At 37.3% G+C, this 72,089-nt stretch overlaps 1 protein-coding gene across 4 annotated transcripts; it reads right to left on the bottom strand.

Annotated features, from left to right (window-relative positions):
* Window positions 1-15,569: 15,569 nt before the first annotated feature.
* LOC104095514 (anaphase-promoting complex subunit 1) lies at window positions 15,570-69,640 on the bottom strand. Of its 4 annotated transcripts, XM_070197018.1 has the most exons (37): window positions 69,293-69,635; window positions 69,029-69,092; window positions 67,568-67,652; window positions 66,372-66,649; window positions 65,026-65,131; window positions 64,772-64,929; window positions 64,346-64,533; window positions 64,197-64,266; window positions 55,711-55,842; window positions 53,311-53,798; window positions 45,558-46,017; window positions 44,936-45,274; window positions 44,441-44,524; window positions 38,105-38,197; window positions 37,934-37,993; window positions 37,520-37,618; window positions 37,234-37,374; window positions 36,174-36,254; window positions 35,233-35,304; window positions 34,622-34,693; window positions 34,027-34,120; window positions 33,874-33,956; window positions 33,699-33,755; window positions 33,499-33,576; window positions 33,286-33,407; window positions 33,043-33,203; window positions 27,722-27,798; window positions 27,540-27,653; window positions 27,363-27,464; window positions 26,853-26,993; window positions 20,663-20,836; window positions 20,494-20,557; window positions 20,268-20,404; window positions 20,039-20,187; window positions 18,719-18,797; window positions 18,341-18,439; window positions 15,570-16,681 (listed from the first exon to the last, which is right to left on the bottom strand). In XM_070197018.1, exons 1-37 carry the CDS (start codon window positions 69,514-69,516, stop codon window positions 16,295-16,297), a joined length of 5,412 nt encoding a protein of 1,803 aa, XP_070053119.1. In that variant the 5' UTR covers window positions 69,517-69,635; the 3' UTR covers window positions 15,570-16,294. The 4 variants fall into 4 exon arrangements, with proteins under 4 accessions (XP_070053119.1, XP_070053120.1, XP_070053121.1 ...); XM_070197019.1 differs by lacking the exon at window positions 69,293-69,635 and having other exon boundaries at window positions 67,568-67,686; window positions 69,029-69,072; XM_070197020.1 differs by lacking the exon at window positions 18,719-18,797 and having other exon boundaries at window positions 16,514-16,681; window positions 69,293-69,636.
* Between the last annotated feature and the right edge of the window lie 2,449 nt (window positions 69,641-72,089).

Here is a 72,089-nt window from a genome sequence, read left to right as displayed (position 1 = left end):
GACATTTTGTTCGAATCATCGAAGACATGGGAATGAGGCTTACCATGATTTTTAGCCTCCCATTGACCCTTTGATAAGTCGCGCCACGAGCGCTCGACATATGTGGAGGTCGAAGCCAGGTCCTGTACCTAACTCTTAAGGTTAGGAACAACACCAGGCATCCAAGCAAGTGCTACATCACGGAAAAGGATACCGGTGAGAAAGAAACAAAGGAGCAAAACAATAGGAGCTAACAGTAGAAATTATACTTACGCTTCATGTTCCACTCCTCGGGAAACGGAATCTTCTCAGCAGGGATTAAGTCAGAAGTCTTCACTCAAACGAACCTGCCCATCCAGCCTCGATCCTTGTCCTCGTCAATGCTCGATAACAGCACTTTGGTAGCCCGGCATTGGAGTTTTATTAACCCACCTCGATAAAGGTGGGGGCTGTACAATCTAATGAGGTGTTCGAGGCTGAAAGACATCCTCTCGACTCTGCTCACGAAGAAGAGAATCAGAATAATGATCCGCCAAAAAGAAGGATGGATTTGGCCTAGGTTTACTTGATATTGGCAGCAAAAGTCGATGACAACAGGGTCGAGAGGGCCCAACGTGAAAGGGTAAGTATATACACTTAAAAACCCTTTCACATGGGTAGTAATATCTTCTTCGGGAGCCGGGACTATCACTTATATGTCCTCCCAGTTGCAATATTTCCTTAACTGCTTAAGATGGCCCTCGGTTATCGAGCACATATATCTCGATACTGGCTTGCATCGACCAGGGACCGGTGAAACTTTGTCGATCTTAAAATCGGAGGTAAGAACATACCCCCCGAGAACACACTCCTCAAGTCGTGGCTCTACCGGTGTTTTGTCGCCGGCGGGCCGCGAAGAAGAAGCTTTTTCTTTTTGAGGAACAGTTTTTGACTTTTTCGCCATTGGGATTTGAAGATTAAAGATAGAGGAAGATGACAAGATTTGGTGTTCTAAAGAGAGATTTTGCAGTAAAAAACACAAATTTACAGATGAAGAACTCAGAAGATGCGAAAGGGAACTTAGAGAATTTGGAGATGTAAAAGTAAAAAATGGTAAAAAGAGGGGCTATTTATAGGGTTGGCAATGACGGTTCAGTTTGTCGACGAATGGCCGACCATCGTCTGACACGCATTTAATACCTTGGTAAACTAAGCCGACGGAACAGCTATCACGTACGTCATGGTCGGGCTCGATGCAAACGTCAGTTTGTATCGAGTCACATCGCTTGAAAATCATGTCGTTTCTTGCCACATTCTTTCCGAGAAATGAGGGGACTATCTGTATACGGTCAAAACCGATTTCGACCTTCATATGATTAGTCAAGATTGGAACACAATGGACCGAAGGTCATCCTCGTAATATCAGGTATGAGATCCGAAGCCAGGTTACCGAGCTCAAATTTCTGAGACCGATCAAATACCGAACTCGAAGTCATTACTAAGCTCGAATCCAAATTGAACTATGATGCGAAGCGGCGTTATCGAGCTTTAGAGCCAGAGACCGACCAATACCGAGCCCGAGCCAATACCGGGCCCCGAGTCAATATCGAGCCCGAGTCAATATCGGGCTCTAAATCTGGAAACCAACCAATACTGAGTCCGATCAAGATCAAGCCATGGGACAAGAGCCGTTACAGACGCACTCAGGAGAGAGAATCTCGGCGGGAATTTGAAAAAAGTTATTCTATCATAGGTTTTCCACTATATATTTTTAATTATATCCAAAGTAGGATCCCTCCACTATAAGAGGGATGGCTATTATTTCTGTAAGGATCCAACATCAAGGCATACATACATTCTTATATTCAGATACTACTATTGACAGAGAAATACAGTAGAGATTATCCTCTTGTGAGCTTTATACATTGATTCATCTTGCTAGTCCATAAAATCGCTTTCTAATTTAATATTGGCTCGTATTTCATTCTTTACAAGTCAATATTCGATATATTTCTATTTACTTTCTGATTTGTACCAAGTTGTACCACGTATCCTTAGAACTACGTATAAATTCAACTCTATCCGTTTTTTGGGTAAACAATATTCTTTTAAAAGTTCATCTGCATTTTTATTTTATTTTTTGGAAATTACTTTTGCTTTTACGCTTTTTGGAATTGTGATTGTTTGAATTTGGTTAATCCTACCCAACTTATGTACCACTAATTGAATCGTTAAACAACCAAATTTTTGGGACTTTTTTCAACCCCAAGATGTAATGAATTGACATAAAATGCAAATGACTCTAATACGAGAGCATACGCTAAGCACTTAGTTAATGAAGGTTGCATTTTCCTTCCTTTTCGTGTTTACTGATAAGGTGGAATCATGGGAATAACTTTATCGGGTATCTATCTTAGCTTTCTCAACAAATGATTTGAAAGAAGCAAACCTTGAAGGAGAAGACCTAACATATTTTACCACATTTTTTACACGAGTAATAGGATCAATTTGTTCATCTAACTCATCTTTTACAATCAAGTTCAAAATATGAGCATTGCATCTAACATGCAAAAACTCATTTCCAAGTATTACCACTTTCCAATCATCAATACGCAACTTCAAATGCTTAATGGCAGCATCATTAGCACTTGCATTGTCCAAGGTCACTGTAAACAAGTTCTCAAAACCCCAATCAAATAAACATGCTTCAATTCCCTTAGCAATAGTCTCACCTTTGTGATTCGGTGTTGGAAAAAAGTTTAAATTTTTTTTTGTAGATTCCATTAATCATCTATCCAATGTGGTGACAACCATATAAGTTAAGTTTTGAAGTAATATCTATGTATCACTAGTAAGACATACACGTTGGTTCTTAATAAAAATTTTAAGTTTTTCCTTCTCTTCCTAATAAATCCTCAAACAATGTCTAGCAACAGTTACACGAGAAGGTAATTCAAAATTAGGTAAGGCTTTAGCCATTAATTTCTTAAATCCTTCTCCCTCAACAACTCTAAAAGGTTGCTCATCAAGAATTACAAATTCGGCAATCGCCCTCCTAATGTCATCCACATTATATACTACCCTTTCATTAGTACCCGAACCACCTTGTAGCCACCCTTCTTTGATAGGTTTTAATGTTGATTGTCTCTTATCAAGGACTCTAAAGGGAGATTTGTGACATGTAGCATTTAAATGCGACCATAACGTAGTAGTCTCATTCCTGCTACCTGCAACAAATGTTTTAGGATAATAATTGCATTTTGCCTTACATTTACCTCCTTTAGCAATAAATTTGGAGAAGTGATTCCAATCTCGAATGTCTCTCTACCACTATTCCCAAATTTAGAATTTTCTGATGGAGTCGTTCTTTTTTGCTTTTTAGGAGGAGTGCGTCGATGAGGAGTATCTTTACTTTGTTGTTGAGCTGCCACTGGCGAAGGATTATTGACAACCACCTTCGCATTTCTTTCAGAAGTTGTAGTTTCCATTCGGAGAAAGAGTTCCTACAAATAGAACATATTCAGTTACTATTTAACTCTCTTAAAATAAAAGAACGATGGGATGCAAGCTATGATAAAATTAAACTTCTCTATACTCAATATCTTTTTAAGTAACAGTATAGTGAACTCAAGTTAATCATCTAAGAGAACAAAATGAACAAATAAATTCGACAATAGGGAGTAATACAACAGATTTGCTATACAACTCGCTAATCGGAAAAAAAAAACTCTTAGTTAATCGGAAAAAAGCAAAGCGTATGTATGCAGCTAAAAGAAAACATGTAAAATGAGAAAGGGAAGAGCCTTATCAATGAAAGCAAAAGAGAGTTGATAGGGTTTGAGCTAATTTGGTTTGAGTTAATTGGGGGTTTTGGAATGGAACGTAGGGTTTCTTGCCTTTGGAGAAGAGGCAAAATAGTTTCAATTGTTTTATTATTTTAGAACTAGTTTATGACTAGTCTAGTTCTACTTTAGGACTAGTTTTTGTTTGGGCTCAATTATTCTTTTATGGGCCAGACAAAAAAAAAGCATTTACATGGGCTATAAAACTAACTTAAAATATTATGCTACATACAGAAATTATAAAAAAAATTAAGAAATATTTATAACTTACATTCTAGTAAATATTTTTAGCTATCTAATATATAAAATATGTATACATGTAATATCGGGTTGGTTTAGTTTCGATTTGACTTTTTTTAGTTAATACCAAACCAAACCTATTATGGTCGGATTTTATTTTTCAATACCAAACCAAGTCAAACCAAACCACTAGTCGGGTTTTTTTCGGGTTGACTCGGATTATCGGGTTGGTGCGGGTTATCGGTTTGGTTTGCACACCCCCTAGTGCACAATATTTATTTTTTTCAAATATCAAGAAAGAATTAACTTTTTTTTTCCAAAGTTGCCCCTGGAGTAAAGAGCCTAGGTGTATTTGTTGTATTTCCACTGAACAATTTAAGTTTAATATGGTCAATTACATTGTTAATTAAAGCTAAAAGGTGGATAACTTAATATGTGTGAAAACAACCAAGAAATTGCTTAAAATGGATCGGAGGGAGTATGAAATATTAAAATTTAAATATGTTGTGAACTAATCAACTCGACACTATCTGCTTCCTTTGTTCAATGATCATGTCTTATTAAGCGCTTAATCCAATTACAATTATGAGAATATCTTCTTCGTTTAGAACCTTTTTGATAGTCTTTTAACTGTGCGAAATACCATAAACAACCATGTCGAACGTGCACGGGCACAATACATAATAGATTATAAGAGGATTAAATCTATCCACCAACTTTTGGAGTTGAGTTCATTTTTATTCATTGATAGAAAGTCATTCATTTGACTTCCTTCATTATTTATACATAATATGAAAGAGAAATAAATTACTATAATAGATGAAGGAAAATACTAAAATCACATAGAAACTCGAATGCATAACATGGATTTGTCTCAGTCGTTGCAATTGACAATAATGTACCTGTTAAGTGTTGTCTAAACTTCACATATATCATAAGGATATAAGCTGCTGTATACACATCTACAGCAAATCCAACAATCATATTCGCAATTATTATTGGTAGTACACTCTCTCAAACAAGTATTGAGTTGTGGTAGTAATCTTTTCTTGAGTCCATAGATTTCAGGATCTATATTACGTGTAGCATTGACTGAAGCAAAAATTACATTCACAATTATTGAAATAAAATGTTAGTTAGTGTAATATGAAATGCACACATTTTACAATTATAATTGTCAAAATTAAATTACGTTTAGCATATTATGAAGTGCAGTCATTGATATGAAATTCATATCACATATATGTGCCCACATGTATATGCATAGTGACACACAAAAATATAGAATTATTATCTTAGGGATAAAAGGGATACTAACCAGTGATTGCTATGAGAAGAACAATAAAAATTAAGCAAATCTTCAACAATAACATGCTAGGCACACTACGACACATTTTATAAAAGTGTACTATGTGAACATCTCATTACCTTTCGGATGCTATAATTTATAGATCTTTTTGCTAATGAATTGGCTCTCTGTCTTCTCTTTCAAACAATGTGATCTATAATTAAAAATTTCTCTCTTTCACTTTTCCCCGCAATAAAAGTTGCATTGAATTAGTTAGAATGAGTAACTAGAAAGTCATGTAGTAAATTGTATTTTCCAATTGCTTCAACAAAAAATAAAGAGTTCACAAAATTTCATATCCATATTACAGAAGATACATATGAAAATAAAAGATGAACCAGATCATAACATTTTATAATTTGAATATGACTACAAAAATATGCAAGGAAGAATACAACACGAACTTTATTATCTGACAGTCTAGCATGTATTACAGTTATTTCTTTTATGTTTTGTTTATTATACAATGATATGAGTTGAGTTTATATGGAGAAGTGAGAATTCATATAGCCTACTGATCCATTGCTTGGGATTAAGGCGCAGGTATTATTATATTTTTTTACATGTTTTTCTGCTTAAGCCTTACTCTGAGTTTGCCTTCCTTTTTAAATAATGTGATCTATAATTTAAGATCTTTTTCTCTCCTACATTTCTTGATAATGAAACTGAATGACATTAGTCAAATGAAATTCTTTTACTACAAAATCTTGTAGTAAATTGATTCCTTAATGCTCCAACAAAAAATAAAGAGTTGTCCAAATTTCAGATCCATTATTTTTGAAAGAAGCATGTTAGAAATGAAGATGAACCATCTTATAGCATTTATGAAAGTGTACTAGGTGAACATGTCATTGCTTACTTCTCTTTTCCAAAAAATGATCTTTGATTTACAATTCCTTTCTCTTTCACATTTTTCCATATTAGTTAATTAGAATAAATTTTTTAAACTAGAAAGTCACGTAGTAAGTTGTGTTTTTGAATTGCTCCCATTAAAAGATAAACAACAACAACAACAACCCAGTATAATCTCACTAGTGGGGTCTGTGGTTACTCTAGGGTAGAGAGGCTGTTTCCAATAGAAACTCGGCATCCTTCCCTCCAAGAACTCCCCACCTTGCTCTTGGGGTGACTCGAACTCACAACCTCTTGGTTAGAAGCGGAGGGTGCTTACCATCAGAGCAACCCCCTTGTTCCCCTTAAAAAGATAAAGAGTTTACAAATTCAAGATCCATCATTTTCGAAAGATAAAAAGATGAACCTGTTCATATATAACATTAATTTGAATATGGCTACTAAAATATGTTATTTGACTACACCTAGAGAAGTACATAAATCACATTAATGAACTGACAGTCTAGCATGCACTATATATAGTTTCTTTTTGTTTTTTACTCATTATTATATATTTCTACGAGTTTTTATGTGTAATCCTTAACTAAATAAATGAGTTCTATTCATTCCAACTTTTATTTGTAATTCAAAATGAAGTAACAGACATGAATTTATTGGAAGGATAGGCTTTATAATTAACAAATATGATCTATATTTAATAATCTCTTTCCCTCCCACATTTCTTGAAAACGAAAACTGAATGAAATTAGTAAAATGTGAAAAATTTACTAAAAGGTCATCTAGTAAATTGTGCTTCCCAATTACTCCAATAAAAAATAAAGAGTTGATCAGATTTCAGATTCACTATTTTTGGAAGAAACGTGTTAGACATGAAGATGAACTACATCATAACATTTTATGAAAGTTTATAAAATCAATGTCGCGATCATGGCCAACGGGTATGTCCCATGCCGATCGCAACCGCAGGCCAAGATCCGGGATTGCGAAGAAACTATGTCAAGCTTAGGTTCATCATGGGGTTCCATGATCACGTTTGGCCTAGTAATCAAATAAAACGAAATCAAAGGAATTAGGAAAAAGTACATAAATAGCCAATTTAAACTCAAACTTTGATGACCCAAAATGTTATCTTTAACTTTAATAATTAATTCAGTATTCTAAGACCTCGAAAAGTATTATTTATCACTCCTCGACTTGTGTGTGTAGTCCGTATAATTTTTCGAAAAGTTTTTATGTGAAAAATATATTAAAATGTAAAATAGAGCTTTAAAACTCAACTGAGTTGACTTTGGTCAATATTTTGAGAAAACAGACTCGGATCAGTATTTTGACAGTTTTGGTAGGTCCGTATCGTGATTTGGGACTTGGGCTTATGCCCGAAATTAAATTCTGAGATCCCTAGCCTGAGAGATGGAATTTTGATGAGAAATTAAAAGTTTGTAAGCTTAATGATTTTTAAGAATTTACTCATGTTGGATTTATTGATACCGGGTCCGTATTTTGGTTTCGGAGCCCGCTATAGGTCCACTATAATATTTATGACTTGCCTGCCAAATTTGGTGGGAATCAGAGTTGATTTGACGTGATTCAGACGTCCGGTTGTAAAAATATAAGTTTTAAAGTTTTCTTGAAAATTTCCTTTGATTTGGTGTTTGATTCGTAGTTTTAGGCGTTATTTTGGTGATTTGATCGCGCGAGCAAGTTCGTATGATATTTTAGGACTTGGGTGCATGTTTGTTTTGGAGCCTCGAGGGCTCGGGTGAGTTTCGGATAGGCTACGGGATAATTTCGGACTTAGAAAATTTGATTTTCTGTAGACTTCAGGCTTCTGGTGTGTTCTTCTTCGCATTCGCGAAGGTACTCTCGCGAACGCGAAGAGTAAATTGAAATGGCACGTTTAGTGCTTCGCGTTCGCGACAGAGAGAATGCATTCGCGAAGGGTTGAGGTGCGAAGCTTCGCTTTCGCGATCGAAGCCTCGCGTTCGCGAAGGGAAAGAGGTTGGCTAGGTAATTTGCCTTCGCGTTCACGAAGGACATGCCAGGCAAGCTTCGCGTTCGCGAAGGGTAAAATTAGACAGCCCAAATTTTTGCTTCGCAAACGCGAGGCACTGACCGTATTCGCGAAGGGTAAAAATTTCAGAAACAGAACTTAAGTTGTCGAAAATGGGATTCGTCCCATTTTCAACTCTTTTCCATTTTTGAGCTCGGGTAAGGCGATTTTCATGGAAAAATATTGGGGTAAGTGTTACTTATCCTAAGTTGATTATATTTCATGATTCCATACTCATTTACATCATGAATCCGTGAATTTATGGAAGAAAGATCAGATTTTTATAAAATCTTCCAAAAACGAAAATTTAAGATTTGAAGGTTCATTTGACATCGGAATTGGATAATTTTTGTATGGTTGAACTCGTAGAGGAACGGGTGTTCGGATTTCGCGAGTTTCTCGTAGAGGAACGGGTGTTCGAATTTCGCGAGTTTTTTCGGGATTTGAGATGTGGGTCCCACTGTCGAATATTTAAATGAATTTTGGATTTTTATCCGAAAAATTAGTAAATTCATATGGAATTAATTCCTATGATTCGTATTGGGTATATCGAATTGTTTGTGAATAGATTTGACGCTTTTGGTGACAAATTCAAAAGAAAAAGTTGTGGTCGAATAATTTATTTGAATTTGCAAAGCGAGGTAAGTGTCGTGATTAACCTTGACTTGAGGGAATAGAACCCTTCAACTAAATGTTATGTAAAATGCATGTGAAGGACGTATAGGCAAGGTGACGAGTTTCTATACGTCGTCAAATTAATTGTTTGCATAATTATTTGAAAAATCACAAATCATTTTAAATCATGAATTAATTATTATAATAATTATTTCTCTCCTATTCTTTGTCAAATAGTATACAATTTCGATGTTGTAATAGTTACTCCGAATATAAGTTTTGAAGATTTTGTAAGCGTGATTTCGAAACAAGTTATGATTGATACTTCATTGAATGTTATTGAAATCAAATAAATTGTTCAAAACGGTTCTCCACCAATATTGATACACAATAATATGGGTGTATGTGTATATCTTGAGCTGAAAAAAAGTTCGAAATTTACAATGTATCCCCTTTGTACATTATCGAGTGAAAAGGATATGGATATGATATGCTACAATTCAAATTTTGATGTGATTTCCTCAGAGTATGCACAAAGGTTATACAGAAGAGATACAATGGCGATACAATTAATATGATTGAGTTTGGGGATGGAGAAACCTGGCAGGATACAGAATCTGATGAAAATACAATAATAAATGACCCTCAACACATAGATGAAGATGAAGGTCAAATTTATAAAGACAAGGCTACGATGGTCAAAGTCATGAAGCACTTGGCAGTAAAGGAAAAATTCAAGTTTAAGATGTATAGATCAAGTGAAAGCGGGTATCAAAATATTTACTGTATAATTATGTATCTCAATGTATATCGTAGTTGATGTTATAAGCATTAATTATGCAAAAAATAAGTTGATATTTGTAAGTCTGTAGCGGTACACTTTTAAGTTGTGGTTGTCACCTACTTATATTCTGTAATTCAAAATGAAGTAACAGGCTTGGATTTATTGGAAGGATAGGCTTTATACTTAACAAATATGATCTATATTTAATAATCTCTTTCCCTCCCACATTTCTTGAAAACAAAAACCGAATGAAATTAGTAAATGTGAAAAAATTACTAAAAGGTCATCTAGTAAATTGTGCTTCCCAATTACTCCAATAAAGAATAAAGAGTTGATGAGATTTTAGATCCACTATTTTGGAAGAACCATGTTAGACATGAAGATGAACCACATCATAGCATTTTATGAAAGTTTATAAAATCAATGCCGCGATCACGCCCAAACGGGTATATCCCACGCCGACCGCGACCGCAGACCAAGATCCCGGATCGCGAAGAAGCTAAGTCAAGCTTAGGTAAATCATGGGGTTCCATCATCGTGTTTGGCCTAGTAATCAAATAAAATGAAGTCAAAGAAATTAGGAAAAAGTACAGAAATAGCCAATTTAAACTCAAACTTACCAACCTCTAGCCCTAAATTAGATACTTACCAAAAGTAGCCGAAAATTAAAGATACACACAAGGAAGGATTCTTCCATCTGACAATCACGCAAAAGATCTTCCTTCCTTCCCTGTTTTTCAAGCGTATCATTTTCACAGAGACCTACATTCTGTAGATCACGATATTCTCTCCCAAAAGATTCTCAAAAGGAGCTCCAAATTTAATTCAAAAATCGATCAATTTCACTATAAAAGCAATAATTTCCTTTCACGATTTCTCTGTAGATACAGCTTTGATGAATGAACTACGAACTACAATCAAAATCAATCAAGGAATTAGTGAGTTTTGACCTAATTTCAGCTACTTCAATGGAAAATTTACCAATTTTTATTCATTATGGTGGCCGATGGAATGTTGACAACAGTTTTGTGAATTACAATGTCGATGATGTAATAGTTACTCCAAATATAAATTTTAAAGATTTTGTAAATGTGATTTCGAAACAACTTATGATAGATACTTTATTGAATGTTATTGAAATCAAATACACTGTCCAAAATAGTTCTCCACCAATATTGATACACAATAATATTGGTGTTTGTGTATATCTTGAGCTGCAAAAAAGCTCAGAATTTACAATGTATCCCCTTTATATAACATCGAGTTAAAAGGATATGGATATGATCTGCTACAATTCAAATTCTGTTGTGATTACCTCAGAGTGTGCATAAAGGTTATACATGAGAGATACAATAGGGATACAATTAATATGATTGAGTTAGGGTATGGAGAAGACTGGCAGGATACAGAATCTGATAAAAATACAATAATAACTTACCCTCAACACGTAGATGTAGATGAAGGTCAAATTTATAAAGACAAGGCTACGATAGTCAAAGTCATGAAGCATTTGGCAGTAAAGGAAAAATTCAAGTTTAAGGTACATAGGTCAAGTGAAAGCAGGTATCAAAATATTTACTGTATAATTATGTATCTCAATGTATATCGTAGTTGATGTTAGAAGCATAATTATACAGAAAATAAATTGATGCTTGTAAGTCTGTGGCGGTACACTTTTAAGTTGTAGTTGTCACCTACTTATATTTGTAATTCAAAATGAAGTAACAGACTTGGATTTATTGGAAGGATAGGCTTTATACTTAACAAATATGATCTATATTTAATAATCTCTTTCCCTCCCACATTTCTTGAAAACGAAAACCGAATGAAATTAGTAAATGTGAAAATTTTACTAAAAGGTCATCTAGTAAATTGTGCTTCCTAATTACTCCAATAAAGAATAAAGAGTTAATCAGATTTTAGATCCACTATTTTTGGAAGAACCATTTTAGAAGATGAACCACATCATAGCATTTTATGAAAGTTCATAAAATCAATGCCTCGATCACGGCCAAAGGGGTATGTCCCACGCCGACCGTGACCATAGGCCAAGATCTAGGATCGCGAAGAAGCTACGTCAAGCTTAGGTTCATCATAGGGTTCCATGATCACGTTTGGCCTAGTAATCAAATAAAATGAAATCAAATAAATTAGGAAAAAGTACAGAAATAGCCAATTTAAACTCAAACTTACCAACCTCTAGCCCAAAATTAGACACTTACCAAAAGTAGCTGAAAATTAGAGATACACACAAGGAAAGATTCTTCCATCTGACAATCACGCAAAAGATCTTCCTTCCTTCCCTGTTTTTCAACCGTATCATTTTCACAGAGACCTACATTCTATAAATCTCGGCATTCTCTCCTAAAAGATTCTCAAAAGGAGCTCCAAATTTAACTCAAAAATCTTTCAATTTCACAATAAAAGCACCAATTTCCTTTCTCGATTTCTCTGTAGATACAGCTTTGATGAATGAACTACGAACAACAATCAAAATCAATCAAGGAATTAGTGAGTTTTGACCTAATTTCAGCTACTTCTATGGCAAATTTACCAATTTTTATCCAGTATGGTGGTCGATGGAATGTTGATAACAGTTTCGTGGATTACAATGTCGATGATGTAATAGTTACTCCAAATATAAGTTTTGAAGATTTTGTAAACGTGATTTCGAAACAAGTTATGATTGATACTTCATTGAATGTTATTGAAATCAAATAAATTGTCCAAAACGGTTCTCCACCAATATTGATACACAATAATATGGATGTATGTGTATATCTTGAGCTGAAAAAAAGCTCGGAATTTACAATGCATCTCTTTTGTATAATATCGAGTGAAAAGGATATGGATATGATCTGCTACAATTCAAATTCTACTGTGATTTCCTCACAGTGTGCACAAAGGTTATACAGAAGAGATACAATGACGATACAATTAATATGATTGAGCTTGGGGATGGAGAAGCCTGGCAGGATACAGAATCTGATAAAAATACAATAATAAATGACCCTCAACATATAGATGAAGGTCAAATTTATAAAGACAAGGCTACGGTAGTCAAAGTCATGAAGCACTTGGCAGTAAAGAAAAAATTCAAGTTTAAGGTGTATAGATCAAGTGAAAGCGGGTATCAAAATTTTTACTGTATAATTATGTATCTCAATGTATATCGTAGTTGATGTTATAAGCATAATTATGCAAAAAATAAGTTGATATTTGTAAGTCTGTGGCGGTACACTTTTAAGTTGTGGTTGTTACGTACTTATATTTGTAATTCAAAACAAAGTAACAGGCTTGGATTTATTGGAAGGATAGGCTTTATACTTAACAAATATGATCTATATTTAATAATCTCTTTCCCACATTTCTTGAAAACGAAAACCGAATGAAATTAGTAATTGTGAAAATTTTACTAAAAAGTCATCTAGTAAATTGTGCTTCCCAATTACTCCAATAAAGAATAAAGAGTTGATGAGATTTTAGATCCACTATTTTGGAAGAACCATGTTAGACATGAGATGAACCACATCATAGCATTTTATAAAAGTTCATAAAATCAATGCCGCGATCACGCCCAAACAGGTATATCCCACGCCGACCACGACCGCAGGCCAAGATCCGGGATCGCGAAGAAGCTAAGTCTGGGGTTCCATCATCGCGTTTGGCCTGGTAATCAAATAAAACGAAGTCAAAGAAATTATTCATGACAAATGAGAACAAGCCCAAGAGAAAAAAAAATAGTCTCAAATTTTTAGCAAGGTTGAATGTAAACACAGGACAAACAAAGTTTCTTTGTGCTGTATAAAACTAAAATCCATCTAGTCAGAAAATAATTGCAGAGAAACTCAATTGACTATCAAAGAGAAGCGGTGAAAAACTGAAAATTATAGCAAATCGAACGGAACTCAGGCAATCTCTAACGCTGCTGCATTTTGCCATAATGCAGTTAGTTTTTGGAGAAAATTGGCTCCAATGCTCCTCCATTTTTGGTCCCAAAATGGGTGATGAATAGCGCCACTCTAAATTTGGAGTGACACTATTCATCTCCTCCATTACTATTCCCTATTACTTTATTATTAATTTTATTATTTAACTCTTTTAATTTATATCTTTATATATACCTAATTATATTTATGCAATATCTTTATAATATTAATTTTAAATCTTAACTTTGGCGTATAATTTTGATAAATTAATTTTCGTGCATTTATTATTTTTATGTAAAATTGTAAGTTAATTTTATTATAAGTTATAATTGTATAAAAAATATATAATCATCTCAAAAAATGAATGATGCAAATATAAAATATTAGATATTGCTAAAATTGAAAAATGCGAATATAAAATATTAGATGTTGCTAAAATTGAAAAATGCGAATATAAAATATTAGATGTTTCTAAAATTGAAAAGTAAAAATTGAAAATACATTAAATGAAATACATTAAAATTGGAAATACATTAAATTAAAATACATAAAAATTGAAACTATGGTAAATAGCATAATAACTTAGTAGGGACCTATGTCGTTTCCAGATACACCAAAATCATTACAGTATTGAGTGAATGGGGCCGAGGATTGTTGTGGTTGTGACTGTAGAAATTGTTGACTTCTTTTATACATTATTCGTTGTTGTTCTTGTCGCAAATATTCACCACGAGTCGGATCGACAATAGATCCACATCGATCATTAAAATTTTATTTTCTTCTTTCAATTCTTTAAGTCTTAGTTTTTTCTTTTTGAACAGTCAAAACATCTTTTTTTGTCTCAGTTGCATTATTCATCGCCTCAACAATCCAATTATTTTCTGATTAGACTATCTTATATAATAAAGGAATATAAATTATATGTGATGAATATGTAAAAAAAAAAAAAAAAACAGATAGAATTTCTTTAATAGAAATAAGAAAATAAATTTTAAATAAAAGATAATAATATAATATTGAAGAGAGAGAAGAATATAAAATGAAATATTCTTTTTTGGAATAAAAAATAGAGTAACGGTTGGAGTAACTTTACTCCATTTTGGATTTTAAGGACCCGTTTGGCCATAGATTTTGTCAAAATAAATTTGGATTTTAAGGACCCGTTTGGCCATAGATTTTGTCAAAATAAATTTGGATTTTATTTGGCAAACACATGTTTGGCCATAGATTTTGCCTATATTTTGGGAAAATTCCAAATCCCAAAACCAGCTGGGCCAAAATATCACTATTACATTTTTTAAAAATTACCCCAAACTTTTGTATTTTATAAAAGAGCCCACCATCTATTATTTTGTAACAATGTTGCTTCGTCTTCTCGGTCACCTGACAGTGTATCATGTAGTTCATTATAAAAATGATAATTTTGTATCAAATTTATTTATGTTCAGGACTATGGTTTGCGATAATATAATGAATGTTATTGATAATGGTACTGTTAGGTATTTGTGATAGTTTTTAAAACTTGTGGGTATAAGTCATGTTTCATGTTTTTCCAAAATAAATTTGGGAAATATGTTTTGAAAACTAATGTCCAAACACATTTTCATCTTCAAACCAAACTTCACCCAAATCAAATTTTTCAGAACAAATTTGGGAATATATGGCCAAAGGCTAGCTAAATGAAGGCAAGGGCTGGAGATGGCCTCGGAGTGCAAAAATAACACCAATCAGTACAACTTGCTTCCTAAATTAAAATAAAGGGATCATAAAAATGCTTATACATATAAAAAAAATCCTTTGCACCATCATTGCTACAATTCTCAATAATGAAGAATTATAAGGTAATGTAACTTAAACATTTTTATGTTCTAAATCCCTATTGGGTAAATTGATCTGCAAAAATAATATTTAGAGGGACATGTGAGGAGAAATCAAATAAAGCAATTGAGTATCAGCTCAAACGTATTCACTTCAATGTATTAAAATGATATCCATGCGTCTACATGAGGCAAAATTAAACAAGAATAGGATTATATCTCAATAACTTTCGAAGATGATTAGCAACACCAGGCGGCAAGGAAAAGAACGAACACCCTCACTACATTGTGAAACGCACAGCGAGAACTTCAGAAATTCATTCACTTCCCAAAAAAATAAAAAGGATTAGAAGAAGGTGAATCTAGTTTCTTTTTTTACTCTTTTCTATGTAATATTTCTTCACTACTGATCTCGCTCTTATTCTTCAATTCTCTTTTTCTTCACTGGTGAAAATGTGCTATCTGAGACGGCAACTCCGGAAGATGTTGGCTTCATCCGATCTCAGTTCTCGGGTTTCAAAGTAGACTTTGTCATATTTTTAAACTGAAGCTGTGATTGACTATTGGATTGTGACGGTGCAATTGATTTTCTTCAAACTTCAGCTGAGTTCACCTGTATGACCCTTCTTCTATACTTCAAGAGAGCTGATATACGACTTTTGAGCTACATGGAAATGAATACTCTTCTAGTTATTGGGACTATAAACTATGACATAGTCATCAGTATATTCTACAAGAATAATCTTAATCATTCTCTCCTATCTCAATATTAACATATACTTATACGTATTAATAAATAATAGATAAGACTTACAAGTTACAACAACAATAAAATTTAGCAGAGTATATCTTAAGCTCATCACCGGGAGCAAAACCCTACTCTGTTGATCTCACTGAGGGCAGTAACATCAGTTGTCGGGAACACCAAATGTAAAAGAGGGACCGAAGAGGATGTGTTAATTGCCTTGATTTTGTCCAAAGCTCTTTTAACTTCGAATGGTGATGGCACATTGTACCATTGTACATACCAAGAAAGAAGAGTTGATGAAACCCTTCTCCCATAATCTTCAGTTGGCCATTTTCCAGATTTCATGTACGTAGAGAAGTCCTTTGGGAATTCAAGAGATGAATTAAGAATCTCATCTACCCGCTTCCGGACTGAACCAAGAAAAGTTGATTGCACTATCCCTTCCTTTGAACTTGTTGATCTTTTACTTAGCAAACCATTACTGTAAGCCAGTGCTATCTGTACACCAAGAATGGAATACGGTAATCAATTAAAGATGGATACCAAGCACAGCAATTAAAGGTAATTGCAGAAATAAAACTACTTGAAACTAGTCATATGCAGCTTAGTAGGAAAGGCGTAGAGAATAATTATTTTCCCTATTGATCAGCTTCAGTCAAGCATACATACAGCCAGTAAATCAACACAGACAGCACATCGTTAAGAGCAACGAGCATTTCCAAATAGATTTGTGACCTAACACTGTTAAGTGTTTGTTCCTTGGTATAAGGAGACTTTAACATAAGGCACATGATTGTTACTAAATATTAATTAGGTGACTTATTGATTGTCCAAGGTTTACCAAGGGTAAATCTGTACTTGCCACAATAAAATCTTCTTATCGACTTATGTTAGATATCTAAAGAAGATTTATTTCATAAAGATGAAATAGTATTTAAAGAGTATTAGGTCTGTAACGGTGTTAGATATGTTAAGATACATTAATACTCATCGACCAAGGGTAGGATATAAACTTTCCAAATTAAAATCATCCGTCTTTTGGACTTTCTTATGTTAGATAAGTATTATTTCATAAAGAGGAAATAATATAGTTAAAGATATATTAGTGCCTTATGGTGTTAAAAATGTTAATAATACATTAAGGGGTCGTTTGGTGTGGTGTATGAGAATTTGAATAGGGTGTATTAGTAATGTTGGGTTTAGTAATGCTGGGATTATTTCTTATCTACTGTTTGGTTTGGTGTATTAAAAATAACATACATTGCATAGGGGTGTATACATGCACATCCATGTATTAAAAACCATGGTATTACTAATGTCATGGTTTACTATGTATTAATTATACATAAGATAATACCAAATAGGGTGTATAACTAATACTGTATTAGTTATACCAAAGCTAATACATGTATTATTTTCTCCTAATACATCCTACCAAATGATCCCTAACGGTCATCATATTTTGGTACCAATACTAAGACCACAAACACTGCAACTCTCAAAAACATGACTTCATGCATGTAATCAAGCAATTTATATTAATAATAATCTGTGCAGAAGCATACAATTCAACACGTAGCTCCTGCACAGAAATCTCAATGCCATCTGCCCTCAATAATTCATTATACTTTCATAGTTTCATGTACTTAGCTAATGGAAAAGAGTTGGCTCATGCATTAAGTTGATGATAGATAAATAAACCTTTCTAATACCAATAAGATTAACTTTTAAGTAAACCATAGCTAGCTCCCCTCCACTTCAGCAATATCACGTACACTAACCTCTAGTTTAAAAGTTACACCAACCTCCTATTTGATTTGTGTTTTGGAGACTTCCCATCACTTGTTTCAAAGAGCATTTGGTTTGGTTTACACTCCACGGTAGCCAGGTATACAAAAGAAACATGCACCAAAGCACTAAACAGATAGTTCAAATATATTTTGAGTCTAAAACTAGATCACATTCAAGTAAGAAAAGGAAATCCTTCACTTCTTCCAAAGAGAATTTAGAATGATCTAAATGCAAAATAACACAAAGATAGCATGCCCAAGCACTAAGCAGGTAGTTAAAATGGAAATTTGAGTCTGAAACAAGATCACTTTTAAGAAAATTCATAGGTTGAACCAGCTAATCGGGTACAAAGCAAACAACAGATACCTTCAAACTTGAGATGAACAGTGTGTCCTGTAAATTGCTGGATCTACTAGTAATCTGATCGACCATGGAACCAATAGTTGTGTATAATGACAGATAAACCTGCAGCGTTTCCAAATGTTAAAAAAACTACCTCCTAATATTAACACAAGCTTCTGAACAAGGAAAACAAGTAACAAAATCTTCATGAGAATCTACTTCAAACATTGAGTAGATAACATTTTTTCTGAAAAGGCTAGCAGAAGTTCAATTCAAATGTAAGCTTTTTCTGTGATAACTACACAACTGCATGGCTCAAAGACATAGCATGTACTGTCCACCATTTAAGAATTCACTGTTAAGTATCAAGGTGAAAGAAACATTTGCAAGATGAAGCATCACCTGTAATAGTGCTGCCCTGTCCTTGCTTACACACTCAAATAACACTTGTAAGCAAAATTCCTGGAAGTCAATGTCAGATCTGCGAACATGCAATACAGGCTTTACTATCAACTCATGATTCCAATCAGAAGACAAGATTATCAGCAGGACTTCAGACAATCTTGCTACATTCACATCTTGGAGGCTAATCGTTCATTATCTGTGCAATCAAGTTTGATAGGACTTCACAAAATCCTGCTGCATTCACATAATCAAGGCTATTCTTTCATGCAATCTTTGTTATATTATTTAGTTGGTTCCTTGTAAATGAATTACTTGGTAGATAAATTTCATGTAAATAGTCCCTTCTTAATTGGAGCAGATAAAGCTTATTTAATCAGCTTGATGAGTCCGTTCATGCATGATTCTCGGGATTCTCGTATGCAAGTTCTTCACATTTTGGAGTATCTGATGTCTGCTCAATGCAAAGGTCTCCTTTTCTCCAAATATGGTCACCTCCAGGTAGAAGCCCATTCAGATGCGGATTGGGCTGGATTTCTAGATGACAGAAGATCTACATCCAGTTAATGTACGCTCATAGGACGGAACTTAGCTACTTGGAGAAGCAAGAAGCAAAGTATTGTTCTTGATCAAGTGCAGAGGCAGAATATAGATCTATGGCCCAGGGTGTTTGTGAACTTTTGTGGCTACAAAAGCTACTTGAGGAATTGAGATTGTCTAAAAAAGGGAAACTTTTCTTGTATTGTGATAATAAGGCCGCAATTAGTATAGCTCAAAATCTTGTTCAACATGACAAATGAAACATGTTGATATTGATCGACAGCACTTCATCAAAGAAATGATTATAAGTGGTATCTTGACTTTGTTTCATGTGTCATCAGAGAAACAGCTAGCTGATGCGTTTACAAAAGGACTCAATAAAAGATCCTTTCACACACTGGTTTGCAAGTTGGACATGTGTGACATCTTTGCACCAATTTGAGGGGGAGTGCTAATTGTAGGAGGTTTTTATTCTTAGAATCAGGGTACTAGTTTTTGAATAAGTCTATGGTATTTGAATAAGTCAAGTATGTGGTTTGAATAAGTCCTAAGAGAAACCTTGTATATATGGACCCCCCCCCCCCCCCCAACACACACACACTTCTCAGGGATGTAAAGTATTATCAAGTAATACAAAAGAAGCCTTTTCTTCTTCTTGATATCTTCAGCAACGAAGCTTAAGGAAATAAAAAACACAACAATGACTAAACATTGAGTCAGGAAATCAGTAATAGCTAGAGTATTGACTCGAGAATGAGCAATTAATAGACAGGCACTTGCCTGCTATTCCAGTTAGGGTCACAGCAGAGTTGGGCAAACGAAATTAAGCTTGGGTTAGACGAGAAAGTACTGATCAACTGATCTACCATGTCGCCATCTCGACAATCTCTACTGGTGGCAGAAGCTCTTAAACGTGTCAAACCAAACACCTGTGTTAAAAGCAAACAAAATTTGATGTAACACGTAAACTAGAAAAAGAAGAGTTAAATTGATGTAAATGAGAACTAACCTTGTGCATTGCTCGTGACAGCAGTGACTGACACCCCGCAGGATCATCCACATAGGAACATGCTCCGACTTTTCTCTTGACATAGAGGACACCAGAACTAAGCGCATCATTCTTGTCCCCTGAGCTCCATGGTTTTTCTGTAAAAGAGTTGCAGATAATATTGAACAAAATAAGCAAATAACCTCAATGTCCAACTACAAGAAGCTAAAAGCAACGTCAAATTTACCCTCAGGAATGTGGTTGATGACTTGAGGCCAGTATCGAGGACCGCAGACACGAACAGCCTTTAACTATAATGCAAAAAGGAAAAAACTTGGTTTGGACCTAAAGTTTCACGTATATGGTAATCTTAAAATTACAGCATAACTTTGCTTGTACAGAAGATCAGAACTTACAACAGCACGTTCTGGAAGAATACATGGGGTGACCTCATAAAAACTTGTTTCTGCATAGTGTTCTGTCTCTCGAACAGTAACTTCTAAAGGACAATAGACAGGTAAACCAGTGTCCACATCAACTGTCTGAACCCAACGAGCTTCTGTCGCAAGAACATACAAATGCCGAAAAGCCTGTACTGATGCAAACTTGAATTAAGTACCCAAAAAAAAATCACAGGCAAAGGAACGGAAAGAAGCATAAACAATGACAGTATATAATGTTTACTTAGATAATTAACCAAAATATAAGACATCAATTGAGATCGAAGAAGAAAGAGCAATACAGTTACAAAGAGATACTCCACACAGGGGGGGAAAGGAAATAGTCAATAACCTGTCAATTTGAAACAGGGAAACCAATATGTTGAATAATTTCAACTTCTGCATGACTAGTATCGATGAAATCCACAAATGAGAGTTTTGAGATAATTCAGCTTCAAATAAGAGTCAATACATCATATCATGTTGTTGATTAGCATGATTCAAGCAGACTTGATTTAGGAGTATTGATTAGCATGATTTCAGGAGATTTGATTATATTTAGGAGATCTGATTCTGATTTGATTTGATTTGATAGTTATATTGATTGTGTAGATCTATTTTATTTCCTTAATTAGCATTAGGAGTTTTTTATAAATTCCCTTGCTCGTAGGAGGTAAACACACACAGAAATATAAGAAACCTTTTCTTCTTCTCAAAATCTACATGGTATCAGAGCCATTGCTGCCTTTTTGAGGTGAGTTATCTCCCTCGCAGTACTAGGGTTCCGTTTTTATCAAAGAGGTCGAGTTTTTTCTCTCTTGGTGGTTGTCTGCAACACAAACTCCTTCAGATTTCCTTCTGATTGGGCAGAAATATGGAAACATTCAAGGAGACGGTTTCTGGAGAAATCTTGTCTTCGGATGAAATTCAGCTTCTCCGTCGTCTCCTAGCCAAACTTGACTCCGCTATTGTTGCTACATCCAATCATGTGCAATCAGGTACTGCCTTTGCTGCTCACCGTAATTCTTGGATTGTCGATTCTGGTGCAAATAGACACATGGCAAGCTCTTCTAAAGGCATTCAAAACTATTCTCTGTGTCCCAAAGAAGATAATGCTAAAATAGCCAATGGTTCTTTAACCCCTATCTCTGGAATAGGTTTTGTTATTTGTACTCCTAATATTAAACTATCATCCATGCTCTATGTCCCTAAGTTCCCTGTCAATCTTTTATCTGTTAGTGCCATCACCAAAGCTCTAAATTGTAAAATCGAGTTCATTCCCGATCATTGTATTTTTCAGGATCTTCAAACAGGGAAAAGGATTGGCAGTGGTAGATTGCGTGATGACTTGTATATATTAGATGGAATTCAAAACTCTAGTCAAGCCTTTTTTTGGGGAAAGTAAGGATGTTAACCAAGAAATAATACAGCGGCATAGACGGTTAGGACACCATCATTCTTTGTTTTAAAGAAGTTATATCCCGATTTGTTTTCAAGGACTCGATTTGAATCTTTGTTCTGTGATGCGTATGGATATGCCAAGCATACTAGAAACTCTTATCCTGTGAGTGATAATCTAAGTTGCTCGGACACGGGTGCGGATCTAGAGGTCGGATCCTTCGAGATGTAAATTCTAAGATTTCGGGATACGGATCCTAGTACAGACACGGGTGCGGGGATCCGGCTAAAAATAATTCAAAAATATAAAAATATAAAATTATTTCTAAATTATGAGAAATTATAAAATGAGAATTTCTTTTTTATTCTCAAGTTGTAGATAAGTAAATTATTGATTTCCTGGATAAGGTATGCTATTTTCTTCAAATTTACCCTAGTTTAGGTTCTGATTTCGGGAATCAAATAGTATCTCGTATCGAATTTATCCGTCTGTCGTGGTCAAAGTACCCAAAATTGTTTGACCATATCCGGTACAGATCACATACCCACATCCATACTAGTGTCGTGTCGACATGGGTGCAGCACCTAAACTGGCGTGCCAGAGCAACTTAGGTGATAATAGAATCACAACTCTGTTTTTGACTATTCATTCTGATAGTTGGTGCTTCATGTGCAAAAGCTCGGGCGAAGATGTAAATCATCTCCTATTGCATTGTCAAGTGGCTAATCGGTTGTGGGGAGTGATCCTTAATTTGTTTGAGGTGCAATGGGCGATGCCGGGTACAATGAAGGAGGCGTTGCATAGTTGGTTTCACATGAGTGAAAAGAGAAGTCCAAGGGCATGGAGTGTCGCTCCCTTAGCAATCATGTGGGTGATATGAAAAGAGAGAAATAGGAGGGCTTTTGAAGGGGTGGTTTTGTGAAATTGCAAAGTAGTTTCTTGTTCCTAGTTTCTTTTTGGTGTACTCATAAGGTCCCTATTTGTATAGAGGATTGGATCTCTTTTGTTGAGAACTATATTTTGGTGTAGGTTCTCTTCTTTTTTTTATATATACGGCTTGTATACGGGGTTAGTTCCCAATTGTGAATAAAATTATTTACCTTATCAAAAAAATGACTATTCATTCTAATGCATGGGGTCCTACCCAAACTGTTTTTTTGTCTGGTAGTCAATGGTTTGTTACTTTCATTGATTGATGCACTAGGATGATTTGGGTATATTTGTTAAAAGCCAAAAGTGAAGTTTTCTCTTGTTTTCATTCATTTCATTAGATGATTTGTACTCAGTTTGATGCCAAAATAAAAATCTTGAGAACTGACAATGGCAGCGAATACATGGATAAAAGATTTGATGCTTATTTGGAGTCCAATGGGATAGTCCATCAGATTTGTTGTCCTTACATTAGTGCACAAAATGGGGTCGTTGAAAGAAAAAATAGGCATTTGTTAGAAGTAGCAAGATCTCTTATGTTCACCATGCATCCACCCAAACCTTACTGGGGGATGCTATTCTAGCGGCTTCCTATCTTATCAACAGAATGCACTTAAACCCCTCAATTTTCAAAGTCCTCTGGAAACTTTAAAGGGTAAGAATGAATATATCGTTCCTCCAAAGGTGTTTGAGTGTATTTGCTTTGTCCACACTAGAAATTCTGGAAAACTTGATCCTAGAGCTATAAAATGTGTTTTCATTGGGTATTCTCCAATACAAAAAGGTTACAAATGTTATCATCCTCCCTCTAGAAGATATTTTGTTAGCATGGATGTTACCTTTCGAAAATTTGAGCCTTATTTTAGTATTACCTGATCACCTCTTCAGGGGAAGAGCAGTAAGGAGGAACAGGTGATTCCACCTAGTTTTATTACTGAACCTCTTGATGACACTATCACGGGGGTAAGTGAAATTGGAGAAAGAATCCAGGGGGGACTATTGGGCGTTTGGATAGACCTGATTTAAAAATTTACTCAAGGAGAAATAGAGCAGAAGAAGCCATCATGCAATTTACCGAAACTAAACCTTCGTCTACTTGTGAGTTATCTACATTTCCTAATGAGTTAGATGTGTCTATTGCTCAAAGAAAAGGAGTCAAACCTTGCACCACCAAACACCTTTTATGTAACTTTGTCTTCTATAAATCTTTGCCTCCCTCCTATAGAGTCTTTGCCTTGTCCATTTCTTCAGTGTCTATTCCTTAGAATTGGAGGGTAGCTTTTGCAGATCCTAAATAGAAGCAAGCTATGATTGAAGAAATGAAGGCCTTGTCAAAAAATGAGACTTGGAAACTTGTCACTTCACCACCACACAAGAAGTTGGTTGGCTGCAAATGAGTCTTCAGTGTGGAGCACAAAGCTGATGGCTCAATTGAAAGATTCAAAGCAAGATTGGTGGTTAAGGGATTCGCTCAGACATATGGAGTGGATTATTCACAAGAGACATTTGCCCATGTTGCTAAGATGAATACTATTAGAATTCTTTTATCTTGTGCAGCTAATCTTGATTGGAACTTGCACCAGTTTGATGTAAAGAGTGCTTTTCTTCATGGAGACTTAGAAGAAGAGGTGTCTATGGAGATTCCTCCTGGATTTGATACTGCACAGTGTCAAGAAAAGGTATGCAAATTGAAGAAAGCCTTATAAGGACTGAAGCAATCCCCCAGAGCCTGGTTTGACAGATTCAGCAAAGCAATAATCTCCTTCGGTTACCAACAAAGCAATGTTGATCACACCCTCTTCATAAGACATCAAACGGGTAAACTCACTCTTCTCATAGTTTATGTTGATGACATAGTAATGACAGGAGATGACAAAGAGGAGAGGACCCGATTGAAGAAGTTGTTGGCACATGAATTTGAGATCAAGGATCTAGGAAAATTGCAGTACTTCTTGGGAATAGAGGTTGCTAGATCCAAAAGAGGAATCTTTATTTCTCAAAGGAAGTATATTCTGGATCTCTTGAAAGAAACCGGTATGACAGGTTGCAGACCTGCAGAATCGCTCATTGAAAGTAATCACAAGTTACAAAGCGGAGTTGGAGAATCAGTTGATAAGGAGAGATATCAAAGGTTGGTTGGAAGACCTATTTATCTCTCCCATACTAGACCAGACATAGCCTATTCAGTTAGCCTGGTGAGTCAGTTCATGCATGATCCCCGAGATCCTCATATGCAAGTTGTCTTTCACATTTGCGGTATCTGAAGTTTGCTCCAGGAAAAGGTCTACTTTTCTCCAAACATGATCACCTCCAAATAGAAGCCTTTACAGATGCGGATTGGGCTGGATCCCCAGATGACAGAAGATCAACATCCGGTTACTGTACGTTCGTAGGAGGAAACTTGGTTACTTGGAAAAGCAAGAAGGAAAGTGTAGTTGCTATATCAAGTGCGGAGGCAGAACATAGAGTTATGGCCCAGGGTGTTTGCAAACCGTTTTGGCTACAAAAGCTACTACGGGAATTGAGACTGTCTGAAAAAGAAAAACTTTCCTTGTACTGACAATAAGGCTGCCATCAGTACAGCTCATAATCCAATCCAGATCGAACAAAGCATGTGGAAATTGATCGACACTTTATCAAAGAAAAAGTTACAACTGGTGTCTTGAGTTTGTTTCATATGCCATCGGAAAAACAGCTAACTAATGTGTTTACCAAAGGTCTCAACAAGCGAACTTTCTATACTTTGAGTTGCAAGTTGGGCATGTGCGACATCTTTGCACCAACTTGAGGGGGAGTGTTGATTAGCATGATTCAAGGAGACTTGATTTAGGAGTATTGATTAGCATGATTTCATGAAATTTGATTATATTTAGGAGATCTGATTTTATTTGATTTGATTTGATAGATATATTGATTGTATAAATTTATTTTATTTCCTTAATTAGCATTAGGAGTTTTGTATAAATTCCCTTGCTCATGGGATGTATACACACAAAAATACAAGAAGCCTTTTCTTCTTCTCAAAATCTACACATGCAACACTAACTTTCAGCTCAATACTATGTGCAAGTATTGCCAACGTTCCGTGGGACTTTTAATATCTAAACTCACCACCTGTAAACAGATCTTAACTCACATGTATTAGTGGATAGCTACATATACCTTCTCCTTTGCATCACATTACAGCTGAATATGTCAGAGAACTCCTTCAACAGCAGGTGCATTCATATGCACTCTTCAGAACAAAGTTCACATATCCTAATAAGTCGGTTGTCCCACTAAAACACGTCAAGGTGTTTTATCAGGCAATTACCAAATGCAGGTAATACCAGTTTGATTTTTTTACCTCATAAAAATAGCTCTTGCAGCGACCATGGTCGTCTCTCTCATTTCAACTGCCCATTCTCTATAAAAAATTACAACTTTCTTAATAGGTAGTCCTACAATTGGTGGATCTACAGAAATCCAATGAGAAAAGTTGTCTACTTCCAGTGTTACGAAGCCTCCAGTGTTCCCTGTATCTACTCGACTATCGGCAAACAAAAGGTCTCAGACGCACTCGATTACAGTGTTAAACTTCAAAATCTTTAAGTTCTTTTCACAGGTCTTAATAGGAAATACCCCATTTACGCTTTTCTTTTATCTTTTTAAATTAAAAGACACCTATTGTGAACACCACATTGAATGGAACTTGTCTCAATTTTTCTGGTTAGCGAAAGCAAAATTTGGATGGACAAAGCACAGGCAATAGCAAGAGATTCCATTTTGGAGTGTTGGTACACCAAGCCTGATTTGTATGTTCCTGAAATCTACTAAGTCACTTCTGCATTCATTTACCTGAAGGTGGCACCGATTGTCATTAGGTCCAGTAGGCAATCGTGGATATAGTGTTATTAGCAAAGCAGCAATAGAACTTTTGCTAGTCGAAAAAGTCTGCATTCCACCCCCAAGAAACAAGAAACCAGTGGCTAAGCTTACCTGAAACATTTTTCAGATCAATGCATGAGAAAGATGGTCATAAAAGAAACTGCAATTTGAATCCACAATAATTTCTGCATCTTAATGCAAATAATTTGAATGAGTATAGACAGAAGAATTAATTTCACAAACGAGTAGCGTCATACTATCAGATGCTTTGAATCTAAAATGAACATGTCCAAGCAATTATTTATTGGTTGTTGAAAGAAAATAGTTTATGGTGATCCTTTTCTTTTCAGGGTGATGAGTAATCCACAGTATTTGTTGGTTGATCATAGACATTCCTCTGATCTCTCGTGGAAATTGGGTAGCAACCAGTGCAAGAAACAGGTGATTCAAGAACTCGTTGTAAAATGACAATACACTTACAGCCATCTGATTACCGAAGCTCAAGTGCCCATCTGCAGAATTTCGACCACGCAAATATTTCAACAATTTGAATGTTTGTAGGTGTCCAGACCCTGCCATAACCTGCACAAGTAGGATTTCTGAATGAAGCCTACCCCTACAATTAACCAATTTGCACTTGTGCAACTATATACCAACCACACAAAGAGAGAGAACAATTAGGTGAAGACATGTCTCCAATGAGCCACGATCAATATATCTAGACAGTCCTTTTGGCAATCCACGTCCAGTTGTGACAGATACAGGTTTAATCTGCAATTAGAAGCAAACTTGTCACAGCATAATAAATACGAATCAGCACATTAAGGTGAAGGACAGACCTCGTTAAGGAAGTATAGAGCATATTTGTAGAGCAGTTCTTGTAAGTTGCCATCTCTAGTACCAGCATATCTTAACCCTGCCAGAATTATAGCTTGCAAATCAGGGATAACTGAAAGTATACACTCTAAAAGACGAATAAGAATCTAAGACTTCGTCCGGAATCTGATCCATTTCATATGGTATGAATTAAGCATATTTTGATATCGAGACTGCCAACAGAAATTCACCATAAATGAAGAGCTGGTGTCAAACTTGAAACAACAATTGGTTAGTTCTCTGCCAGCATTCAGCATGTCCAAGAAAATCTAGCACCCAAGAAACCTCATACTTCGTATCATATACCCGTCTCAATCTGTTAAATGACTTGTAGATTACTGATGAACCTTTCTGAGCTTAGTGCCAAGGCAACTAAACAGGAAGCCAGAGACAGAAGTAAACACTTTGAGTTGTTCAATAGTCTCTTACGCAGTTCACTAAATGAACGAAGCCCACATTTTGCATTAGCTGTCCATCCCTCTCAATTGATGTGCCTTTGAAACACTATCGCATTGCAAAAGAGCTTCTGTCCATATCAACTAACTTCTGAAAGATCCACGCTACTACAAAAACATATACTCCCACTTTCCAGAATATTCATGTCTCCACCTGCTCTAATTCAGTATCTAAGTAGGTGTTTGGACAATATTTGGTCGAACATCAATAGTTATGCCTCGGTCCCAAAAACATTTGGGATCAGCTATATGAATCCTCACTTCTCCATTTAAGCTCAAATCACGTTATCATACCAAATAAAAATAAAAATGAGAATATATATATAATATAGTAATAATAATATTTTTCTGATAAAAAAGTAGTAGTAATTAATAATAATAATAATAATAATCATATTATTAGAGGTTCTTTAACAAGACTAAATCCTATTCCCCAGTAGATATCGCCAAATGAATCTTTTTCTTTCATTGTGTCTGATCTTTAGCTAAGTTTGCATTGATCCCCAAAAATTTGTAGGTCTTTCGAGACAACTTCTTTCCATATCATTTTAGGTCTACCTCGTCCCCTTTTAATACCTTCATACACCATAATTATTTCTCCTTTTCCCATGTTCCTGCTTTTGAACTTCATACCAAAAACCAAGCTTTTTTAATTCTTGCATGCCCTTCTCTTTGTGGGAATAGCAGCAACTGATGATTCTGCTATTTCTAATCTCTTCGCATGCCTACTACTGTCAATCTTCATAAACAAAGCCATTGCCTCCTTTTCACATCCCTGGAAATCCACCCCAAATTGTTTGCTGAGTTTGATTACATTTTGGTGTACCCATAAGGATGCGTCCAGTTCACCCTCTATCTCCCTCTCTATCGGCTATATTTGTAACAGTTCGGCTTCCTCTATAGGCCCAATATGTGTCCCTGTTGTTTCAAGCATGTCTCTTGTGACCCCTGAATTCTCCAATTGTACCCCTTCCCTTTCGATGTTAGTCATGGCATCTTCATAGTCATCAGCTTCCTCATGTATTATCATCTCTTTTGAATCCTGAAATTTTGGTTCTTAGTCTTGTATGTGGTTTTTCATAACTCTCTCGCTTTTTCATCTTCGTTCTGGGACTTCAGCAAACTGAACCCAATTTCATAAGCTATTGGGTTAAATTTGTTCTCCATATTTAAGTAGACTTTGTCTTGTTTAAAGACTTGGGCCTCATTAAATAAGTTTGGGCCAGAGGAGGAGCTGGCCTTATTGTTAGTTTTGCTTGTATTATCCGGCCCAATCTCCACTCCTTCAATGAATTTAGTCTACAGCTGCTTGTCACATGTCTGCTCCCCTTCAACCAATACAATTTTATCTTTCCACTTGCATTTATTAGAGACCACGTGTGCCCCCTTTTTTTGTAGTATACCTATCAGGTCTATCCACCTCCTCGTAGCTCTCGTTTACCCAGCGGTTCTCCATACGTTTCTGTTCATCTTCTCCGGTGAGTAGGATGGTTGGCGTTCGCAACAAATAGGAACAAATGAAGGTTAAACCTATGTCTTCAATCACCACCTCTTTCGGAACTTTTCCCCCATCTCCTTTAGTCTTTAATCTTGCCCATTTTAGATGATTTCTCAGAGAAGTTTCCTCCTCTCCTCTGTTTCCACCCATCCTCCACATTGATCTACAATGGCTTTGAAGATTTTCTCTGTCCATAGATGCATGGGTAAGCCCATGGCTCTGATCCAGGTCCATCCCTTTCGATGACTGTCAGAGCAGCATCCGGCTACCGAGGACCCCATTTCATAGGGAGTTTTGTTCGCTTCCACCACCATTCTCCTTACAGTACATGTTACCCCCATATATTTTGTTGGGAATTCAAAAAGAAAGAGGTTGTCCCCCATTTCGTATATGTTCACTCCAAAGGTGCTTTTTCAAGAGCTCACTGACTATCTTCGAATGTCATACAAAGTCGGTTTTTCCTTCACTTCTTTATCAATATGACCTAGCAGACATCTTCCGAGAAACCCACTTTCAGCATCTGCTTCTCCTCCATCTATGATAATTTTGTTGCTTCTTGTGTTGATCATGGCTTCATTGAAACCCTAATTTGCCATTTCCTAGCTCTGACAGAAGCTGCGTATATGTTTGTAATAAATGGCCCTGTAGCTTCTTTAATGAATTTATCAATCTTAAATGCAATATCCCTCCATCCAGCATTGAATGTAATTTCTGGAATAATAATGACAGATCTATTAACTCCTTGTATTGTTACAATGCTTATGAATCTGCCAAAATTATTGTTTTTCCTTGCACAGAAGGAAAACAAAAAGTGATTGTTGCTCATTTAGCTTCCATCTTCTCGTCAGTCTCTCAGTGTCTCTTGAAGCTTCTTGTAATACAAAGCATATCCATTCCACAGTTTTCCTGCTGAACGTGGTTCTGTGCATCAAGTTCCTGCTCTGCTCCACCCAATCAAACCATACTTCAGCTCTTGATTTAACTCTTGTGATATCATATGACTTGAATCCAACTGCAAAATTAATTTTGTTCTCCCCATTAAATTTGTAACAAGAAAGATACTGAAAAAGCACTAAGAAACTACCGAAAAAGAGTTCTTTTCCTTCCTCGATTTATGTGCCTTAGGAGCATTTTCTCTCTCTTAGTTCCTTGTGTTAAAACCTGCTACTTTCCGCACCACATTCTTCGTAGCACGGAAGCATTAAAATATCTACATGGGCATCTACTTCGTATTCAAATATCAGGTCCTCTTCACCATTATCCATTGAATCATCATAGTATTCTAATAATTCACCATCATCATTAGCTTCAATTAGCTCTGCTCTCGTAATTTCCACATTATCAGCTTCAGTAATCATGTCCTCCTCTGATTGTTTGCTAATTGATTGACCTAAATTCACTTCCTCCATTTTCGCTGCTTATTTATCTCTATAATGTCAATTCTCCAAATTTTTAATTCTTTGTTCCCGACATTTTTGAAAATGGAATTGCTCAACAGCCTCTATCTCGATATTCATAACTATGATTATAATGAAGGGCATAACTTGGGTCAACCTAATTATAAGGACTGGGCCTATTATCTTTTTTTATTGTCCACACCGAGGTCCCTTGGCCTTTGAGCCTTTTTTATACACATTAACACCCGGCCCAAACCTCTCCACTTCATTACCCATAACCTGAGGCCTTTTAAAGTTCATTATAATATTCAACTTATTATTAATGCTATGCACACATTCCGCACGCGTCTCCAATTACGAAGTTCCACCTTCCTGGGGACTCTGCTCCACCGTCTCTCTTTCTCCGATGAACTGCTGCGTCACTTAATCCCGATTTTCGGTGAACCTCTTCAATTTTCCTGTCACTTTTCTCCACCCAAACTGTGGATTTCACCCACACCAAAACCGTGAAAGTAAGATCTTCCACTCTGAAAATTTCTAATTTGCCGGAAATTTATTTCCAGAGAATCGAACACAAATTCTTACCCATCTTATATGTGTTCTAAATCTAGTATCATCATCAACTTCCAGATACCCTCCAAGTTTAAACTCTCCGACCACAAGCAAATAGGGAATCCCACCAATCTGACCCACACATGATTAGGTCGGAATTTTTCACAATGACAATTCCAACCTCAATTCTAAATTCTTAAAGAACCAATTTCCCATCTTGATCTTTCCGCTTCAGAATCCTGAAGGAAACTCAAATAAGAAAAAAAAACTCCATTTAGCTCCTTCAAAGAGGCCAGCGCGAATTTGCCATTTTCTACGAACCCATTATGAGACTTCATATCTGCTGGGAGTCGCAACTGTATTGTCACCGAAATAGCCAATTAAACAACTATGCAGATATTCCACCCTTGACTTGATCGAGCTTTTGCCTATTATGAATTGATTTCCTTCCGCACCTTCTTTTTCTTTTGCTTTCACATCATCTTTGGGCCATCCCTTAATCTGTGCAACTTGAGCAAACTTCCTTTTGCTTTGTATCTTATTGTTACTCTAATCATTGTTGATTCCCCCTTTTTCGATGAATCTAAGGATCTTTTCTGCATAATCATCCCAACCAAGATTTTCTCCTATTTCCGGGATGATATTAATAGATTTTTTCCTCCCCTTATAAGAAACCACTCTGACGTATCTTCCATATACGTTAAAGTTCAGGTATATAAAATATGAATATAGTTGACTACTAAACTCCCATTCTGCAGGTTTTACCATTCTCCTTCGATGCCAATTTGAGATACTTGCAAAGCTCCAGCAAACTAAATTATCAAAGGAAGTCATGTACATAAAATCCTTTCTTCTTGCAGTTAAATCAACCAGCTCCCTCCTACATCCAGTATTTCGAAGGACTTGTTACCAGCCAGAAAGAAAGAATTCCTCCTCATGTTATTTTGTTAGTTTCTAGGACAATCACCTTTCTCATCGCCGTATACTAGGCTTAAGTTACTCAGTGACCGTCTTCAAAGCTAACAAAACAGACAAAGTAATGGAAGGAATAGAATGTTGTTATGAAGGATGAACGATGGTAACAGGGATAAGAAAGAATAGGGTCACCTAAACAGACAGATTTGAATCTGAAAATAAACAGTAGAGAGAAATAAGAGAAGAGAAGAATCGAAAGAGAATTATAAAAATTAATCGGAAGAAAAGGATTGAATTCTTGCCGGAAAATCTAGTCGAAAGAATAGGGATGAAAGAGAATGTTTATTAGCGCACTTCCCAAGAGAGAAAATAAGATCCATTCCAATTGAAAGAAAGTATTACATAGCAACTTAACTAGAAAAAGTTCAACAGACAGGAGAAAGACATCTTTAAGAACTTAGGCTCACCAAGAGAAATGCAGGCTCCAACCATTATGTGAACATACGCCTGAACAAATGCATCAGCATTTATTTCATCTGTGTCACTCATGCTATCACCAAGGTCTTTAACACCATTTTGAATAACTTCTGGAATTTGAGATTGAATCCATCCTTCAGATGCATGAACTCTAGAAAAATTAAACTATAGTTAAACCTGAGAAGCAACCTATAAATGTTTTGCTGATTGAAAAGTGTTGGGAGCATGTTTACCTGCTCCACATTATCAAATTACGGGCAATGACACGGAGCATTATGAAATCAGGTCGAACATAGTGTAAATCAAAATGTGTCTGCGGGACAGACAACCTAGAATAGACCAACTCTGACTCCGTCTGCAGTTGATTGAGAGCAAAATTAATTACTAGAAGAAAGTTGTCTAGGAGGTTATCTCGAACGAGAAAATAATATAATGTATAAAATTACCTTCAAAAACATAAGAGCAAGGGCAATGGTGGCTCCAGGTGCAGTAACATCAACATTGACTGCAGCGCTGTCCATTATCTGCAAGAAAAGGGTATAGTTTCAGAAGATAGATTTAGAGATCCTTACATTGGTACCTATCTTTAAGTCAGATAAGACTAGCAGCACTATTATATATATGTGAAGAGACAGGATGACCTAACCTGTCCTGCACTCCGATTATGTTCATCAATAGATGGTGCGAAAAGATGGAACCTCTCCTGAAGAAGATCAGTTTGAAGAATTATATTCAAAAAAATGAGAACATCACTTTAGTCACAAATCAAAATTTTCGAATTATATTGCATAAAACAGGAGACAAATTCTGCAAGCATATACATTTTGAGGCTCCTTGCAGCCAATGTACTGGAACAACCGATCAACCAAAGCATCCACGAAACCAAGAGCATCTTCTCCACGACCTTCACTTAAACCAAAAACACTTAGAGACAGACATTAGCCATAATGATGCATGTGATCATTCAATCATACCCAACGCGACCAATCCCAGTGAAAACCCTGCTGCAACTGCATAACCCTCCCTTTCAAGTACATTATCTCCTCCACTTCTACGACCTATTTCACCCTGCAAACCAGTTACCAGTGGTTAAATTCATGAAAAACATGCATAAAACTTGGATTAACACTATATTACCATTTTGGTCAAATAAGAAGCCATCTCTTCTTGTACGCAAGCAAGATCATTATGAACTATCTATAATCACCTACTCCTTTTCACTTTAATGCCAGAACTGTAGAAACAAATAATTCTGCAATTCCCTAAAATAACTTCCAGAGGAACAAATTATTTTAAATGAATGCCACACAAGATGAATTGTCCTACTACTCCAGTTAGCTTTTAGTAGCCCTCTGCTCCTAACTAAGATTGAGAAACAGCAAAAGCAAAACTCGGTCATGCACCAGAAATAAGAACTCAAGTTTCCATATATTCGAATAAGGTGAACACTTATCTTGAGGCGAGACCAACTACCTAATAATACACAGTGACTGTTCAACACTTGACCAACAGATGATCCAAGAAAACTCCAGGAGTGTATAGACCTCCAAGATTTAGAGAAGAAAGTACCAGAAGAATTTGCATTGTTTGGGGATGTGCCGATCCCTCATATAGAAGCCCAACAGAAAGGAGAGCTGCTGCCTGAAAAGCAATACAAGTTACGAACAATCATTTTTCAAGTCAAAGATACTTCATTAAAAAGGCTGATTGTTTACCACAAAATAAATATTAAAAAAAATCACTTTAACGCAAGTGCACGGAGGAGAAAACAGACACTTTTTCAATAGGTAGGAGGAAACACATACCTTTAACTCTTCTAAAAGTTAATATGTGGAAAAAAAGAAATAAGAACAGAAACATATTGGAGTAAGGATATCATGGAAGCATGAAACATATATTCAGTTCTGATTTGCTAGCAAGTATATTAACATAGAATAAAAATCTACTAGGGGACAAAGAGGAAATTATTTTAGACGAAAATGATAAAATGAGGTAAGGATCAGTACAGCACTTCAGCTGAACACTGAAGCTTAATAGAACAGAAGCAAGAGTATGATGACCTAAACGAACTGCAAATAAAAGATAAATCCATAGAGAAGACCAATCTCCAATGAGAATTCAACATTTTCACAGATTCACAATGCATGCAAAATTAGGAGGTAATCCTGCAACATAGCTACCTGCAAAAGGGTTGGCAATTCCAATTCCGGAAAGGAAGATGGATGACGTGATGGTATATGAACATAGAGAGACTGCATGGAGATCAAATAGATTCCTGATTCATTAGAAGGAAAAGGAGAAAAGCACATCCAATGACAAATCGATAAACTGCAAATAGATAGTAGATTACTAAATTAATAAAGCAGATAAGGCACTCAATAATAAGGGATGCTTGAATGCCAGTACTGATTGTTAAGTAGGAAATATCATTCAGTAACTGATAAGGGCAGATTTGGAGTGCTCTAACTGAAAAATGCGTTGAAATAAAAGAATCAAAGTTACACTAAGCTAGTTTAGCAACAAGAATACAGCAACTTCCTATCTGCAGATAAACTAAGAGACACTAATTATTATGAGTCATCCTCCTAAGCTTCGAAAAGTAAAACAATCTGGCAGCAGGCAGTTATATGTTGTTGAGAACAACAAATGAAGTGTAAGGAAGCTTGATGAGAATATCCTGGCAATAACTGGCAATAATAAGGCCATTGCCTAAGCTAGCTGATAGTTAATAAGGGTTTTAAGATCTGCTGACACAATCAAAACTTCATGCAGTATGTCTGTTAACTTCATTGGCATAGGTTACTTCCACGAGACTTTATCAGCTACAACCTTCTACTTATCTTCTTCCTCCCCCCACCAAAAGGAAAGATAAAAAAACAGCAATCAGATATGTACATAACTGTGTTGACGACTCCTAAATAACACTACTAGTGTAGTTTATAAGTACTCTACTTAATTAAAATATGCATAGGTCGTGAAGCGAAAGCTCATAATTAGATGATTCAGAGATCACAAGGAAAATAAGTACTCTTTGTTACAACATTTGATATTCACAGTAGGTGGAGCAAAGATATGACAAGAATGGAATAGGAAATGGGAAAAATGAAGAATCATTCCTTACCTTTGAGATTGCTGGCTGCATAGTTCCCCTGTATGATGCTGCAAGGCCAAGCATCAATCCAACAGTTGTACTTTCGTGTTCCTACAAGGGACAACATCACCGGAAGCAGAAAATAAGCATGTGTCTAATAGATTCATCCAGTGTTATCAAGGGCGAAAAGCGCAAAAAAGCTCTAAGGTCCATTGGGGCTTTAAGCGCAAACGCAAATAAAGCACGTGTTTTAATGAAGAAAGGCTCAAATGCGGGAAAAAAATATAAATATGTATGTGTAGTCCAAAACTATTAATTATAAGCATGAATAATAAATATATGAACAAAGAAATAGAAAACAATTACGATAAACTGAAATATCATTGTTCAGTATTGCCTCTTTAGGATTATGCTCATTGGCAAAGAAAAGTATACCGTAGAGCCTTGATGACAACACAAAAGTGCCCACTAAACCCGCTAAGCGAGGTAAAGCACTCAACATGTTTAGCATCTCGCTTCAGGGCTTAAGCACACTTTAAGTGCGCCTTTGACAACACTGGATTCATAATGCATTTAACTCCACCTCTATATGCTAACCTAATCTTTCCAACTTATAATTGTAATATACTCGAAAAGATTTTGAAACCTGACTATTGTTACTTCAAACAAACATGACAACGGATTGATGCCACTTAAAAGTCTTCATTCTACCAAGATGAGAACTTCAACTACGCAGGTTGTAGTTATCCTCCCAACCTTCATGTGTAATCCAAATAAATTCTACTTTGCATAATCACATAGCATTCTAGCTTTCAACACCCTTTTTTTCCTTTTCAAAAAGAAACATAGCACTCTAGCTCAAATGCAAGTCGACAGTACCAAACAGTTACTTTAGTAGCTTTCACAAAATTCATCATTTCCTCTTTCCCCCAATAGGAGCAGGAAAATCATGTTACATGATATATGCAGTACAAATAGAAGTCTGATGCGTAAATTATGTTGAATCTGAAATATGAAAAGAATATTGTAATTTAGGTAAGGAGGAAAGCACTTCCTTAAAACAAGATCGGTCCTAAAAGAAATAAACAACCTGAGAGTAATATTGGTATATATCAGTTATAGTTAAGACGCGAAGATGTCCATGTAATCCCAAAGCAAGTAATAATCCAGCATGAACAACATTGGGCTCTTCAGGTTTGTTATACAATATCCATGTTCTTGACATTTTTCCCTGCATAAGCACATGACAATGCATCAGAACATTAGGAAACGATATCAACTGAGCAATTAGAAAACTATCTACATAAGACACTGGAAGAACAGTGGGAGGAAACTGCATGCAGAATGGATAAAGTACTTCAAGAGCAAAACTGAACCTGAGGTGGAGCAAGTCTTAGTCCCGCAGCAACTGCATTGTGAAACTCCGGCCAAGATTTGAGTTCTTGAACATTCCGAACATTTGGATCTAAATTAACCTAAACAAGCACAAGAGGCAAGATTTACACAAAAAACTTCACAAATGCATAACTGCTGCAAGGTAGACATGGACCTGAGGGGTATATAGGTGGTTAGGGTACTGGTCACAAATGCCTAAAGAATCTACTAAACATCATGCAAAAGAACAAGCTTCAAGGATAAAAATTATTCACCGATATTATGTGTCCATCTACATTCAGTAAGTAAAAGGAATCAACCTGACTCCACCCAATTATCTCAAGACTGAACAGCTACTTTAAAGAAATACATACATAGAAAGAAATAGATGTTCACTGGAATTTGACCAGACATACCGTTGCATTTTGCTGTGCTGGCAACCGACCAGCCAAGACAAGCTTGGGAACCGTGAGCGCCTGCAGATGTTAAAACTACTTCCTTAAAACACCACAAGGTCCAGCTGTTATATTGTCGATCAAAGACTATGCTAAACTATACCAATTGTAGAAGAAAGTAAAGAATGGTACCTCCGTCAAGAGAGTGCAGGTTGTAGCAAGTGTAAATGCACCACGGCCAAAGGGAAGGGCAGTAGTCCTTTGAGCAAGCTGCCATAACTGAGCCTAAAGAAAAGAAAAAAAGAGAATCTATGTGACAGACAAACACTCGCAGGTGTATGTGAGATGTAAAGGATAAAGTGATGCACATGGTCATATGTCACAATAACAATGTACAACCCGACTCGACATACCATGTTGGACATGAGTCAACCCCATTATCCAAAAAAGAGAATGCACTAGATAGGTCTGAGTGCCACAATATAAGAAATAAGCCAGATCACTCGATCAGCCTTTTGTAGATTTTAAAAGTTAATGAAATATGTGGACAAAGACTGGAACTGTCTCTGGCATGAGGGAAATTGGAAAAGAGAGGAAAAGGAACAATATTCCGATTTCTTCCCTTTTATTAGAGTATTGAGCACAGGGTAAAAAGTTATAACCTGAGCCAATACATCTGCTTGCCAGTCAGTTAGCTGGCTTGCCAACACCTACCAACTCTATGTATCCTTATAGGTATATTCTGTTTACAAAGTGTGAGAAGGCACGGAAGAAAATATGTTATTGATATATTGAATGAATGAATAATACTACACAAGAGGTCCTTATTTATAGCTATACTATACAAGGACATACTACTCCTCTACCAATGTGGGACAATACTACACTATATACATGCTGTAAATTAACACTCCCCCTCAAGCCGGTGCATACAAATCATATGTACCGAGCTTGTTACATATATAACTAATACGAGGACCAGTGAGAGACTTGGTGAAGATATCTGCAAGTTGATCATTTGACCTCACAAACTTTGTAGCAATCTCTCCTGAAAGTATCTTTTCTCTGACGAAGTGACAATCAATCTCAATGTGTTTAGTTCTCTCATGGAACACCGGATTTGATGCAATATGAAGGGCAGCTTGATTATCGCACACAAGTTCCATCCGACTGATTTCACCAAATTTCAACTCCTTGAGCAATTGTTTGGTCTAGACTAGCTCACATGTTGCCATAGCCATTGCTCGATATTCTGCTTCTGCACTAGACCGAGCAACTACATTCTGTTTCTTGCTCTTCCAGGACACCAAATTTCCTCCTACTAAAACACAATATCCAGACGTAGAACGTCTATCAGAAGGTGATCCTGCCCAATCAGCATCTGAGTATCCAATGATCTGCTCATGACCTCGATCCTCAAAGAGTAACCCTTTGCCTGGAGCCGATTTTATATATCGAATAATGCGGACAACTGCATCCCAATGACTATCACAGGGAGGATTCATAAACTGACTTACCACACTCACAGGATAGGAAATGTCGGGTCTAGTCACTGTGAGATAATTTAATTTTCCAACCAGCCGCCTATAGCTTGCAGGATCGCTAAGCGGCTCCCCCTGTCCTGGCATAAGTTTAGAATTCGGATCCATCGGAGTGTCAACAGGTCTGCAACCTATCATCCCCGTCTCCTCAAGAATGTCTAAAGCATATTTTCTTTGAGAAATAACAATACCTGAGCTAGACTGGGCAACCTCAATACCCAGAAAGTACTTCAATCTGCCTAGATCCTTAGTTTGGAAAGTGCTGGAAGAGATGCTGTTTCAGGTTGGTAATACCATCCTGATCATTGCCAGTAATAACAATATCATCAACATAGACTACCAGATAAATACAGAGACTTGAAGCAGAGTGCCGATAAAACACAGAGTGATCAGCTTCACTACGAATCATGCCAAACTCCTGGATAACCGTGCTGAACTTACCAAACCAGGCTCGAGGAGACTGCTTTAGACCATAAAGTGACCGACGCAAGCGACATACAAGGCCACGAGACTCCCCCTGAGCAACAAAACCAGGTGGTTGCTCCATATAAACCTCATCCTCAAGATCACCGTGAAGAAAGGCATTTTTAATGTCCAGCTGATAGAGGGGCCAATGACGAACCGCAGCCATGGATAGAAAAAGGCGGACTGAAGCCACTTTAGCCACGGGAGAGAAGGTATCACTGTAATCGAGCCCAAATATCTGAGTATATCCTTTGGCAACAAGACGGGCCTTAAGTCGATCAATCTGTCCATCGGGACCAACTTTGACTGCATAAACCCAACGACAACCAACAGTAGATTTACCTGAGGGAAGAGGAACAAGCTCCCAAGTACCACTTGTATGTAAAGCAGACATCTCGTCACTCATAGCCTGGCGCCATCCTGGATGAGACAACGCTTCACCTGTAGACTTAGGGATGGAAACTGAGGACAAAGAAGATATAAAAGCATAATGGGGAGATGACAGACGATGATAGCTCAAACCGACATAATGAGGATTAGGGTTAAGTGTGGTCCTTATACCTTTCCGAAGTGCAATCGGTGTACTAGGAGCAGGGTCCGCAGCAGGAGCAGGGTCAGGTGCAGGACGAGAACCAGTTGGGCCTGATGGAGGACGCAAACGACGATGATAAGTCAAGAGTGGTGTTCCTGTGGCCGGGGAACTAGGGGGAACAACACTAGACTCCTCAACGGTTGGATGGATGAAAACTCTGTGGTCGAAAGTGGAGGAGGAGCTATAGTTAACTCCTCAAAGGTCGGTATAGGTAAGACCTCAGATATATCATGGTGGTCAGCAGAGGTAAAGAAAGGTTTAGACTCAAAAATGTGACGTCAGCTGACATAAGGTACCTACGAAGATCTGGAGAATAACAACGATATCCCTTCTGAACACGAGAATAACCAAGGAAGACACACTTGAGAGCACGGGGAGCTAACTTATCTTTCCCAGGGGCTAAGTTATGAACAAAACACGTGCTCCCAAAAACACGAGGTGGAAGAGAGTATAAGGGTGACTGGGGAAACAATACTGAATGCGGAATCTGATTCTTGATGGGAGATGAAGGCATCCGATTAATCAAATAACAAGCTGTGAGAACTGCATCGCCCCAAAAACGCAACGGAACACGAGATTCAATTAGAAGTGTGCGAGCAGTCTCAATAAGGTGCCTATTCTTTCTCTCAGCAACCTCATTTTGCTGAGGGGTATAAGGACAAGATGTCTGATGAATAATTCCCTGAGTAGTCATAAATTGCTGAAATTGAGAAGATAAATATTCTAAGGCATTATCACTGCGAAAAATGCGAATAGAAACACCAAATTGGTTTTTGATTTCAGCACAGAAACTCTGGAATATAGAAAATAACTCAGAACGATCTTTCATTAAGAAAAGCCAAGTACATCTTGAATAATCATCAATGAAACTGACAAAGTAACGAAATCCCAAGGATGAACTGACTCTACTAGGACCCCATATATCAGAATGAACTAAGGAGAAGACAGACTCTGCATGACTCTCAACACTACGCGAAAAGGAGGCTCGGGTATGTTTCCCAAGTTGACACGACTCACAATCTAATGTAGACAAACTAGATAAACTAGGCACCATCTTCTGAAGTTTGGATAAACTCGGATGTCCTAAACGTCTGTGGATTAGATCTGGAGGATCTGTAACTAGACATGTTGTGGAAGGACTGAGTGAGTTAAGGTAGTAAAGGCCTTCTGATTCACGTCCTGTACCAATTGTCTGTCCCGTACTGCGGTCCTGCATAATAAAAGAATCGTCAATAAAGTATATACCACAATGGAGGGCACGAGTCAAACGACTAACAGATGCAAGACTAAAAGGACAGCCAGGGACATAAAGAACGGAATCTAGGGTGATAGAAGACAAGGGATTAGCTTGTCCAACTCCTTTTGCCTTAGTTTGACATCCATTGGCTAAAGTAACAGTGGGAAGAGACTGTGAATATACAATATTTGACAAAAGTGATATATTACCAGAGATGTGATCAGAAGCGCCGGAGTCCATGACCCATGGGCCAAGAGTGCTAGACTGGGAAACACAAGCAAAAGAATTACCAGAAGTATCAGTCTGAGCAACTGAGGCTACTTGTGGAGATGTCTGCTTACTTGCTCGATACTGAAGGAGCTCATTATATTCTTCTTTAGATAAAGAAAATCCTTGGTTACCTGGAGTCTCGGTCTGAGCAATGTAAGCATTTTTGGGTGGACGACCATGTAAGGAATAACACATTTCACGAGTGTGTCCAAGTTTGTGACAATAAGAACACTTGGGTCTAGATCTTCCAAAACGACCTCCTCCTCGTCTATGCTCCATAGTTTGAGATGCCCGAACATCCATTGTCTGGGATGCAAGAACAGAGGAATCAAGTATCTGTGATGAGCTCACTGGTGGACTTGGTGCTGCAGCAAGGCGGAGTAATCGAGAGAATAATTCATCAACTGTCGGGACAGACGGACTAGCCAAAATCTGGTCGCGTACTGAATCAAGATCATTAGGAAGTCCAGCGAGGGTAAGAACGAGAAACATCTTCTGTCGCTGCTCTTGTTGTTTTTCCACACTAGCCGAAACTGGCATCAACTTCTCAAATTCCTCCATGACTGCCTGTACTTGACCCAAGTAAGTAGACATATCCAATTCCTGCTTCTTTAAGTTTGTCATCCGTGATATCACATCATAGAAGCGAGATATGTCATTAGTGTATAAGGTGCGTGCCTTTGCCCAAACCAAATAACATGTCTGGAATGGACGAAACAAGGGCATCAACTTGGAATCAATAGATCGCCACAAGATGCTACATAACTGAGCATCGATTTTTGCCCAAAGTGCTATTGCCTTTTCATCTCCATTGCTAGACTGTTTGATTAGATGATCTTGAACACCTTGACCTCTACACCATAACTCGACAGATGAAGCCCAAGCTAAGTAGTTTGAACCTCCCATTAAAGGTTCCGAGGTAATAATAGCACTAGAGTTTCCAGAACTCATGTTTCTAGACCCAAAAGCATCAAATCCCAAAGACATTGTTGCAAATTATTACCAAATAGGAGAAAGAATCAACTGTAATCCATTGAAACAGTGTACTAAACACAGAAACGGAATACTGAAATACTGTAGCTGCCGTAATCTACTGTAGCTGCCGGAATAGTACTGTAGCTACCGGAAAAAACTCAAAGTTGTCGGAATGAAATGAAAACAGTAGGGGTAGGATCGGAATTACCAGGCGACCCAACTGTTCTGAAGGAAGATTTTCAAAAAATGGCCGGAAGTGGTCGTACGCGCCGGCGCGTGAGCTCACGCGCGTGAGCTTCTGGTGGCGCGTGGAGGCGCGTGAGGCTGCTTCTGCCGGAGTTGTTCACTGGGGTTTGGTCGCCGGACAGTGACGACTCTTGTGGTAGTGTTGGATTTTGCACAACACTGACAGAAATGAAGCAGATAGAAAACAACCTTAAAAAATACTGATTTCTCTTTCCCGGAATCGCTGGAATTTATGCACAGCGATAAGTCTCTCACAATTGCTCTGATACCATGTGAGAAGGCACGGGAGAAAATATGTTATTGATATATTGAATGAATGAATAATACTACACAAGAGGTCCTTATTTATAGCTATACTATACAAGGACATACTACTCCTCTACCAATGTGGGACAATACTACACTATATACATGCTGTAAATTAACACAAAGAAAACAAGCAACATACCCAGTGCAATCCCACATAGTGGTATCTAGGGAGGGTAGTGTGTACGCAGACCTTACCCCTATCTTGTGAAGGTAGAGAGATGTTTCCAATAGACCCTCGGCTCAAGGTGTTTACAAAGAAAACATATGTAGGTTATTAGATCGGTAATTTAATAGGCAATAGTAACTTGTTGGTAGATAGTAACATAAGGACGGTCCATGGACATATAAATTGCAAGGTCAATAGGTCAACGTAGTTAAAAAACCAATAGCAGAAGAGAAGAAGAAGCACATGGTGACAATTTATAGGTAAAAAAAAGGCAAATATAGTTTAGGGGGCTTTGGGGACACCGGATAGTTTAGATAGGAAACTGACAAAGATGTGGTAGTTTTTTTTTTTTTTTGTGTGTGTGTGTGTGTGTGTGTGTGTGTGTGTGTGTGGGGGGGGGGGGGGGGGTAATTCACTTAGGAAAAAAACAACTGTTGTCATTACACTATTAGTAGCACTGGGAAAACAGGTAGCCTTATTTATAGTACATGTAGCACATTACCAAAAAAGAATTGATAAAGTAAGGTGTTTTCATTAAAAAAGGCATCAAGAAGATGCATAAGGAAACAAAAGGTTACAAAGAGAGATGACTATTAGCTCTATTAATACAAAAAAAGCTATGCTATGATCAGAGAGCTTACAAAGTCCAAAAAATAGTCAGTGCTAGTTACAGGGGTCATGAAGTTCCAATTAAAAAGAACATTACCAAATTATTGAAACAGTATACCTGTTGAAGGTCCTGATCTGATGCAGTTGGATTAACAGGTGTTTGAATAACGACAGGCCTAGCAGAGCATAGAAGACGTCTAACCTATGAAAGCAAAATCACTTTTTAATGATAGTAAAGAAGAATAAACAAATTACATAAGTACAGCACTCGACCGTGCATGGAACTTCGTGATGAAATTAGCAAATGAATAGATCAGGTATGCCAGAGAAACTAATTTAATGGTCTATTGACATCACCAAGTATACACTGTGGTTTTCACATCACAAATAAAAATGGCATGACAGTCAGTATTTATGAGTTTCCATAAAGAAATGAATGTGGATTGACTTTTTAGAGAAGAGTTATTGTTATGGCCACCCAGTTGAGGGTAAGTATCACTCTCTCATGAGTTAATTCATGGATAGCTCCTATAAGTATGGCAAGGTTGTATTTTAGTGGAAAACATTGCCTGCAAACATCTATTTCAGTAATGCACAATATTAATAAACCGACCTCATTCAACCGCAGATCACGACCATAACGCAACTGGATGCCAGAGTTGAAAATATGCTCCATACCATCAGCCACAGATCCCTCAACAGAATCTACATCCTCTAGCTTGTTATCATCTGACTCTATTGTGTCAGATATTGAGGAAGGAATTGTCACCGGATGCAGGTTCAACATGTAAGGAGTGGACATACATGTCATAATAACATTAATGTGGGGCTCAAGCTCCACGGATTTTCTTGAATATGCTAAGCGTGAGAAAGCCAAATCCTCCCGGCCAAGAAGAACATAAGCAGCAGCAGGCCAATCCATTGGAGGAGATTCACGACATTTATCCAATGCCTGCATAAGAACAAAATCACCCCTTTTGTTAATAAAAAGCAAGTCAACCAAAAAAGAAAATCTTGAGTGCATGGAAACATCTGAGTAAAATTTTGTAATGTGAACTGGTGCAATTAAAAGGAGAAGATTGTACATCCATTTAGGGTAAAAGATCTCATTATGCAACATCTCCGGTTGGCCTATTTGTATGTTCAAGCGAATAGATCAAGAATAACCAAATTTTACACTTCCTTATTTTGGATTGGAAACCTCAGATGTAGATTTCTTTGAGCTCTTCACTTACATCTCGAAGAGGAAGGGAAACTCCAGCAGGCAACAAGTCTAACTGCTGCAGACCTACTCTTTCTCCAACCATTGCCAAGATAGTTAGTTCCTCTGGAGTATTAAATGATCCAGATGCAACAGCACAAGAAACCCCAGAAGATAACCTTTTACCCAAAAGCTCAGCGCCACATAACAAGCTATAGAAAGATACAATTTTCCGTCCCCAGTTGACAACAGAACTTCCGTCTTTGAAGATCAAAGATGGGAGATGACTGATACTAGCAGAACTACACCCATGCTTCAAGCAGGACTCAAGCCATTTGAATAAACTAGGAGGAATTTTCTTGGAGGATGAGGTGAGAGATACTTCACGGCCTTTTGAGAGGCAAGGAAAGTCGCGTATATAATGATCCAAGTAGCAATCTTCGTGCAGGAAAGCAGCAATATCACATAATAGAACCACCAGAAGACCCAAATCTCTGCATTAAGTTTAGTATATTAAGTGGATACCACATGAGATTATGGAAGTGCAATAAGCGAAAGAGATTTTACTAACACATCAGAAAAAACTGCAGAAGTCATTGAGTTAATACAGGAAAAAATTGCTCTTAATCTACAAATATATTTTGAACTGTTAACATCAAGTCCAACTCACAGTGTTGATCCATTGGCAGGATATATTTTACCCACTAGAAACTCAATTAATCAGCAGACATTCCACCTTCCTCCCCGGGCAAAGGAAGGTGGCATATAAAGCCACTCATCTCATATTCAATAAAGTTTCCAACTGACAAGCAACATGAGTTCCGAACCAAAATTCCAAGCTTAGAGTTGCAAGCCAACGAGACCAAAAGAAAATTCATGCACAACTTGTTTTTTTTTTTCTTTCTTTTTTCGTGTTTCTCCTTTTGGATCCTCTGACATAACATTAGCTATCTGTACGCAATATTGGTGGGGATCAATGCATCATGGAAGGTTATCTTAAACTTCAGCCATAGATTATGTTACAGCAAACAGAGCTCATTTCTAGAGAATCTTACAATTTTACTTTTACAACATATGATTATTGGATAGCAGATAAGTCGTTAGAAGTAAAAACAAAGGACTCCACAGAGATCTCAAACAACCTATGTAATGTGAAACCATCTTCTCTTTTTCCTTTTTTCCTATTTATTTGCAAGAGCAATGCAGATCACTTCATATAGAATCTGATCAATCTGCATCACCAGAAATATGATGAAATTGTGAAAAAGCATTAAAAAATTCACAACTAAAATACTTCTACTCAGAGATATTAATTACAAGATTTTATTCAACTCTGAAGGCAGATAAGCTAAAGCTTTAGCCACTGTGTGCACCATAACTTATCAAAAAATACTGTGTGCAATTGCCACTCCAATTCACAGATCAACATTACAAAAATAGTGGCTTAGAGATACAACGAGTGTTAAATCAGCAGGATAGCTCAAAACTTTCAACTTATCCAACTAGAATGAAGACGCAAATGTCGTGACATCGGTCACCACTGAATTATATTCTGGCACCAGTCTGATACCCAAGTCAACCCGAGGAGGGGTAGTTTCAAGTATCTCGGCTCTATAATCCAAGGTAACGGGGAGATTGATGATGAGGTCTCCCACCGTATCGGTGCGGGGTGAATGAAATGGAGGCTCGCATCCGGTGTTTTGTGTGATAAAAAGGTTGTTAGTTGCTATGTTTTAGGACTGCAGTTTAGCTGTGAATAGTTGCAGTTACTTTGACTGTAGTTACTTAGTTTTATTCTGCATTTATTACTTTTCCCAGTATCTTGTTAGTTTTTTAAAAGTAGATCATGTGCTGATATTCAGGACCATGAAGTTAGTAGTTAAGTTTATCTTATAAATTGTAACTTAGATTACAATGAAAAGTAATCCTTGTTCTGTATTAGTCTTATGCTCTCTCTTTTCAGATTTCTTCTCTGTTCTTCATTCCTTTAATATTCTGCTCTTTCATTAATCACAAACATTCACTTGTTTTCTGGTTTGTTGATTAAAATTAACAACAATTGGTATCAGAGCTGTTTTTTCTTGAGGGGCCTGTGTGAGTGCAAGCAGATTCCGTGGACGCCATGGACGGAGAAACAAGTTTTTCTTCAATCGCACCACCAACCTTTGATGGAGAAAGTTATCAGATCTGGGCAGTTAGAATGCAGACCTATTTGGAAGCATTGGATCTTTGGGAGGTTGTTGAAGATGATTACGAAATTGCTCCCTTGCCAAACAATCCCACGATGGCTCAGATCAAAAATTACAAGGAGAGGAAAACCAGAAAGTCAAAGGCAAAGGCATGCTTGTTTGCTGCAGTTTCATCCACCATCTTTACTCGTATCATGTCTCTGAAGTCAGCAAAAGTGGTATGGGATTATCTCAAGACTGAATATGAAGGAGATGAAAAAGTTCGAGGAATGCAAATGCTGAATTTGGTGCGTGAATTTGAGTTGCAAAGGATGAAAGACAGTGAAACCATAAAGGAATATTCTGACAGACTTCTTAACATAGCAAATCGTGTCAGATTGTTGGGTTCCACTTTAAACGATTCAAGGATCGTTGAGAAAATCCTTGTAACGGTGCCTAAAAGATTTGAGGCTACCATTACAACCTTAGAAAATACTAAGGACTTGTCCAAAAGCACACTAGCAGAGCTCTTGAGTGCTTTTCAAGCACAAGAGCAACGACGTGTTATGAGACAAGAAGGAGCTGTTAAAGGAGCCTTACCAGTGAAGCATCAAGACAGTAGAAGAAACCAGAAGAAGCAGAACAAAAAGATCCAAGGAGCAAACAATGAGAATGTTGGAAACAGCAACAAAATCAAGACTGGAAGCAAGAAGACAAACTTTCCGCCTTGTCAACATTGTGGTAAAAAAGGTCACCCTCCTTTCAAATGTTGGAGGAGACCTAATGCAAAATGCAGCAAGTGCAATCAGCAGGGTCACGAAGTTGTAATTTGCAAAAGCAAAATTCAGCAACATGAAGTAGAAGCTCAAGTTGTTGAACAAGAAGAAGATGATCAACTCTTTGTTGCAACTTGTTTCACAAGTCGCGATTCAAGTGAAAGTTGGTTAATCGATAGTTGTTGCACTAACCACATGACGTATGATAAGGCGCTATTCAAAAGAGTTAAGGAGCACTGAGACGAAGAAAGTTAGAATTGGAAATGGTGAGTATATTCCTGCTAAAGGCAAGGGCACCATAGCCATTGCAAGTTGTTCAGGAACTAAGTTTATCACAGATATTCTCTATGTCCCAGATATTGATCAAATCTGCTAAGTGTTGGTCAATTAATGGAGAAAGGATACGGACTTCACTTCGTAAACAAAGCATGTGTGATAGAAGATCCATCAGGCCATGAGATATTCAAGGTCAAAATGGTGGGCAAGAGTTTCTCACTAAATCCATTGGAGGAGGAGCAAACTGCTTTTCAAGTCAAAGAAAGTGTCACAGAAGTTTGGCATAAGAGGCCCGGGCACTATCATCATGAGGAGCTGTTGCGAATGAAATCTAAAAGGATGACAAATGATCTTCCAGAGTTCGATGATCCCATTCCAAACTGCAGAGCATGTCAGTTTGGAAAGCAAAATAGGAAATCCTTTCCTAAGTCAACCTGGAGAGCCACTCACAAGCTGCAATTGATCCATACAGATGTATCTGGTCCTCAAAGAACTCCGTCATTAGCAGGTAGTCGATATTATATTGCTTTCATTGATGATTTTATAAGAATGTGCTGGATTTATTTCTTGAAATTCAAATCAGAAGTAGCTAGAGTGTTTTGGAAGTTCCAGAAAATGGTGGAAAACCAAAGTGGCTGCAAAATTCAAGTTCTAAGGTCAGATAATGGAAAAGAATACACCTCAAAAGAATTTAATTTGTTTTGTGAGGAATCTGGCATTGAACACCAGCTTACTGCTCCTTATACTCCGCAACAAAATGGAGTTAGTGAAAGAAGAAACAGATATATCCTAGAGATGACAAGATGCATGTTACATGAGAAGAATCTACCCAAGCAGTTCTGGGCAGAAGCAGCTCATACGGCTGTTTTTTTACAAAACAGGCTTCCCACAAGAGCATTGAAGAATCAAACACCTTTCGAAGCATGGCATGATTTTCTTAGAATATTTGGATGTATGTGCTTCACTCACGTTCCACAAATCAAGAGGGATAAATAAGATAAAAGAGCACTTCCAGGCATCTTTATTGGCTATAGTTCTGTTGCAAAAGCTTATAAAGTGTTCCAGCCACAAACGGGAAAGATTATTGTAAGTAGAGATGTGCACTTTAAGGAAGATGAAGGGTGGAACTGGGACGATGCAGATAAGAAGGATCTGACTTCAAAGTTCAAGTTGCCTGCTTCAGATACATTAGATCAAAGTATCACAAGAGATGGGCAAAATGATTTGGTGGATCACATTCCTGTTCGAGGCACACGATTACTTTCTGATGTTTATCAGAGAAGTAACATTGCAATTTGTGAACCTGCTCATTATGAAGAAGCTCAGAAGAATGAAGATTGGAGTGCTGCAATGAAAGAGGAGTTGCTCATGATTGAAAAGAACAAAACATGGGAGTTAGTTGATCGACCTCAAAACAAAAAGGTGATTGGAGTCAAATGGGTGTACAGAACTAAGCTTAATGCTGATGGCTCAATCAACAAGCATAAAGCTAGGCTCGTGGTCAAAGGATATGCTCAAATATTCGGTGTGGACTACTCAGATACCTTTGCACCAGTAGCGAGACTTGACACTATTAAGTTTTTACTCGCTGTTGCAGCACAAAAGAAATGGAAAGTGTACCAGTTAGATGTCAAATCAGCATTCCTGAATGGTTTTCTGCAGGAGGAGATCTATGTAGAGCAACCAGAAGGCTATGTGAAAGAAGGAGAAGAAGATAAAGTCAATCTTCTTAAAAAGGCACTCTATGGATTGAAACAAGCTCCAAGAGCTTGGTACAGTAGAATTGATGACCATTTACTCAGTTTAGGCTTTGAAAAAAGCTTATCTGAGTCCACTTTGTATGTCAAATATAGTGGAAATGATACTCTAATTATTTCACTTTATGTTGACGATCTTCTGGTTACAGGAAGTAGCGCATATCAAATTGAAGATTTCAAACAAGAAATGATGAAAGTGTTTGAAATGACAGATCTTGGGCTTATGTCTTACCTCCTAGGCATGGAGATTAAACAAGATCGGGGTGAAGTGTTCATTTGTCAGAAAAAATATGCAAAAGAGATACTAAAAAAGTTTTGCATGGAAGACTGCAAAGAGATGAGCACTCCGATGAATCAAAAAGAAAAATTGAGCAAAGAAGATGGAACACAGAAAGTGGATGAGTCATATTTCAGAAGTTTGGTTGAGTGTCTGATGTATCTAACAGCAACAAGGCCTGACATCCTCAATGTTGTAAGTATTCTATCTCGCTTCATGCATTGTGCAAGTAAAGTGCATTTAAAGGCGGCAAAAAGGGTGATCAGATATGTCAAAGGAACGACTGATTTTGGAATCAAGTTTAAAAGTTGTGAACAACTCAAACTAACTGGTTTTTCCGACAGTGATTGGGGTGGTTCAGTTGACGACATGAAGAGCACTTCTGGATACTGTTTCACTATTGGTTCAGGTGTCTTTTCATGGAGTTCCAAAAAGCAGGATACAATAGCTCAATCGACAGCGGAAGCAGAATTTGTGGCAGCAGCAGCTGCGGTGAATCAAGCATTGTGGTTGAGGAAAATATTGGAAGATCTTCATCTTGAGCAGAAAGAAGAAACTGAGATATTTGTTGACAATCATGCTGCAATAGCTATCTCTCATAATCCTGTTTTCCATGGAAAGACGAAACACTTTAATATCAAGTTGTTTTTTTGAGAGAAGTCCAGAAGAATGGGGAGAAGAATGGGGAGGTGACTCTCATTTATTGCAAATCAGATGATCAATTAGCTGATGCTTTTACCAAACCATTGTCGGTTCACAAGTTCGAGTCTTTGAGATCGAAACTTGGTGTCTGCAGATCCTAAAGCAAGGAGGAGTGTTAGTTGCTATGTTTTAGGACTGCAGTTTAGCTGTGAATAGTTGCAGTTACTTTGACTGCAGTTACTTAGTTTTAATTTTGCAGTTATTACTTTTCCCAGTATCTTGTTAGTTTTTTTAAAGTAGATCATGTGCTGATATTCAGGACCATGATGTTACTAGTTAAGTTTTTCTTATAAATTGTAACTTAGATTACAATGAAAAATAATCCTTGTTCTGTATTAGTCTTATGCTCTCTCTTTTCAAATTTCTTCTCTGTTCTTCATTCCTTTAATATTCTGCTCTTTCATTAATCACAACCATTCACTTGTTTTTTGGTTTGTTGATTAAAATTAACAACAAAGGTGCCACCAAGACTTAAGGGTAAGTTCTACAGAGTGGTGGTTAGATCTACTATGTTGTATGGGGCTGAGTGTTGGCCAGTCAAAAACTCCCATGTTCAGAGGATGAAAGTAGCAGAAATGAGGATGTTGAGATGGATGTGTGGGCATACCAGGAGAGTTAAAGATTAGGAACGAAGTTATTCGGGACAAAGTGGGAGTGGCTCCAGTGGAGGACAAGATGCGGGAGTTGAGGCTGAAATGGTTCGGGCACGTGCAGAGGAAGAGGGTGTGGAGGTCGAAAATTAGGGTAATAGGCCAGTAGGTAGTCGAGAGTTCCCCGTTCTTTTTTAGTAGTATTAGTAGCTCTCTTGGTTTTTTTGGGTATTCTTTGACCTCTAGTATTTGCTTATTGTTTTGTTTACTCCGTGTATCATATTTTCCAGTTTGTTAATATTTGATGCTACTTTTTCTTTTACTTGTTATTTTGTTGTTGTTGTTATTTTGTCGTGATTGTTGTTACTTTAGTTGTCTTTTTTCCCTTTTTATTATCGTCCTTTGTCCCCCTATTCTTTCTTTCTTCTTCCTCTTTCTTCTTCGTCTTCTTCCTTTCTCTCTTTTCACCTTTTCTTGAGCCGAGGGTCTACCGGAAACAGCCTCTCTACCTCCCCAGGTAGGGGTAAGGTCTGCGTACACACTACCCTCCCCAGATTACACTGGGTATGTTGTTGTTGTTGTTGCACCAGTATGATAGACTGATACTATAAAAGCTCCAAGACTTTACTATATTGCCTTCTTATGTATCCTGAAGAAGGGCTCCAAATTCAGTTAAAACGATCAAAAGATATCTAAGAGGGTGTTGGTTTTATTTCTTTTGGGACAAACAGACAATCTACAGCATATACATTGAAAAAGGGCATCACAGCTCACTGTGTATAAATACAATAGTTTGGAGAGACAATGGGCATCAAAGCTGAATCAACAGCAGATCTGAAAGATCAGATTTAGGAGACTTTCTGCAAAGGTCAAATGTGGAAGGATCTGGAACTGACTCCAAGTCATATCTTTCCCCCTGCTTCTTTTCTTTCAGGTAACACAGATAGACCAACATTATTTTTGATAAACATAGGAGGATATGTAGTAGGCTGAACTATGAAAACTTAAATTCCAGATTAGGTTTCCTTGTACTTGAAATGCGTAAAATATGTCAGGAACTGACTCCTTTTTCCCCTCTGATTGTTGTCTATACGGAGAAAAGCATAATGTTCCTTAGCAATAGTACTTGTTGAGAAGCATAAAGAACTAGTGTTAACAGCGCAAATGAAAGAATGAACATAAAAGATGGTTTAACATGACAAATGAGCTGATGAAACAATAAATGTAAACAGGAATGTTACCGTTTACGGAGGTTGTCTAGTTTCAAACTTTCATATACAGTATGCAGTGTATCTTGGGTCTCTGCCAGCAATTCTGCATACAACGAACTTTCAGCATTATGTGACGTATCCACGACTGATCCAGGTGAATACGATCCCTGCTGATCAATTGAAGTTTCTGAAAATCCAGATATAGGATAGCTTTTGCTGTATTGCTTATGATATCTGCTGTTAATAAGGAACTCCCATGAAGAGCATGAAACAGAATCTGAAAGCTTTTCAGAATTATGACTAGACTCTTTGCATATTTGTGATATTACACTTTGAAAGGACTCCCACTCAGAATCAGCAGTCAGATCCGTCCTACTCAGATATGCTTGATCACCATTGCGCCAAAGAAGAACAAGAAAGTGATTATACAAAGTAGAGCGCATCCCCTCAGCCATTGCAGTGATGCAATCATTTGCCAAGGACGATGATGGATTGCGTCGCCAAGTACATCGGTAAATCTGAAATGTCAAAATAAAGCGGGGAATCATAATTCCATCCTGGTTAGAAACTCAACTGACCTATATCAGACTATATATGGTTATCAAAATTAACAGATCGGGGATGATAACTTAAAGAAGACTGTCTCGATCCCTCCATCCAGCAGCCCCCCCTCTCTTTGGCTCCTTCCCATCAGAAACATCAATCCACCAGGGGTAAAACCTAGCACAATTACTACTCCATTTTGGATCCATCTCTTTTCTCAACATTGTCTTCTGATGTGAGATTTTAAGTTGGTGATAACAGGTTCTAATCTCTTGGTCCTGTTGTCTTACTCTCACATTTTTATCCATGAGGGATTTAAGAGCTATGGAGCACTAACAGCAGTGTTTGCAGCCCCTCCCTTCACAGTCTATCTTCTCTTCCAGAAATACTGGTGTTTATTGGTGCTGGAATATGGAAGTCTCCTATTTCTCCAAATAACTTCTCATAAGAATAAGTTTTTCAGCAGAAAATGTTAGTAAATTTGAAAACTTCCAAACTATATAAGCCCCAACCACAATGTGGAGAAAGAGAGAAACTACTAATAATCTAAATCTATTTGCCAAGTATCTAACTTATTCAGCCAATAAAATGTCATAATTATCGAGTTAGTAAAACTACATGAGACTTGGGAAACAGGAAGTATCAACGATATAGCTAAAATCAAAACGAGACTTTGCAGCACAAGTAGAACCTATAACAGTGAGTTGAAGATATTCACAAATGCCGGACAAAAGAAGAAACTTTTACATTATGGACAACTTGGTGCCACCACAGGCCCTGAAAGGAGAAGGTAGGTTGAAACGCCAACAGGCGTGAATTATATTGGCTTTACCTGAATAGTTCCCAATTTGGGAACGCCCACATATCGTCTCTCTGTGGGACTTTTTCCCTCTTCAAATCAATGCTTTATAGAGAGGCATCTTCTTTATTAGTTTTTCGATTTAATGGACCTGTTAGTCATAAAGAGATTTATCGTTCCTGAATCAGCTTCACCTTAATTATTAGTATTTGTCTATTTGAACAAGAAGTGGGATGGTTAGGCCGAAGTGGTTGGTGAGGTTGTAACGTCTTCTGGCTATCCTATGCCTTAAAACTGAATTTTCCCTAAATTTGCAGTGGAAAAATGCACTATCACAATTTTAATATGGATGCTCCTTTAGAGCGAAATAGATGTTCTAGATTGCCAAAAATCATTTCAAAGGGAAAAATAAGATGGATGACATAATGCAAACAAGTGGGAGCACGAATGTATTTCCAGCTTCAAATAGCTACATAAGCAGAAAGCATGATCTCCTTCTAGGAATCTAGACTTAAGCCCAGGCATAGCATTTTTTCCTGCATTTTAAAGCCTATGATTGCAGAAAAGAAACAAAAGAAATAAAGGTAGGATAACTTGAGAACTGCATCTCTTAATTTTCTCCTACTCCATTCAGACAGTGTAATCCCTAATAGTGCTACTTCAACATGACAGTTTGTAGCAAATAAAAATACATGTATCAATTGTCACCTAGATGATTGCAGAAGCGACGAAAGACCATCTTCTTCAAATTACACATTTCAAAAGCTACTTGAACAATGATTTTAGCCATCAGAGAAGAAAATATACCATTCAACTCCTCTGTTTCTATAGAATGAAGGTCCTCAGTACTTACCTATTGCACAAACAATTTCATTAAAATTTTATGTGGTATAGAAACTTAGTGCGACTCATCCTAGCCATCTAAAGCTCAATGAAGGTAAAAACAGATATAGACTCACAATCTCGTTATCTGATGTCAGTCCCATCATTAGTAACAGTCACAATATGGGATGCAAAAGTCACAATGAGGAACTTACAAACTACTTCAGCCTCAAGTAACAAAAGCCAAATACAGTCAGCAACCATACCCGTCCACTGTTCACAATTACATTGATACGCTCCTCAACAGCATCGGCTAACCCAACAATTTTAGGATCATGCAAAATCTGATCTTTGCCAAGGGAAGACAACTTGAATCTACAAAGGCATTGCTTCCCGGACTGCAATTTTAAAAGGTAAAACATCATATTTCATGAAGAAATCAAAACATCAGATACTAAGCGAAAGTGACGTTCGAAGGTGATGACATCCTTCCACAAATAATTTCGTGATGAATTAAGTGGTATACAAAAGTGAATTAAAAATTTCTAAATACTTTTTATCACAATGTGGACGATCATAGGTTTTTTTCCTACACTGGGGGGTCATTTGGTTACCAGGATGGGATAGATAAGGATATCCCATGGGATTAGCTAACCCATATAATCCCACCATTTTAGTACAAAAAATACCCATAACCAAACGCGGGATAAAATACCTGGGTTTGTTATCCCTTATCCCACCAACCAAACGACCCCTGAGTTCTTTAGACATAAAAGTACATCAGAACCTCAAAAGGACATGTTCACATAGGATCTGTACAATATTGAAAATCTTGCAATATCATTCTCATGTCCTACACCCATCTAAACAATGTGCCAAGGCAAAAGTGAAATTTCCTCAAGAAGCCAAAATGTGTTTCACTGGAAAATAAACCATGACACCATCTATGTCAAGCTTGAAAATATCAGGATAACTAAACAACTACCAGGTTTACATGTCCCAGATTGTAAATTTTGGCAGGAATAGAAAGGGGACAGAAACGGGAAAAAAGAAAGGAGGAGAATAAAAAAGAAGACTTGCTCTCCTCCCACTTTAAACCTGCTCCACAATGACCTGACCTTACCCAAGCAAACTTCAAAAGAGAATGCATTTACTCTAAGCTCTTCAAAAGAAGAATCTAATGGATGAGTTCCAATAAAGGACTCAAATATCAATCAATCAATTATCTAAGCCTCAGTAATTTAGCTTGGCACCAGCTATATGAATAATCATCTATATCCATGTCACTTTATTCAGGTCTATTTCATTCCAATACCAAATATTTGCATGTTAACACAAATTAGGGGTTCTCTAAATCTAGAAATTCTCTAAATCTCATCTAAGTTGCTCCGACACGGCAATTTAGATGCCGCACCCGTGTCGACACGACACTAGTATGAGTGTGGGTATGGGATCCGTACAGGATGTGGTCAAACAATTTTTGGTACTTTGACCACGACGAATGGAAAACTTCAAGGCGAGATACTTTGATTCCCGAAATCAGAACCAACATTAGGGTAAATTTATAGAAAATAGCATACCTTATCTAGGAAATCAATCCTCTACTTATCTACAACTTGAGAATAAAAAAGAAATCCACACTTTACAAGCTATATGTAAGTATTCTACAAAATTTCTTATAATTTAGAGATTTTTTATTTTTTTATTTTTTTAATTATCTTAGTCGGGTCCCCCCAACACGTATCTGTACTAGGAGCTGTATCCCCGAATTTTAGTATTTACATCTCGAAAGATCCAACTTCTAGATCCGCACATGTGTCGGATACCCACACCCGTGTCCGAGCAACTTAGAATCTCATACATATTGATACACGGATATAAGAGTTATAATACGACTTTTGACAAAGAACGAACCTAATGTAAGTGTAACAATAACGAAGCCTTAATATCAGCCCGTTGGGATCGTCAATACGGATCTTTTGCTTCAATTGTGTTCTGTTTTTAGCTGCAGCTGCATACCTCCATATAATTTTAAATCTATATCATCCCATTTTATAACAGTGGTGTTCGAACCACCATGTATGTACCTCAACTAATCCACTGGGTACTTGCATCCTCCGATGGTATATATACAGGGTAACTCGGCCCATCAATTTTGTTTTTAAATGTAAATAAGAATTTCATTGATAATAAATAGTCCAGCACTAAACTAGTACTTAACCAAGACAAAGTAAGAACCCCCCCCCCCAACCACCCTAAAAAAAGAAAAGGGTCCCTACACTGTTAAGCTTCTTCAAATCGCATACCATTCTTCTTGCACTATGGATGATTATAGTTATTGTGTTAGTTCAGATCTATCTTTCCTTCGGAACCTTGGTGAAGGTTGTTTCCCTTGCCAAGAAGGATTCTCCAGTATTATCACTCAAGACTTGGACTTGGAATCCAGCCATCTTATTTTTATTATGTGATTTCTTTCATCTATCACGTCGTTTTCCTAAAAGATAGCCTTTTGAATATCTGAAAGACAATATATAGACTTCACGAGTTCGTCTAATCTATCGTGTCATTCATCAAAAACTTTGAGCCTAGATATATGAATTGTCTACGTTTAGATACTACGATCCCGACTAATACAGCTTCATCTTCATTATTCTTATACTGACTAAATTTGTCGCGCATATGTACTTTCTTACTTCTACTTATTCTAAAACTCTTACATGAGTATTTTCCCATAATTCTAATTTCTAACTTTTGGTTGACTCCTTTATGAGTTTCGCCAATTAACACAATAACATTTGCAAATAGCATACGTCTATTATTGGTTAGCTCATCTATAATTCTGGAGAAAAGAAAAAGTGTTGAAGGCAGATCCTTAGTGTAAGCCCGCGGTTACAGAAAACTTCCTCTATTTTTTCATTGTTCTCACGCTTATAACCACTCCTTTATACTAATCCCTTACTCAATGAACAAAACAGAAAATATCTTTTCATCCAAAATCAAGTTTTGTATTTGTATGAATAACCTCTTGTAATGTATTTGACAATGCAAATTATCCACACTTACTTCTAGCTTTCTCTAGGAAACCTTTGTACCATCTAATCTTAATTCTTCAGCCCAAGTGATGAACATTATTAAGTTAGATAAATTTCTTAAAGAAAGAAATCAAAAAGCTACACAAATCATAATGACAATCATGCAAAAATTTAAAAGGAAAATAAAAGAACTAAGAGAGAAAAACAGTATTTGCTGCAAACATACCAAATATCGCAAAAGTTGTACCTTTAAGACAAAGAACTTTTGTGGAAAAGACAACGGCACATTAGCATTTAGCACACAAAGAAATAACTTTTGCAAAATAGAGTCTGTTAGTTTAGAGCTATGTACATAATATAGTCTTGTCCCACATTGGAATGGGAGTAATATGTCCTTGTAGTGTATAGTTATAAATAAGGACCTATTGTATTGTATTCATCCATCCAATATCAATAACATATTTTCTCCCATGCTTTCTCACATGATATCAGAGCAATTGTGAGAGATTTATCGCTGTGCATAAATTCCAGCGACTCCGGGAAGAGAAATCAGTCACCAAAAGTCTTTTTCCGGCGACTTTTTCAAGGATGTTTGCGTCTGCTTTATCTCCGTCAGTGTTGTGCAAATCCAACACTACCACAAGAGTAGTCATTGTCCGGCAACCAAACCCCAATAAAAATCTCGGGCAGAAGCCTCCTCACGCGCCACCAGAAGCTCACGCGCCGGCGCGTACGCCCACTTCCGGCCATTTTTTGAAAAAATCCCTTCAGGACAGTTGGGTCGTCTCGTAATTCCGATCCTACCCCTACTGTTTTTGTTTCATTCCGACCACTTTGGCTTTTTTCCGTCAGCTATAGTAGATTCCGGCAGCTACAGTAATTCATTATTCTGTTTCAGCATTTCCTTACTCTGTTTCAGTGGATTACAGTTGATTCTTTCTCTTATTTGGTATTCCCTCCGATCCAATTTATGTGAACATGTTTGACTGGGCACGGAATTTAAGAAAAAATGAAGACTTCTAGAATTTGTGGTCCTAAACAAGTCAAAAAGGGGTCCAAAGTATTTGTGTGGTTATAAAAGCTTCTCACTGAGGGTAGAATTAGAAGTTTAAGCTAAATTATTTCTAAATTTAGAAAGGGATCATTCTTTTTGGAACGGACCAAAAAGAAAATAGGTTCACATAAACTGGAACAAAGGGAGTAATAATTTGCAACGATGTCTTTGAGATTTGATGTCTTTGGGATTTGATGTTCAAACTACTTAGTCGGGGCTTCATCTGTCGAGTTGTGGTGTAAAGGTCAAGGTGTTCAAGATCATCTAATCAAACAGTCTAGCGAATGAGATGAAAAGGCGATAGCACGTGGGGCAAAGATCGATGCTCAGTTATGTAGCATCCTGTGGCGATCTATTGATTCCAAGTTGATGCCCTTGTTTCGTCCATTCCAGACATGTTATTTGGTTTGGGCAAAGGCCCGTACCTCATACATTAATAACATACCTCGCTTCTATGATGTGATATCGCGGATGACAAACTTAAAGAAGTAGGAACTAGATATGTCTACTTACTTGGGTCAAGTACAGGCAGTCATGGAGGAATTTGAGAAGTTGATGCAAGTTTCTGCTAGTGTGGAAAAACAACAAGAGCAGCGACAGAAGATGTTTCTAGTTCTTACCCTCGTTGGACTTCCTAATGATCTTGATTCAGTACGCGACCAGATTTTGGCTTGTCCGACTGTCCCCACAGTTGATGAATTATTCTCTCGATTACTCTGCCTTGCTGCAGCACCAAGTCACCTGGTGATCTCATCACATATACTTGATTCCTCTATTCTCGCATCACAGACAGTGGATGTTCGGGCGTCTCAAACTATGGAGAATAGACGAGGAGGAGGTCGTTTTGGAAGATCTAGACCCAAGTGTTCTTATTGTCACAAACTTGGACACAATCATGAAATGTTTTATTCCTTACATGGTCGTCCACCCAAAAATGTTTACGTTGCTCAGACCGAGACTACATGTAACCAGGGATTTTCTTTATCTAAAGAAGAATATAATGAGCTCCTTCAGTATCGAGCAAGTAAACAGACATCTCCACAAGTAGCCTCGGTTGCCCAGACTGATACTTCTGTTGCTGGTAATTTTTTTGCTTGTGTTTCCCAATCTAGTACTCTTGGACCATGGTTCATGGACTCAGGCGCTTCTAATCACATCTCTGGTAATAAATCACTTTGGTCGAATATTGTATATTCACGGTCTCTTTCCATTGTTACTTTAGTCAATGGATATCAAACTAAGGCAAAAGGAGTTGGACAAGCTAACCATTTCTCTTCTATCACCCTAGATTCAGTTCTTTATGTCCCTGGTTGTCTTTTTAGTCTTGCATCTGTTAGTCGTTTGACTCGTGCCCTCCATTGTGGTATATATTTTACTGATGATTCCTTTATTATGCAGGATCGCAGTACGGGACGGACAATTGGTACAGGACGTGAATCAGAAGGCCTTTACTACCTTAACTTGCTCAGTCCTTCCACAACATGTCTAGTTACAGATCCTCCAGACCTAATCCACAAACGTTTAGGACATCCGAGTTTATCCAAACTTCAGAATATGGTGCCTAGTTTATCTAGTTTGTCTACATTAGATTGTGAGTCGTGTCAGTTTGGGAAACATACCTGAGCCTCCTTTTCACGTAGTGTTGAGAGTCATGCAAAATCTATTTTCTCCTTAGTTCATTCTGATATATGGGGTCATAGTAGAGTCAGTTCAACCTTGGAATTTCGTTGTTTTGTTAGTTTTATTGATGATTACTCAAGATGTACTTGGCTTTTCTTAATGAAAGATCGTTCTGAGTTATTCTCTATATTCCAGAGTTTTTGTGCTGAAATCAAAAACCAATTTGGTGTTTCTATTCGCATTTTTCGTAGTGATAATGCCTTAGAATATTTATCTTCTCAGTTTCAGCAGTCTATGACTTCTCAAGGAATTATTCATCAGACATCTTGTCCTTATACCCCTCAGCAAAATGGGGTTGCAGAGAGAAAGAATATGCACCTTATTAAGACTGCCCGCACACTTCTAATTGAATCTCGTGCTCCGTTGCGGTTTTGGGGCGATGCAGTTCTCACAGTTTGTTATTTGATTAATCGGATGCCTTCATCTCCCATCAAGGATCAGATTCCGCATTCAATATTGTTTCCTTGGTCAACCTTATACTCTCTTCCACCTCGTGTTTTTGGGAGCACGTGTTTTGTTCATAACTTAGCCCCGAGGAAAGATAAGTTAGCTCATCGTGCTCTCAAGTGTGTCTTCCTTGGTTTATTCTCGTGTTCAGAAGGGATATCGTTGGTATTCACCTGATCTTCGTAGGTATCTTATATCAGCTGACGTCACATTTTTTTAGTCTAAACCTTTCTTTACTTCTGCTGACCACCATGAAATATCTGAGGTCTTACCTATACCGATCTTTGAGGAGTTTACTATAGCTCCTCCTCCACCTTCGACCATAGAGGTTTCACCCATACCAACCGTTGAGGAGTCTAGTGTTGTTCCTCCTAGTTTCCCAGCCACAGAAACACCACCTTGACTTATCATCGTCGTCCGCGCCCTACATCAGGCCCAACTGGTTCTCGTCCTGCACCTAACCCTGCTCCTACTGCGGACCATGCTCCTAGTACACCGATTGCACTTCGGAAAGGTATACGGACCACACTTAACCCTAATCCTCATTATGTCTGTTTGAGTTATCATCGTATGTCATCTCCCCATTATGCTTTTATATCTTCTTTGTCCTCGATTTCCATCCTTAAGTCTACAGGTGAAGCGTTGTCTCATCCAAGATGGCGAGAGGCTATGAGTGACGAGATGTCTGCTTTACATACAAGTGGTACTTGGGAGCTTGTTCCTTTTCCTTCAGGTAAATCTATTGTTGTTAGTCGTTCGGTTTATGCAGTCAAAGTTGGTCCCGATGGCCAGATTGATCGACTTAAGGCCTGTCTTGTTGCCAAAGGATATACTCAGATATTTGGGCTCGATTATAGTGATACCTTCTCTCTCGTGGCTAAAGTTACATCAGTTCGCCTTTTTCTATCCATGGTTGCGGTTCGTCATTGGCCTCTCTATCAGTTGGACATTAAGAATGCCTTTCTTCACGGTGATCTTGAGGATGAGGTTTATATGGAGCAACCACCTGATTTTGTTGCTCGGGGGAGTCTCATGGCTTTGTATGTCGCTTGCGTCGGTCACTTTATGGTCTAAAGCAGTCTCCTCGAGCCTGGTTTGGTAAGTTCAGCACGGTTATCCAGGAGTTTGGCATGACTCGTAGTGAAGCTGATCACTTTGTGTTTTATCGGCACGCTACTTCAAGTCTCTGTATTTATATGGTAGTCTATGTTGATGATATTGTTATTACTGGCAATGATCAGGATGGTATTACCAATCTAAAGCAGCATCTCTTCCAGCACTTCCAAACTAAGGATCTAGGCAGATTGAAGTACTTTCTAGGTATTGAGGTTGCTCAGTCTAGCTCAAGTATTCTTATTTCTCAAAGAAAATATGCTTTAGACATTCTTGAGGAGACAAGATGATAGGTTGCAGACCTATTGACACTCCGATGGATCTGAATTCTAAACTTCTGCCAGGACAGAGGGAGCCGCTTAGCGATCCTGCAAGCTATAGGCGGCTGGTTGGTAAATTAAATTATCTCACAGTGACTAGACCCGACATTTCTTATCTTGTGAGTGTTGTAAGTCAGTTTATGAATTCTTTATGTGATAGTCATTGGGATGCAGTTGTCTGCATTATTCGGTATATAAAATCGGCTCCAAGCAAAAGGTTACTGTTTGAGGATCGAGGTCGTGAGCAGATCGTTGGATACTCAGATGTTGATTGGGCAGGATCACCTTCTGATAAACGTTCTACGTCTGGATATTGTGTTTTAGTAGGAGGCAATTTGGTGTCTTGGAAGAGCAAGAAACAGAATGTAGTTGATCGGTCTAGTGCAGAAGCAGAATATCGAGCAATGGCTATGGCAACATGTGAGCTAGTCTGGACCAAACAATTGCTCAAGGAGTTGAAATTTGGTGAAATCAGTCGGATGGAACTTGTGTGTGATAATCAAGTTGCCCTTCATATTGCATCAAATCCGGTGTTCCATGAGAGAACTAAACACATTGAGATTGATTGTCACTTCGTCAGAGAAAAGATACTTTCAGGAGAGATTGCTACAAAGTTGTGAGGTCGAATGATCAACTTGCAGATATTTTCACTAAGTCCCTCACTGGTCCTCGTATTGGTTATATATGTAACAAGCTCGGTATATATGATTTGTATGCACCGGCTTGAGGGGGAGTGTTAGTTTAGAGCTATGTACATAACATAGTCTTGTACCACATTGGAATGGGAGTAATATGTCCTTGTAGTGTACAGCTAGCTATAAATAAGGACCTCTTGTATTGTATTCATCCATCCAATATCAATAACATATTTTCTCCCGTGCTTTCTCACAGAGTCACCAATATCTTCAGCCAGAAGCGAAGTAAACACATAGAGAGTCGACATATTCCAGATGCAAATATTCTAGAATACATCAAATGGAAGTCCTCCGCTTTAAAAGGAAGATGAGAGGAATGCAATTCATGGCATAGAAAAATGCAATTCATGGCATAGAAATTGTTTTCTACTAAGAGGGGAAGTTATGTAAGAGAATTAGAATTGCACTTACATACAGAAGAAGAGTGTTTTCTGACGTCAACACAACAATATCCACAAATGGAAGTCCGCCCACTTTAACTCTGAAGATCAAAAATTGGCAGTCAAGACCAAAAAGTTGTAATATAGCTGGAGAAAACCAAAATATATAGTAAAACCTACCCTGGTCGAGTAACAACAACTGGTGCTGCAGCAACTGCTGGTATGCTCCAACTCATGTCAGGCTTAATATCATAGATAGTTTCAGTATTTATTTCGACAGTCTGAAGCCGCAGAGACAACAACCTTTTTTGCTCTTGGAGTAGAAAGCAAATAATGGGTGATGTATCATCATCAGTTGCTAGAAACACCTGAGAAAATTACTTGAGGTTCTAAACAGCAAGCACATATAAGGACACAAATATATGAAATCGTTCATGGAGATATGATTTTAAACTAGGACGTTAGACTCCTAATAATGTACTTCACTGAGAGCAATGCCCCGTCAAGCAACAAAAGAATTTCTATTCCTTTCCCAATTACGAGGGTAGAGGGAGTAGCATGACATTCTTTTCATTAAAGCAACAAAAGAATCATCTATAATCAAACCTTACTAGCAGCTGTTTGGGAACCCTTTACTTGCCATATCCTCCGGAATGAAAAATGCTTTGTTAGCACCCCAATAGGAACATCAGGAAATCTAGAATTTCCCATTTCAATGTTAGAATTGATTTTTTCAACAACCCATAAAGAATGCTGAAGCTTAGCTGCAAAGTAAACCAGAGACAATGAATGCACTCTATTATAAGTCAACCAACAAAGAAAGGACAATCTAATAGTTAACTAAAAATAAAAGGAGAAACCTTGGTTGTATGACGCCATCAGGGGGACACAGTCTCCAGTCCAGATGGTCCTTTCATCAAATTCTTTAATAAAGTTTAATTTCCCCCTCTCCTCAATATAGGTAGGCTGTAATAATCAGAATCAAAAAGTACAATCAAATTCGAATCAAAAACTCTAGGGAGGAAAATTCTATCCCTTCAGCTGACAAATGGAAAATACAAGTGGATTACAGGAGTAATAAACTTAAACAGTCCTTAAATATTCCTATAGGAGTATTTTTATCCCTTATCTATACCACTGAATATAATAAAACTCTTATCTCTATAAAAGTAGATAACTTTCATCTAACCTTAACAGGGTCTGTAAAACCAACAGTCAAACACTCAAACTGAGTCAAAAATAACAGAATTGTCCAACTATCAAAGCCCAGTTAAATATTCTGTTAGTGAGTCACATGGAAGTCACGTGACTCTCCACCATCTCCCAAATTAATCCTATCAGGCCCCTTTTCTCGTTTGCTTCGCACCTGTCGACCCCCTTTCTCCCTAAATCCCTTGAAATCAACCATTTAACTTGATAATGATTTCAAAAAACTAGCTTAAGGTTCTATTTCTAAAGTCTCGGTAAGTGCCAGATTAAATAGAAGGAAATGTTATTTACTTATGTAGTTTATGTTTACGGCAGTATTGTAGTGATAATGGAAGCATTAGTGACATAAGTTATACAGTGACACTAAATGAGAGCTTCGCGATGAATTTCCTCATAAAGAACAGGGTAAGGCAAGTTTAGATAATCAACTTTCCCCGGTTTGACCGTCGCCGATTTTGAACCAGCTGGATGAACAACAATCCTACAAGAAGGTATTGAGCGTGTCCTCATTGGGGTAAGCCTATCAGTTTAAAGCTTTTCTTTTAAGGTGTCAAAGAAAGAAGGAGAAGAGACAAGTTCTATACCTGATATGCAATTTTTAGTGCGGGTAGTCTTAGAAGGAGCAAGCAGATTGTAGTATAAATAGTGTGGAGAACTTTAAATAGTCTTAGAAGGAGCAACCTGAAATGCAATTTTTCTTCTTCATGTTTAGTTTAATAGTTGCCGTAACTTTTGGGAACTTACAGTTAGTTTTACAAACCGCATTAAGGGTTAGACTAAAGCTGACCACTTTTATAACGATAAGGGAAGTTTTATATTCAGCAGTATAGATAAGGGATAAAAATACTCCTATAGGGATACTTACGGGACTATCTAAGTTTATTTCTCTAGATAACAATATAATATTACCAAAGCCCAAGATCAGAAAGAGAAAAGGAATAGACAGTAAAACAAAATAATAGAGACAGAGGGGAGGCAGAGAAAGCATCATGTATACCTGAGGTTCTTCCAATGGATCCTTTAATATCAGATGTGAGGACATTGAAGACCCATCTCCCCTGACAGTAAAATCTAGACCATGTACAGCAGTACAATTCTGAAGGTTAACGTCCCTTTTTGAACGAAATGTATCACGAACACTTAATAATGGGCTCAAAGACAAAAATGGGATATGCGCTGGCGAGCTCCCTTCAGGTGCCTGTTGGAGCAGTAAACCATATGGAAGAGGCCATATGGAGGTGATGCTACGAGAAAGAGGAACGGATGTTACTTCACCTACAAGGCAAACCGCTCGGCAATTTTAACATCTTCTCTAAACAACCAATTGTAATGGCAAAACAGCAAGAACTCACTTGGACAAAAAGAGGAAAATTCAAATACTAAAAAGGTTGCCATGGGTCAGGTAATTGAAAAATTTTAAAGGATGAAAATAAATACACTTGGTCTCCTCTTTACTCAGCAACTCTTTAACTGTGAAAAGAGCCTAATTCGGAGCCCCAGAGCCTCCCATTACCAATTTACCACAAAATTAAAATCAAACCAGAAAAACTTATCGACACAATTTAGAGAAGAAAACTAATTTCTTTGCCAACAATAGTTCAAATATCAACCAAAAAACCAAATCTGCCCCTCTGCTGCACTAAACTCCAGTTCCACTTACAGTTCTGAACAACTTTATGTTTAATCATTTTAACACATCCCAAAGAGACGGTTGCAAGGGAGCCGACACTAGTTTGCTTCACTACTCTACAATTATTACCCATAAAAGAAAAGGCAGACTTATCAACTACAATCACAAAATCTCGCACTGGTACACATTTAAAAGCGTACGTGGTATTTGAACATGATGAGAACTCCAAATGTCAACCAATTCCTTCACTAAAACACATCAGTAAATTCTCTTATCGACTCTAGTTGTTCAATAAATGTCAAATTATTGATTTTTTCAAATCCTAAGTTCTATGGATTTTCCTTAACTAGAAAGAAAAAATAAAAACAATAAACAATAGGAACTAAAATAAGTAAAGTTGATCTAATGTTTTCCGCGGGACAAGTAAATCAACTTCATTTTTATTTTATTGGGGACAAGTAAATCAACTTGATTATTCAAAGAAATTATTTATATACAGTGAGACATGTGGAATAAAGCTCAATGTAAAATAGAATATGCAGCAGGAAAACTGGTTAAATCACCTGATGTGTTATAAATTGTCAAACTATCACTCTGTAGTATGCACAGAACAGCTTCTGAAGTATAGCCCATACGGCACCAGCATGCCTAAAACATCATTAAAAGTTGATTAAATATCCACCTAGAGAATATGACAGTGAACAGCAAATGATTAAAAATAGTAATGATCATGAAAATCATAAATCAAGTTCCATTTATGTGAGATATGCCATAAGCTAAGCACGACACCAAGTGGATGTGGGGAGGACTAACAGACCAAGAATAAAATTAGACAATTCCACAAGACATGTAAATTTATGTGAAACCACATATTGGCCATATAAGTGACCTGCAAATGTTGTTACAAACCAAACCACACAGGTTCATCTCAATAGTCTAAGCAAGTCAGTTATTTGCATATTTATTGAGCAGTAAAAATGCATCTAAAGTAAGAATATAAATAGTTGCAGATGAAATAGAACAATTTCATTCACATGGCTCGAATTTTATTTCAATCAAGCCACGACTTGAGCTGGTTTTGCAGATTCACCAAGCGACCAATGTTATTTAGGCTCGCCTGAGACACTATTAACTTTTTAAGCTAGGTGAAACCCAAGTTGGACGTTTCGCTTTGCTTAGGTGCTCTTTATCACAAAGTCATGTGCCTCGTCACCCTAAACTCGTCTTTAAGAGGGTGGCAACTAAACAATAAGATGGTTCTTTTACATGATCGATGTGATTTTTACTTCATATAATTCACTGGGTTACACTAGGTTTGTTGTTGTTGTTGTATATTTCAGCTGATTATCAGCTTTTTTCCAATTCTTTTGTTCTACTAAGAAATGTTTGTGTTTATAGTAACTTTTTCCTTGCAGTAGATACATATTTTTAATTTTTCATCATTAGCACATTTCTTGATTGCCCGTGCTTTTTTGTAATTTGCGCTTGAAGCCCAACAGACCCTGGCGCTTTTCTAAACTTTTTGCCTTTGACAACTCTGCAAGCTACAAATCATGGAAAATGGATCGATCATGAAAGAGACAAGAATGATAAATGAGACTAGGTATACCTATTTCAGTTCTAAAATTTAACAGTACATCGCATTTCCATGATTTCATAGAAGGAAAAAAAGACATCAAGCAACGAAAGCATACAAAAAACTTACATAAACTCAACAAGGCAATACAATAAGCAAAACCTTTATATGAATGCTGAGTCAATCATTTGTAAATCATATTCTTAGCTAGGTACATGTGTATGCTTAGTGGTAGAGTCAGTAGTGGAGCCCGGCATTCTGGCAAGGGATTCAAAAAAGTACAAGAATATCACTCAGGAGATTTGAATCTGCAACCTAAAGTAATTTAAAACCCCATTTACCACTATATTAGAAGCTGCACTTACGTTAAGGGGATTGAAAAGCTTAGATATACACAAAAAGAACTGTTTTACCCTATTTGCGCAAGTTTTTATGATTGCAGAGTTACCTTTATTACTGTGGAGGGTGATGTGAACCTCTTATAGACTCGCGAGCCTATGCTCCATATTATCCTGTAATCATGTGACAAATAACAAATAACGCCAAGTTACATCTTGATTATCACAAAACAAAATTTTGGAACTTTATTTCTTAGTTGCAATTTAGTAAACTTAAACAGCAACTCAAGAAAGAAGGCTAACAAATTTGCAACTATGAATTGAAAGAGCAAAACATTAGAAGTCCTTAAGGGATAATTTCTTAATCAAAATACCTATTCCCTCTAATGAAGAGCTCATGATCGCTCCGGTCACTTGAGGGCGACGGCAAATCGACATCATCAGCTTCATCTCTTTGTTTGGTCACTTCTGGACTGAACAGGAAGTAACGATAATCCTCCACACAATTATCGGAGGGTTTCCCGTCAAGAGCTTCGGCAATCAAGCCAAAGGGCTTGAACTCACCGAGAACAGTAAGTTCACGAGCACCAATTGACATCTTGGGAGCCGAAAGGCGTTGGGAATGAGGGGGAGTGTATTCTCTCCCGCTCTTTTTTTGCTGTTTCTTTGTTTTGAAGTGGGAGTGCCTGACTAGCTATCTGACTCATAAACCCTAACCCCTGCGCACTGAATGGCGCCCTTTTTTTTTAAGCCAGGTTGGATTCGAACAAAACTATTAAGAAATAGACCAAAATAGAATAATGGAACAAAATATATATAGGAGGAGAATGTAGAAGTTATCTTATTTAAGTGTATTTCTTGTGTGTTCTTCTATAGGCAAAGAATGTCTATTTATAGTATACAAGATACACTCAAAACTCACTAGATACATCCTAGGAATTAATAGGTACATCTATCCAAGTAGTATATTGTATAGAATGTATGGATGGATCAAATGAACATCCATATACATTCACTTTATTTATAACACTCCCCTTGGATGTTCATTTGAAAGATAATGTGCCTCGTTAAAATCTTATTAGGAACAACCCAGTGGAAAAACGCCTAGTGAAGGAAAAAGAGTACACACATCTTGTAATACGCATTGAGTGTTGCCTCATTAAAAACCTTACCAGGAAAACCCAATTGGGACAAAACCTTGGTTAAGGAAAAAATAGTACAATGCGTATTATACTCCCCTTGATGAAAACTTTATTTGATATCTCGAAGACGATGTGTCACAACCCAAAATCCACTAAAGGTCATGATTGCGCCTAACATCGTCGTCAAGCCAGCCAACAGTGATTGATCAACTTAATTAGCATTTTTTGCATTTTAAAATCATAATTTTTATTAATTAAATAGTATGAAATAGAATTTACACAATTACATTAACGAACAACCCGTAAAGACCCCCCAAACCCCGGTGTCACAAGTGCACGAGTATTTTCTAAGGAGTACAATAATAATACAACATATGTCCCGAATGCAATAAGACAGAATAAAATAATTAGTACAATGGAGACTCGGTGGACTGCGATGCGTAGCCTGGAATGCAGCTCACGTGAAGTCTCCTCAACATGTGCGCCTACGTGCCAAGGTGATCATCAATGAACATGTCAGATCCTGCGCATTTAGTGCAGAAGTGCAGCATGAGTACGTAAATCAACGCATACCCAATAAGTATCTAGCTTAACTCCGGGAAGTAGTGACGAGGGGTCGACATTGACACTTACTAAAGGTCCAATAAAGCAATATAATAAAACATAAGTAGATATGAGGCATGCAACAATAATGGGGTAAATCTGTAAGTTACGTAATCTTCCAATTTCTTTTTTCAAAGCATAAATTTCTAAATCTTGTATTCTACCTTAACAGCTCGGAAAAATGTCAAGTGTCATTATCAAATAAGTAAGGAATACCATATAAAATGTCGGGCATCAGTGGAAAGTTTAGCTCGTGAATATTCGGTCTACTAGCGATATAACGCACGATTCTGCCAAGGTAGTTCGGCCCGATCCAGAATAATGTGTACATTGTCGAGGGTCTAGCGGCACAAACCATAGATGCATCTATATACTGCCGAGGCGTTCAGCCCGCTCCACAAGAAAAGGAAGGAAGTTACCGAATTACGAGACACGTGTTTATAATACAGCACATGAGTATAAAATGAATATAATCTTTACCATTTCTCAAATAACTCGCCCAAAACTCAAAGCGTTAAGACTTGGCCTAGTGTGCATATATTTATTTCTAAATCGATTTCAGTTATAACTTCAATTAATTAAACCCGCAAAGTGAGTTCAATTAATTCAAATATTACATGATAGGATCCTAAGTCTACCCGGACATAAACATACTTTAGCTACGTACGGACTCTCGTCACCTCGTGCGTACGTAGCACCCACAACCAGTTGCACATAACAATAAATATCACCCAGGGGTAGTTCCCCCTCACAAGGTTAGACAGGAGACTTACTTCGCTCCGAAGTTTCATAATCGTCTCTAAAGCCTCTCTAACACGTCAAAACGATGCCTTCGATCCAAAACTAGTCAAACAAGGTACAAACCCGTCAAATATACTCTAATACCCATAATTAATCAATTTAAACAAATTCTCAACTCTGCACGAAAAGTCGATAAAGTCAACCCTCGAACCCACGTGCCCGGATTCCGAAAACTTTCAAAGATAAACCTTACTCGTAATATTACTAACTCAAATATATAATTTGTTCTTAATTCCTTTTCCAAAATCGTGGTCAAAATCTAAAATTATCAATTCTAGGTCTTCTACCAAAATCCCACAATTTTCCTAAATTTTTCTCCTTAAATCCACATATAAACCTTACATTTAGCTCACAATAAGTGGAAAATTACTTACCTTATGTTACATGATGAAAATTCCTCAAAATTGCCCTAGAATCGAGCTCCAAAAATCCCAAATGAAAATGACTAAAAGACCAAGTTTGATCCCCCTATGTTCTGCCTAGTTTTCGCTTCTGCGGACATATTTGCGCATCTGCGGAGTACACTACCCAGTTGAGACCTCGCATATGCGAAAGCATTTTTGCTTCCGCGGAGGCGCTTCTGCGATGGCCAATCGTGCATCTGCGGACCAGCCGCTTTTGCATC

Source organism: Nicotiana tomentosiformis, chromosome 3 (assembly GCF_000390325.3).
Source record: "Nicotiana tomentosiformis chromosome 3, ASM39032v3, whole genome shotgun sequence".
Lineage (NCBI taxonomy): Eukaryota > Viridiplantae > Streptophyta > Magnoliopsida > Solanales > Solanaceae > Nicotiana > Nicotiana tomentosiformis.
The sequence above is the reverse complement of the archived record's forward strand: the minus strand, read 5'-3'. Positions and strand labels throughout refer to the sequence as shown.

Bases quoted from the DNA above. Each gene is read 5' to 3' on its own strand.
- LOC104095514 (XM_070197018.1), bottom strand. From the start codon at position 69,516: ATGTCAATTGGTGCTCGTGAACTTACTGTTCTCGGTGAGTTCAAGCCC. The intron at 37,994-38,104 runs GTACCATTCTTT...TAACATCTGCAG, and splicing joins CCTGCACTCTCTTGACGGAG to GCGCTCACGGTTCCCAAGCT. The intron at 36,255-37,233 runs GTTGTTTATTTC...TGTCCCTTGTAG, and splicing joins TATACCAATATTACTCTCAG to GAACACGAAAGTACAACTGT.